We start from the raw sequence: 72,089 nt of genomic DNA, 5'->3' as shown, positions 1-72,089 counted from the left end.
GTGAAAAAAAAAGAAGAACTAAGAGAATAAGAATAAAACTAGATTTGAAGAAGAAAGAAGAAGAAGAAGAAGAAGAAGAAGAAGAAGATGATGATGATGATGATGATGATGATGAAGAAGAAGAAGAACCAGAGGGGCTGAGGTATGTCGTCGTCGGGGGCGGGGGTGGAGGGCTGAGATGAGGGAACCAAATGGGGGAGGAGAGAGAGTAAGAAATGAGAAAAGATAGAGATATCACGAGGGGAGAAATGAGAGAGTCAGAGAGAGTTTTGTGTATTTATGATTATCGTAATCTATTTTTTATATTCTATATAATTACCATATTTTAAACTTTTTTTTTCAAAACTTACAATATTTTGTATAATTATTTTTTCCCATAAATATAGAAACTATGTTTATTTTTCTCATATTTATGTAAACTTTTCTTTTGTAATTTTATCATAGATACATAATTGGTTTCCATTATTAGAAAAATGATATTATAAAGATACCATTATATCAAAATCACAAAAGTATCATATCATAGTTTTCTAAATTTATTATAAATAATACAGGAAATTTCCGGCACATGTAGTTCGATTTGTTGCACATGAATGCTTATGTAAAAAAAATTGCGATGAAAATACCCATCGTTACAAATTTGGTGACATATACAAACGAATCTCTTGTAGGGTCGACAAATGGAGTTGTGCGATGATAGTGCCAAATCTGCTAGGATAATAAACAAATCTGTTGATTTTTTGGGTTTATTTTTTTGCTACAATGCAAGGAGTTGCTGCAATTTGGGGTTAATATTTTGTTGATTTTTCGGCTATGATGCAAGGAGCTATTGTGATTTGGGATTGATTTGTTTGGCTATGATGCAAGGATCTCTTTGCTATCATTTTTTATTGATTTGGGATTTTCTTCGGTTTGATTTTTTTATTGTTAAACATGTGTTTTGAGTGTTCATGTTGGTGTTTATGAATTTTTTGATGTTGTTGGTGTTTTTTTTCCTCTGGATTTGGTTTTGCACTACTACAAAAACCCTGTTTTAGGAAAATCACCTAAATGCGAGTCCTAAAAAAGCCTCCTGGACTTTTTAGGACTCGCGTTGCGAGTCCTTAAAGAATTTGTTTTAGGACTTGCGGAGTGAGTCTTAAAAACTATGTGTTTCCTAAAAGTTTGAGTTTTTTTTAAACAAACACCTCCTGGACTTTTTAGGACTCGCGTTGCGAATCCTAAAAACTTATGTGTATCCTAAAATTTTGAATTTTAAAAAATTTCAAATTCCCTCCAATTTTTTTTTAACAAAAGTTTTATTATTATTTATTAAAAAAACAAAAACAAAAAATCACTCAGCCCCTTTTTCTCTCTCTCTCCTCTCTCACCTTGTGTCATCATTGCCAACGCCGAACGCCTGCCGTTCCGTCTCCGGCCACCGCCACGCACCACACCATCGGAAGTGCCGTCCCTCGAAACCCCCGACCCCCGAAGATGGACACCTCATGTGAGGCCTAATGCCCTCAACGGGGCACTTGAAGTTTGATCGTTCATGGGTTTCTCCTAAACTTTCTGAGCATATTCCAGCCACCTTGAGCCACCACGAGCTGAACCACCACCACCACCATACTCCTTGCTTCTTGGGTTTTAAAACCCAATAGTTTATTTTTTGAACCACCACCTTTGAATGGTGGCGGCACCGCCGTCGCCTAAGCCCCGCTGCCGGATTCAAAACCCATCAATTAATTTTTTTAAAATAAAAAATAAAACTTTTGAGGACTCGCAATGCGAGTCCTAGAAACATTCTTTTAGGACTCGCAACACGAGTCCTAAAAAACCCCAGTTTTTAAGGCTCTTAAATAAATGACTCGCGCCTCGCGAGTCCTAGAAATCCTTTTTTGTTGTAGTGTTGGTTCATGTTTTTGATCTTCATCAGATTTTTTTTCTTAGTTGTTAGAATTTCAATTAGTGAAAATGGAAAAAAAAAAAAAAAAACTAATGGTTAGAGTTCTAGTAAGTTTTAAGTTTAATATTTAGATTTTATTTTAATTTATTTAAAAATTATATATATTTTTAATTAAACATTAGTTTGTTAACTAACTTTTAAATTATTTAAATTTATAAAATACACTTTTATTTTTTTTTAAATGATTGGACCAATCAAGTGTCGTCATGTGACTGCCACGTAGGTCCCTAGTCAGACTAAATTGTTAGGGACCTACAACTGTACCAAATTGTAACCGTATCTAGTTTTTCCTGCCAAATTTTTTACATAGATATTCAAATGCAGCAAATCGAAGTTCATAGATATTTATGCTGCAAATTTCCCTAAATAATATCATTTGTATAGTAATTTTTTTTTCCAAAAATTGATATATTAAGATAAAAATATTTAAATTAGTATTTTCTATTAAATATATATAGTTTTTTTATTGCATATTGCCGTTGGTTATCCTAGGGTGTCCAACACCCTATACCATTATTGGTGCAAATAAATATCGAGTGAAATTTGTGGACCTGCTACTAAATTGCACCAATAATGATATGTCATGTCTTAGAATTTTAGACACCCTAGGATGCCAGGTAATAATGCTCTATTTTAATTATCTCAATATCGACACTTATTGGCTTTTAGCTAAATAATCATAGGCCAATAAAGTGATTCCACATTGTTTACTAAATAAACAATTTGGATCAATTCCTTTTGATATAAAATCTAGGGAATTTTTTAAATTTATGGGATTTAAACATACTATTTTAAAAAAATGTGGGGATTTAATTTTCCCATATTTTATGAGAATATTTTAAAAAAAAGTTTTAGAGAATATGGGAATCAAATTAGCAGCTAAACCAAAAAAGAAACTAGAATTTAAAAAGAAAACGCAAAAAACAAACAGAGGCAGAATGAAAAATAATGATCTAATCACTCCCATTAACATACACTAACAAAATATTTCCCAAAAAAAGTGATTGAAGAAATCAATCTCCATTCCTATCAGTGCTAAAAATTTTGACGGCAAATCTGATAGAATTCGATCACTTCTTTAAGCTTTGATGTACTCTGCAACAAGTTCTACAAGCTTCAACAACCTGAAGCTTAAACTCTTTGGTGATTTTCACCTCAAAAAAATAATCAAGACTCCGCCCACTTGCTCATGCGGCAACTCATCAAAGAACTCTGACGGCGATCTCCACCTCAAAAAAATAATCAAGACTCCGGCCACCTGTACATCTGCCAACATCACTTTCTTTCTCCTTATTTTCTCTCTCCACACTTTTGTTTGTATTACTTTCTTTCTCATCACTTCTACACCTGATATAGTTTTAAATTGTTAATTTCTTTTATTTCATAAAAAGTTAATATTTAATAAGTACAAATAGTTAATACAACACATTAATATACTTTAAAGCCAAATATGGTGTTGGCGTAAGATTTCGCTAAACATGAGTGAGAGAGAGAATTGTCAAATTGGTGAGGATTGTATGAAAATAAAATTCAAAAAGAAGAAACACTCAAGATTTTTTTATAGTGGTTCAGCCTAATATATGACCTATGTCTATTATATATTTTTATTACTCTCTAATGGAGAGAAGTTTCAGGTTACAAAATATTTCTCTCTTAGAAAAGAAGAAACTCCACTTTACAGTAGAAAACAAATACTTATATTTGTAGAGGTGATTGGCTTTAAATGCCTCCTAAAAATCTAAGATACTTGATCCTTTGTTTGGCGTGATTGATTATGAATGGGTGACAGATTCAATGGGTCAATTTCCAATATTAATTGACTATCTTTCCTTTTTATAACATAATTTGATATTTACTACATAGATTAAGGTGGGCGTGATTGAATAAGACTTGCAACGCAAGTCCTAAAAAATCTCATTGAGTGCCTTTAAGTAAGTTTTTAAGGCTCTTTTCACGAGTCCTAAAAAAATATTTTTAAGACTTGCAATGTGTGTCCTAAAAAATCCCGTTGAGTATCTTTAAATTAAGATTTTAAGACTCGCTTTGCATGTTCTAAAAAGTAAATCTTTTTTTAAAAAAATGTACCTACAATTTTCATTTTGATTTAAAAAATATATCCCTTGAGTGTCCAAAATGTATTATGTAGGTTAGATTTCTAAAATTTCAAAAGAAAATACTAAAAAAATACCATTTTTTTTAAGAAATTTAAATTTCTCAACATGTATTATAAACAACAACATGATTCAATATAAAATAGAAGAAATTCCTACTTATTAGTACAATAAAAAAAAAAGAGCATATATAACTCAATTGACTAAATTAATCAATGACTAGCAACCTTTCTCTCAATCTCTTTCTTTGAATGAACACTTCTTGTCCACTTTAAATATGGGAATAATCAATTGGGGCAACATCATGACATTTTTTTTGTTATACCTTTCCCAATGATAGAGCTCTTTGAAACCTGCATAATAAAATTAGATCAATATCATACATAATAAAGATGAGTAAAGAGTAAAACAGAAGACAACAAAAATATTTAAAATCCTTGTTGTCTTACCATTGCATCATATGAAAAACCAATCTAAATTCTAGTACAATAATACTAATGGCAGCCAATCAAAACAAGACCCAAGAACAAGAACCATTCTTAAGTTGCACTCTCAAGAACGAAACAAGCATTCATAAACCCAACACATAAACTAAAGTGGTTCCACTATGTCAATCAAAGAGGACAACAATTCTATCAATTAAAGAACACAAGATTTAGCCAATTTCAAAAATTTGGCATATAAATAAGATAAATATATATATCTAATTTCTTAACTATTAGAATGAAAAAAATTCAATTCCTAAAAATTATTTTTAACTAGCATGTTATTCTTTTTCATTTCATTCTAAGAAATACTTTTAACTTGAAATGTTCAGAAAATACATGCATGATTAGAAATTAAATAATTTTTTAGTTCTATGAAAAAAGCATTCATTGGCTATTTAATTTTAAAGGAACATTTGATATCCTGAAACTAACTCTTTATAAGTTGACATTTACTTTGAGTTATCTAAAGCATAATACTAATAAATATCATTTAACTTTCCAAGACAAATGACTGTTATAACATAATAAAGATTAAATAGAAATAACTTCAATGTTTGACTAGTATTGTAAGCAAGAATAGTGAACATACAAGAATAAAGTCATACATGTGCATGAGACTCTAATCCATTAAATGTTAATTTATAGTTACTCACAAGCAAGTTCGTTATTCAATCAATATCATAGAAACCAAAATTATGTATGGAAAATGTGAATACCAACACATCTTAAGATTACCAGGGAAGAAGTAAATAGTCCCTACTTGCAAGCATGTCAATCATATTTGGCCTACAGTCCCATTACAGTACACAAACATACTGCCACAAAAATATGACAAAAGAACGACTTCAATAAGGCCATAGAAATTCAGTGCCAGGTAGATTACTAAGACAATAAGAAAATTTGAAACAGAAAAATGCTCCATAGAATAATCAGCAACACCCACATCATCCTCTAGAAGAATCACTCACTAAATTTAACAATATTAGTTCATTGAAGCATTTTCACGAACACATGTTTGCATTACAAGAAAATAACCCAATAAATACCTGAAAAACAATTAAATTTGCTAAGCAAGCTTAAGATTAGTAAGGTCAAAGAGTTCTTAAATCCATGAAAATAATAATCAGGACAGCCAAACCCAGTACAGAGTTAAAATACACACAGAAGCCTCACCAATGCAGAAATGAAACTACAAGTAAAAGAAGCAAAAATCTGCCAATATATTATAACACTCATATTTATAGAATACAGCCACGAGCCCAGAAATTAGAAATGAGATAACAAATACCAAAAACCAATAAGAGATAATAAGAATACAACAATAACAACAATAGTCAGACATCATATTGCAATTAAGTATAAAAGACACCATTATCCGCAGTTGATGATGATTAATTTGAACAAGATTAACTAAATCCTGATACTTTAAATGTGTGTATAAACTTTAAATTTTGCTCCACAATGGAAAGCATATTATTTTTAAAAGAGACATCAAAACCACCACAAGCCAAAATGAACAAAATACATATATACATTTATCTATTAAAAAATAAAAACAAGGCCAGATTAAATAAAATATCTAAGTCTATAATAATTACAAAAATAAAAGTAAGTGAAATGCAATATCAGTAAGACAAATAATTAAAATACCTCTGCCATCGTTGTTGTCCGTTGCTAGGATCATACCGCTGTCGCAGGGACCACGCCGCCGCTGCCAACTGCCAAGCCGGGCCTCCACGCCGCCACTGCCAAATGCCTAGCTGGGGCCTCCACGACAATGCTGCCGCTGCCAGTTGCCGACGACATAAGTTATCAATAGATAAAAAACAAAAGAGATAAACCAAGAGAAATAGATTTCTACCTCTGTGAGCAATGAGCATGTGTATCAAGCGTGGGCAACACAGGGAGAGAGTGTCGCGTGAGAGGGGAATTCATAGAGAGAGCCTTAGCATACCGAAACCCGACTTCGAGAGATATGGTGAGAGAGAGGGCTGAGTCGTGAGCCACTATGATTCCTGAGAGTGATTGAGAGAGAGGATTGCTAGTGGTGAGACAGAGGCTTTGAACTGTGACTTGTGGGTGTGACAGGGAAGAGGAAGAGCTGCCGACAAGAGAGAACTTAGAGAAGAGAAGAGTGAAGAGAATAAGATAGAGAGAGAAAGTGAGTATCTGGTGCCCAAGGTAAGAAAGGTTTTTTCGAAATTATTTTAGTAACCTTTTCTAGTGTAATTATTTTAATAACTTTAATTATTAACAATTTTAAGGCACATTGTGACTGTCCTTAATATTCTTTTAGGACACCTGAAGGTGAGCTTTTAAAATTCACCATTAGAATCTCAATTAAAATTCCATCTTTATGTTTTTTAAGTCTCACATATTTTATTAGGACACTCATTGTGAATCCTAAAATGTATTTTTTAAGGATTGTCAATGAGAGTCCTAAAAACACTAGAGACATTTTTTAGGACTTACATTTAGATGTGTGTCATAAAAAGATGACCCGCAAATGGTATTTTGTAGTAGTGTTTTAACATGAAATTCCACTTTTCCCCTACTTAAAATGCCCTATTTTGCACATTGACTGCTTAGGTGTCGTGACCCCCCAATGAAGCGCCGCGACCCATGTCCAAGAACCGAAGTTTGCCCTCGACTCTGACTTAACAAGTGCCGCGACTCTAATATGCCTGCGCCGCGGCTCAAATTCCTCAATTAATAGAGCCGTGACTCTAATAGGTTACGTCGCGACCCTTGTTTGCCCAGAACTACCAACTCTCTGTTTCGTTGAAGCGTTGCGACTCAAATACTTAGCGCCACGACTCTAATGTCCGATTTTCACTAGTTTATTCTTTTTGGGGCCAAACACGGTCTTTTCATCAATTCTTCCACAAATCCTGAAATATTAAAAAAAAAAAAGCAATAAAAGCGTCATATTACACAAACATAACTAAATAAGCTCAAAATTTTCATAAAATAACCCTTTAAAATACTATAAAAACTACTCTATCACACTCTTTTTCCCTTGACCGAGTTTTTGTCTCACTTGGTTTTTGGATGTCGATAATAATGGAGATTCCTCTTAGTCAAATATCATAATGGAGAATCACTAGGTTACTAAAAATTAAATATCAACATTAATTCTTGATTGTATTTGTGGTACTTACTTGATTTTTTTATATCATATTTATTTGTATAAATATGAGTTCATCCTCATTGAAATAATACACAAGAATTTTACGCTCTCTTTATATCTCTCTATTATTCTGTCCATTTCTTTTCTTTATACTTTATATTTCAGCATTCTTAATAGTTTCATAACAGTTTCTTCTTCTTTTTTCTTAAGCTTTTCTTTTAATTTGGTAATTGACGAAAAAACCAGTCAACAATTTATTTCCATTTATATCTATAAATTAATACATACCAAATTATTAAAATTAATTTTTAAAACAATTTTTTATATTTATATTTTGTTATCTTACTCGCTTTTTATTAGTTATAGTAGTAAAAGTTACGTTCTTTTTTTATTAAAAAAATAGTATATATATATAAAATACCAAATTTAATTAAAGAATTAGAATTGGATAATCTAAGAACTAATTTAATATTTTATTTTTCAAAAAAAGTAGCACAAAGAATGTTAGATAAGAATATATTGGGCTAGTTGTTCGACTAGATTTCTGGGCTAGTTAATGAGCTAAAATAATGCAGGATTATTACGTTTGGGAAATTTACCAAAATAACTATAAATTATCTGTTAAAAAATTTGATATGTACGGTATATGAAATTATAAAAATATGGCGGTAAAACTAGTAGTTACAAAATTAACAACTAACAGTTAGAAAAATATGATTTTGAAATTTATTTATAGTTACAGAACTCAGTTATAAAATGTTATAGATGGCTCTTACTGGATGGGGAAAAAATGTTAGAATTCTAGATGATCTATGGATTCAAAGACCAAAGGGTTTTAAGATCTTTGATAGGCTTTTTTTATCAGTTGATCTTGGAATAGTAGATTTAAGTTCTTTTCGAGAATTAGTCATTCTTTGGCGGACAACTAACAAAGCTCTCTTTCCTAGAATTGTTTTAGCTTCTACCATATGTTTTAGGTGAAGTGGTAGAAAAGGAAATTGAAGATGCCCCACATGTTGTGTGGTGGTACCTAACTATAAAGAAGTTTTGGAAAGCTAGCAACTTCTTTAAATTTATGGAACAGGCAGGAAGTAATGATCGTCTTTTTATTTTTTTATTGGAGGTGTATTCTGGCTAAATTATGAGCAATGGGGCTTTGAGATGCTTGCTACTTTATCTTGGCAAGCTTGTTAATTTGATGAACGATTTATTACATGGGAAACCTAAAGGCCAAGAATAAATGATGTACTTGAGTGGACTACAAAGTTTATTGCAGAGTATAGGAAGGTTAATATGAGAACAAAAGGTAGCAGTCTAGCTAAAGAAGATCGTTGGTGACCACTAGCTGATTACAGGGTTGTACTTGTGGTCAATGTAGATGATGCATTTAATGGGAATGAAAATGCTTGTAGCACAATTGTTGTGGCAAGCTAGTGATGGAACAGGTAAAGTGAGATTCTCTCATTGCCAGTACATTAGGTGACCTCTCAATCTGTTTTTTTTTTTTTTAATTTCAAGTGCATACAAGAATTCACATCTCACTCTCAATCTGTTAGCAGCGAAGCTTTATGCTATCTAAATTTGATTGTCTCGATACAATTAGTATGTTGAATGGAAAATTCCCATTTAGAAGGGATTTGGATAGGCTCATTAAGAAGATCATCAAGATTAACATAATTAATGGGCCACTGTGGTTTTTTTATTTTTTTGGGCTTCCATCTTGCATCAAGATCAACCAATTCATTAATTAGCTCTTTTCTTTGTTAAGTATACTTAAAGGAGTAAAGCTTCAGCTTGTTGAAAAGATGGTTTTCCATGAGTGGCCCATTATGTTCTTTCTTCATATTGGTCCCTTATAATTTCCGTTAGTGGTTTGTTTTAATATTCTCTCTAAGGGGAAAAAAAAAAACAAAGCCAGATCTCGAATAATTTCTTTTGGGCATATGTTTTGGTATTTTTGTTTATTTTCGCCTTTGGTTTGATTTAAAGGGACCTAATAAAACAAAATGCCTTGCCCTTCCAACAAGTTAGGAATTTCTGACAAAGTTTCAGTGCCATGATTTCGATTGCATGACCTTGTACTTGATAACTAAGGCAGTGCGAAAAAACCAATCAACACAACAATCCATGGCATATGACTTTTTTCTTTTCAAAATTATATTAAAAACCGATATTAATTTATTTTTGTGTACGCACTATTCACGTGATAACTTTTCATTAGATCATTAGATTAACCTCTCGTAGCTTTTCTTGGGTAATAATATTGGTTAAATTTCCTATTTTATATGCAAGAAAATTTAGTAAAATTTTTTAATATGTCAACATAAATTATTATCTTAAATATATAATTATTTCAAGTTCGAATTCTTTTTTTTTCTAACAGCACTCATTCTCTTACTCTTTCACTCTCTCATTCTAATTATGTGAATCTTGAAAAAATACTAAAATTAAAAAAAATAATTGAAATTGCATTGAAAAAATTAAAATTGAAAGATAATAAATTATGTTGGCATATTAAAAAATTTAACTATGTTGCATATACCCTGAAATTACTCATACACCAAGTGATTAAAAAAAACTTATGTACACAATAAAATTTGCACAATTATAGCATGGCGTGATGTGTAATATGATATCATTCCTCAGTCGAAAACTACAGTTAACAACGTACAACTCAATTGTCATGTGTGGTCAAGATTGACTAAAGCAGTTTGCAAACGTGGAATGCTTTCATCATTTGTTGAGTTTATTATATATAAATAAAAACTATATATCATTCCTTAAGAGAAAAAGAAAGCATTATATATCCCAGGTGGAGAGAATATAGTGCAGCAATATATATTTCCTGATCTGGAAATAAGGATATTTTAAAATTTAGCTTAGAAGAAAAGAATGGTTACTCCAATTCCAGACCAGGTGAAGGAGCTGTGGAAAGAATGGAACGTTAGGGCAATCATTCTGTTCAGCCTCGCATTACAGACATTTCTGATTGTGGCCGCTCCCCTCAGAAAACGCACCTCCAGAAAACTCGTCATTTTCTTACTCTGGACGGCTTATTTGCTTGCTGATTGGGCGGCAAGCTTCGCTGTCGGCCACATTTCCAGCAAACAAAATGACGACTCCAGCGGTGGCTCTAAAGCCAAAGCAGACGATATCATACAAGCGTTTTGGGCGCCATTTCTTCTTCTTCACCTTGGTGGACCCGACACCATAACCGCCTTTGCTCTTGAGGACAATGAGCTCTGGCTCCGACACTTGTTGGGTCTCGTAACTCAGGTTAGTATCTGATTGATTTCCAATAACATAATCTGTCTGTCTGATCAAGGTTAGTAAGAATAATTTCATATAAAAAATTAATAAAGACTAGTTACAATTATCTCAAATGCTAATTAGTCAAAAGGTAAAAAGTTGGTTGGAGCGACTAAATTATGTCTAACTAATACAATTTACATACACTATTTAAAACCCTTAAAGAGTGTAATTAAAAAAAATAGTTTTTTTTAAAAAATAATATCTCAAATTGTGTTTAATTAATATATAACTGAAACAGATCATGTAAAAACAGCTAAAATCATAATAAAAAAAATTATCTCCCTTATTTTTTTAATATAGTGTCTAAAGTATATAATTGTACACAAGTTATAATAGCATTTGCATTTTATCTAAAAATACTATTAATTTGGCTTCTTGCAACTTCAAATTATAGGTTATTGCCACTGCTTATGTCTTCATCCAAACTGTCCCGGGAAACGACCTGTGGATATCGACGGTCCTGATGTTCTTCGGCGGAATCATCAAGTACGCCGAGCGAACTCGCGCTCTCTACCTAGCGAGCTTAAACAAATTCCGGGAATCTCTGCTCCAAAAACCCGACGCGGGCCCGAACTACGCTAAGCTCATGGAGGAGTCCTCGTCAAAGAAAGATGCCAGACTTCCGACGAAGATCCAGATGATCCCCGAGCCCGACGTGGAATCGAAAGCCTTCAGCAAAGACGTGAAAGAAGGTGACCTAGAAGAGATCGACATCGTTAATTACGGCAATAATTACTTCAGGATCTTCAAAGGTCTAATTGTCGACTCCATCTTCAGCTTCCGAGAGCGCGACGAGAGCCGTGAGTTTTTCATGAATAGGACGGCAGTAGACGCCTTCAGAGTCATGGAGGTTGAGCTCAACTTAATCTACGAAGTGCTGTACACCAAGATCGAAGTGGTTCATAATAGAATCGGCTACGTATTCCGTTTCTTGTCGCTCGCTTCTACCGTGGCCACTCTTGGACTCTTCTACAATGTCGACAAAGACGATTTCAAGCCGTTTGATGTCAGAACTACTTACACTTTGCTTCTTGGGGCCATTTTTCTGGACGCTATAGCTCTTTTAAATCTGGTATGTTCGGATTGGACTGTCATTGGAATGCAGAAGTACCCGAAAATAAGGCAGTCGTGTCTGTCGAAAATATTTGAACGCTTTCTCTATTTGCAGAGGCCAAAATGGCATAACGGGGAGAACAATTGGGTTACAAGGAAAGTAAGAGCGGCGCTATTTGGGCGGTGGTCGGACGCGATATCGGGGTACAATTTCATAACTTATAATCTAAGAGGATGTCCAGACATTGACGGCAACGATCAGCCTGATCATCCAAGTGTTTGGAAATTCGTACGTAACAAAATATATTTTGTCGTCAAGTGTTTTAAAAAGCTCATTAACAAAATCATTGAACAGTTGGGTGCGACAACCCTTATAGATGAACTAAAGTACGGCATTAGATACAGAATGAATAAGCCTCTATGGAAATTCATCTTTACGGAGTTACAAGAGAAGGCAGAGGATGCTGATGATCCGGAAATTGCCAAAAGAATCTGCGAAGCAAGAGGCTCTTATGTTCTTCTTGAAAGTACGAAATACAAAGACGACAAAATTAAGGAGATAACTCCTTATATCGATGATGTCACTTATGATCAGAGCCTTCTGTTATGGCACATTGCTACGGAATTATGTTACCAAGATGATGTACTAAAGAATAAGAAATACAAAATTCTTTATCCCAAGGATGAAGAGTATAAGGAATCATACCAATTCAGTAAAGTACTTTCAGATTACATGCTTTATCTCTTGGTGCTGCAACCGACTATGATGTCGGCGGTTGCCGGAATCGGACAAATTAGGTTCCGGGACACAAGTGAGGAGGCAAAGAAGTTCTTCGTCCGGAGAGGAAAAGGGAAGAGGAAAGAGCAAGAGGCGGGCGAGGCCATTCTTGGGGTTGACACGAATGTTGAACCTGTGACGGTGAAGGGGGACAGGAGTAAGTCTGTTTTGTTTGATGCTTGTATCTTGGCCAAAAAACTTGGTGAGTTTAAGGATGACAAGTGGAAAATCGTGAGCAGTGTTTGGGTGGAGATGTTGTCGTATGCCGCCAGTCATTGTCGTCCGGAAAGTCATGCCCAGCAAATGAGTAAAGGTGGGGAACTTATTACTTTTGTTTGGTTGCTCATGTCTCATTTCGGGTTGGGAGATCAGTTTCAGATTAAGGAGGGTCATGCCAGAGCAAAGCTCATCGTCGAAAAGTAGCTTAAATTAATTAAGTGAATAAACACCATAATATTATTATAGATATGTATGATTTTATTCTGGGTTATTTGCTCCTTTTTTTTTCTTAATTGTTGTGGAATTTTTATATTTCTATGTATTGGAGAGTTTGTATGAATCGATTTTTTTTTTCTTTTTTTTTTTGGTTAACTAATACACAAATCAAATACATGGACAAAAATCTTCAGTCACATGTATTCCTGCCATATAAATGTCCACCTACGGCCAGTGAGCATTGGGAGAAAAAATATTACTACTTTTATAATAATTATATATAAAATAGTATTTTTAATAGCCAAAAATTATATTTTTAAAATATTGAACCCTTCTTAAGTGGAGGCCTTAGCCACAGGCTTGACCTGCTTAGTGTTAGTCCTATGTCCACCAATCAAATATTGACATACTTTATTTTTTCTTCTTCTTCTTTTACTTAGTTTAGTCCCTCTTAGTTTAAAAAGAATTAAAAAAAAGGGGAGGGGTATTAGTATAGAATGATGTGTATCTAGGATATGGATATGGATAATGTCTTCTTTTTTTTTTAGAAGCTCTCTTTTATAATAGGGTGATAATATTGTGTAGAAATTTCAACTAAACAATAATACACACAAAAAATACTTAAATATACCTTTTGTAGCTATCAATGGCTATAACATCATATATCCCACTTTTAAAATATAAATATATTACTATTTCAATCCCTTCAACTTAAGCTAATTATCAAGTTTAACATTAGTTTAAAATAAAATAAATTAAAAACCTAAAATTAATCCTATGATATTTTAATTAAATAGTTAAAAATGACCCCTTTACTTGTTTTTAGTGAAAGATTTTGTATAAAAGAAATCTTTTATAAAATTGATCAAACTTACGTTTAAAATAAAAAAAAAAAACTATATATATATTTTATTTTTGGATTTCTTAATTACTTTTAAAATTTATTAATTAATTCAATATATATATAGTTTTTACAAAATATTATAAATCACTACAAAAATACCACTTTTACTAGAACATCCTAAATGAAGTTTTTAGCAGGAATCCATTTGAGTCGCAGTGCCCCCACATTTGAGCCGTGGTACATGCCCAGACAGAGAGCCTAGGAATTTCGCGAGTGCCCAGGCGTTGCAGCGCCCTAAAATTGAGTCGCGACATCCCCAAGATTGAACCCAGAAATTAACAAGGGCCACGACGCTTAACCCCTTGCGCCGCGGCGCTACTTCAAATTTCGCCCTAGAAAGCCTTTTTCTTAGATTTTTTCCTCTCTTCTCTCAAAAGCTCTCACTATCTCTGAAAGTCCTCACCTCAAACGTCCATTTTTCAGGCAAAATCCTCAAATCTTCCATAAAATATTCATTAATCTTCATGTAAACCTTCTTTCAACACTTTTTTCACAATCAATTTAGCCTATATTACGTTTTAAACCCATTTTCTTCATCTTCATGCCCTAGTTTCAAAATTTGGGGGAATCATGACACTCATTGGAAGGATTGAAGAGCTTGAAGTTTCATTCATCACTTCTTTGTTTGGGTAAATCGTATTCCTCTTCATCTTTTGTTATTTTGGTGTTTGGAGTGATTGATGTTGTTTATTGTGTGAGAAAAGGGGACATCTTGAATTTTTGGGTATTGATTGTTGATTTTGAGTTGGAAGGAAGATTTTTGTGTGTTATCTTGGTAATTTTGATGAATATGTGGTGGGTTTACCGTCTTGGGAAGTAGAAAAATAGGGGGAGGTGCTACTCAAATTTTTGTACAGTTTGAGTGTTGAGAAGTATAATGGGACCTAAGAGATCTAATGGTGGTGTGTTGTTGTAACGCCCTACTCCCTTAGAGCCGTTACTAAGTGAGTTTTAAAACTAAAAATGTGCAATGAACTCGCTAATCGAAGTTTTTAAAACAAAAGTGAGACTAAGCAAAGGTTAAGGCTGTAATCTTTTGAAAATGTTTTACTTTATTGAAAACTTCAAGTATATAACATCTGGGATCCCAAAATAAGGTTCGAAAACTATTTACAACTTAAAATAAGTTTACAGTTGATTAGTTATTAAAATCACAGATTATTACAGCCATTTCTCAAAAATACCCCCAACCAAACCAGTCGGGCAGGCCAAACATGTACGCGTCGCTTCATGCTCTCCGTACTCATGGCTGGTTGACTCAATCCTTGCCCTTTCCTGCAACACAGAGCACCCGTGAGCCGAAGCCCAGCAAGAAAACTCATACAGTTCATAACATATGCAAATTATACAGTTAACATATGTATCAGATAGTCCACAGATAAACAGGTCATCCATCAGACTAAGCAAACACGGCCATGCCGCCCCAGAAGCCTTACCAAAGCCTGGGGTCTCGGTTCTCACCGTAAGGATATCTCATGTATCCACTGGATCCTACCCTAACTGTAAGCATCCCATGCTAAGTTTTACTTCCAGCCCCACTGTCGTTCTCGGCCTTTCACCGTTCTCGGCCTTGCCGCTCTCGGCCATAGCCGTTCATTTCACTATAATCACACATATAGTACATTTCGAAATAATCATTCACACATATAATAAATCATTTAAGGTTAGATATTAGCACATAATACAATCTAGGGCCATGCCCTACAATAACACTATGGGCCCATGCCCTGTTCTCGAGTGCTACAGTTTTCTTACCTGTATCCCGACTTTCCGATGCACCAAGGCCACAAGCACGGTCCCCTAGCACGAGCCTCTCCGAAATCCTAGTCACAACACACATAAAACACTTTTAATACTAACCAACCCAAAACCACTTCCCGGGACCAATCCCGTACTTTCGGGACTCCCAAATTCCTAAAACAAATCATTGGAAACATCCCCCGAGCCCCCGGAACAAATGCCCAAAAATGCAAAATTTCCCATCCTGAAAAATAGCCTAGCGCCGCGGCGCTACCCTAGAGGGCCGCGGCGCCCAATAAGTCAGAAGCCTCCCCCTGCCCAGAAATAGCCTCGCGCCGCGGCGCTCCTACGCGAACCCAGAATTCTGGGTTTTTCCCTGCATTTTCCTCGAGTTAACACCACTCCAAATCATCCCAAGCAGGTACCCAAGCCCCAAAATCAACTCAAAACCCCACATAAACCATCTAACAATTCAGAAACATCATCAAAGAAACCCAAACACACAATCAAATCCCCAATTCACCAATTGGCCACACATCAACTTTCAATCTTCATACTAACATTCTAAGAAAAAAATTAAGCTTAGAAACTTAACAAAGAAGAGATAAATCCTTACCTCAAAAAGTCTTGGCTTATGATCAAGTTTAATTGCCTCCAACCCCTTGATTCTCCTCCTAGATCCCTCAAGTTTCAGCTCCCTTCTTCGCTTCTTCCTCTCATTGCCCTAGCTTTCCTTCTAGCTTTTCTTCTCTTCCATTTATATCAAAACCAACATATATGCCAATGCCTAAACCGTGTACCCTATAATCCCAGCTGAAAATTGTCTAAACCCTCTGCCAAATGACCATGTTACCCCTCCAAATAATCCTTTCCTAAGTAAGCCTTCAAGGGCACTCGAGTCCTTTCACTTATATTTCAATTCTACCATTTTCCAACTAAACTTGTTACTCACAGTAGTAACTAATGGTTACCCAGGTTACTCAATCACCAATAACCATTACCCGCTAAACCTCAATTTAACCATAAAAATTCCCAAGGTACCCCTAGGCTCCTCCCGAGCCGGGTATAAAATCCCGTTGTGACTTTTGAGTAAACTAGCTCTCTAGGACCGTCTCGGCACGTGCATCACAATAAAAACACCACACTCACGTGGTACAAATCACATAATACAATTATCACCTATATGCCCTCAGCGGGCTAAAATTACCAGTTTATCCCCTCTCAAACAAACGGGGTCCACATGCATATTTATTTCACCTAAACATGCACTCAACCATATATTCAATAACTTCACATAAATTAATGCAGTAAAACAATTATTGCCCTCCTGGCTCACTAATCAAGGCTCCAAGCCTTATTAGCAAATTAGGTCGTTACAGTTGTCTTCAAGAGGGGTGGCTTCTTTTGATAGGTCGATGTTTGTAAGTAAAGAAGCTAAAGAGAGACATGAGCGATTAAGTAAGAGGAGTTTGGTTCCAGAGCGAGGAATGGACTATCAGAATTTTCCTTATGATAACCCGTCCTATAAGCCTATTCGGGTTGTACTTCAAGATAGAGCTGGCAGTCATTGGTGAATGTTAGGAGCATTCTTAAACCAAATGTCTCCCTGGTGTATGAGTTTTATGCGAATTGGCATGAGCAAGAAAATAATACATGTTTTGTGAGGGGGAAGAGGGTACAGGTTAGTGCTGGGACATTTAACAATTTTTCCAAGCTTCAGTCTTATCTAGATGAGTAAGATGAGTATAATGTGTTCTTACGCACTGAAATTAATTATGAAGAGATGGCAGAAGTCATTGGTTTTCCTGGGGCTAGGGTTACTTATACTCATAATGAGTCCAAACACATGTCTAGGTGTCAACTCAATCGAATAGCGCGTGCGTTTCTATATTTTGTGATCCCTCGATTGATCCTTTCTTCACATTTTTCTGATATTGCCATGGACCGATTGCTTATGCTATATGCAATCATGAAGAGGATGAAAATTGATGTGGGTAAACAGATTCCAAATAGTATTGGGTTTATTTGTCGGCTTATGACAACTGGTGGATTAGGGCATGGTTCCTTTATCACGGACCTGTGTGAAACTTATGGGGTGTCGTTGCATCATACTGATGTTTAGGGACGGGTGCAAAGCATTATTTCTAGGGGTGCTATTTATAGTTATTCTGCACCTATAGCAGTTCCTAACTCTTAGGAACAAAGACCCCGTCGTCGTCGACGTGCTGAGGCTGCTCAACCAGAAGCTGCTCGAGCTGAGGATGAACATGAAGAGGCTATGGATGAGGATCCACTGTTAGAAATTGGTGGGCTGATTGATCCCTATACCCGATACACACATAATCAGTTGAATTATATTATTCAATAGAATGATCATATGCAACTGTATTGGAGTTCCAGGAATGTGTATAAGCATGCTCATGTTGATCAATTGAATGCGTTGGTGAGAAGATGGAATTTAAATGATGCTCAGCAGCCTCACTTCTAGTATCCTCTAGAATTTAATCCAAATAAGTAGCTGCCACGTCCTCCACCATATTGATGTATAAATTATTCATTTTCCCTCTCAACTTTGCAGCTTTTATTGGAGGGAAAAACTTTGCAAGGAACTTCTGGGCTAGTTCCTCCCATGTTGTAATAGAATTGGCTTGCAACGAAATTAACCAACTCTTTGCTCGGTCTCTTAGGGAAAATGGGAAAAGTATCACTCGGATTGCATCGTCACTCACCCATTCATCTTGAACGTTGCACACAACTCTAAGAAATTTGCTATGTGCAAGTTTGGATCTTCAGTTGGTAACCCTCCAAATTGGGTAGTGGATTGCACCATTTGTAATATTGTTGGCTTGATCTCAAAGTTATTAGCGACAACAGTGGGGTATCAGATGCATGAATGCACTTCTGTGATAGTGGGAAGCACATAATCTCTAAGCGTCCTTGGTCCTTGTTCCACAGGGTCCTCTGCAACATTTGGAATATTATTAGCATCAAATGCATTCCCCTAATTTTCCGCCATATCAAACTCCAACCATTTCTTAATCCTTTGGTTTCGTTTGCAAGTTCTATCAATTTCAAGATCTATCGATACCAGTTCCTTTTGTCTACTTCGTCGTTGTAATATCCAAATTTCCCTAATATGGCTTAGTGCCTTGATTAGGGGGCCTAGAGGACAATAATTGATTTATTATGTGAGTTATATTATAATATGATTGTATTTGCATGTTTAGGTGTATTAAGCATGCATGTGAGCCCGTTTCTTATTAGAATGACATTTTCGTAATTTTGGCCCGTTGATGACATATTTGTATATATATATATCCATGTTTTATGACTGAGATCACATTATTATGTTGATATATTTGCGTTATTCGGCACGAGACGATCCTAGTGAGCAAGTTAGCAGTTTAGTCATAACGGGGTCATATACTCGGCTCAGGGTGAGCCAAGAGGTATTTTGGTAATTCAGTACATTACCGAGATTTATCAGGTAATGAGAAATTATTTAGTATTTAGTTGAGGATATTGGAAGTAACAAGAATTATGGGGAGATAATTGAAATTAGCGAGAAATGTGGCAAATGACGTTCTTGCCCATGAGGGCATTAGAGAGTAAGCTAATGGGCAATGGGAATAGTAGTAGTAATAGTAATAGCTTATAGGTAGTTATAGTATGTTTATTACTGTGGATTTTGGTTCAAGCCGGGATTTAGTTGGAAACTCTTAGCAATAGTTATGAATTTTATAAGTTTAACCTATAGTTTAAGAATATTAATTATAACATAAGGTTTGATTAATATTGTTGGTTGTTAATATGATGATTATTATAATCTAAGGTTTAGATAGAGCCAATAGGATTATGACACTTGTCATATGCATGATTATTAAGGAATCATTATTTTAATAAGGAAATATAAGACTTAGTCTTCACCAGAATCTGTTAGGAGTATGATATTTATTTAGAAATTTAGACTCACAATTTTATTTATTTGTGGATTAGGTTGTTATTTAGATAATTAAATGGATTTTTTTTTCGTAACTTTAGGATACTGTAACTTCCGACCTATTTTTGACCCAGTTATGTTATGAATTTTGAAGAATAGTATTTCTAAGAAATTGTAGATAATTTAATTAGATTTCTAACGGTATAAAGATATTCTAAATTGCAGTCCTATAGCTCTAGATATGTTGATTTTACTGTAGGTTAGTTTAGAGTTACGGGATTTAGAAAGTTAGAAGATTTGTATTCCTTAGGATTCTATTTTAAATTTAAATTTAAATTTGTATTATAATTAGAAGATTTTTATTCCTATAACTCTATAAATAGGACCTAGCACCAAGCCTTTTCATTCATTCTTCAAGCATTGATCAGAGCCTTCTAGGTGCTAGTGAGACTATAGAGTAATAAACACTTGGGTTGGGGTTATAAGCTTTGTCATTCTAATCTTATTAGACACTTGGGAAGTAAGGTTCATAGAGTGTATTTCGGTTTCGAGGTGTAGTTCGGTCATAGCAATTTCAAAGGTATTCCTATTCTTAGTTCCTTTTCTGTATTGTTTCATTAGTTCTTATAGTTTTTCTCTACTCAATTCCTAACCCAATCTTCTCTATTCTTGGTTAGGCATCTAAGTTCTTCGAACTTGAGATTTCTTGTTGGTAAGTATCTTCTTGATGGTTTAGTTCATTCCTCTTCATCTCTTTCTTTTAGAAAACTCACATCTCTATTAATGGTTTTTAGGAATGTTCCAAAATCCTGACCTTGTTCTCATCATCCCAGTATTTTGGTAAGGAAAATAGGCTAGATCTTGTATGTTTGTATGATATGTTATGTTTTTATGTTATGTTATGTTTAATATGTTATGATAAGTTTATGTTTTTATATGTTATGTTATGATTTACCCTACCTCAAATATTAGACAGGGGACGTAGATGGGTTATCATACACTACATGTGATCTAACCTACCTCAAATATTAGACAAGGGACGTAAATGGTTTATCACATGTCATAATGGCCATTATTAGTATAGTCTTATATAGTATATGTTATGATATGTTTTTAGCATATTTTATGATATGATTTTATGTGTATGTTTATGTGGTTAGTAGTTTTTCCTTGCTGGGCATTAGGCTCATTCCTTTATGTTTATATGTGCAGGAAAATAGTTATGGCGGCGGAAAGATTCTTGGCAGCTTGAGGATGTGTATTGAGGCATGATGGAATCGGTGGATTGCGCGTTCGATTCGAGGATGAAATTTTTAAGTCTTTCAGTTATGATTTCTATGTATTATTTTTCCGCACTTAATTTTGTAACCAATTTATTTAAGTTATGTTTTGTTTTCAAAATAATGGGATCCCATATCCTAAATGAATTTTTATGTATTTAACCTTTACTTTACAGTTTTTAAATAAAGTTATGGTTATTTCATATGTACGTTTTCTTAAGATTAGTATAGTAGTCATTAATGGTCCAAAGTCTAGAATAGTTGGGTCGTTACAGTTGGTATCAGAGCAACGATCCATTCGCATGAAGTTCTCCTCGATACACACACCCAAAGCTCCGAATCTAACCGCCAATGTAAGTGTTTATGTTTTAGTTGTTTTGATTATGTGTTTAGTTAATGTTTTAGTCCTTATGTTTTCAGTTAATAATATTTGTAAATTAGTTTATTTTTTTTCGTTATTTATTTTATTTATTATCTTTGAATTTATGATTGTACATAGTGAATTTTGTTTTTCCAAATAAATATCATTGTTGTTTTTGAATGACATGTATGAGTTTGATTTTTTTTACAATCATAATAAATAATAAATTTAATAAATAATGACCAAGTTCGGTGAGGGTGGATACAAATCAATGGACCGGGTTCTATATTGAGAGTTTAGGGGGCCATAGTAGTGGGAACGATTTTACTGATCCCAACCCTCCCTCAATATGGTTAACTTTGGAACAACGATGAGTTTTGAGCCTGAGAATTAAGTCATATAGGATGATTAGAAACAGACTTAGTCAATTATAAAGATGGCTTATTTTTCTAAGTTTAGAAACACACCCTAATTATAAAAAAGGCTCACATATTTTTTTTTCATAAGAAGTCTGTTGACGCCATTTTTCGTCAAACAGTGAAAGAAGAGCACATAAACTATAACTAATGATGGCCAATTGAAATAAGACAACTCAAACACACAATTTTTACGTGGTTCAGCAGTTAAATCTGCCTAGTCCACAAGTCTCTGTTATTAAACTCAAGATTATCTCTGAAAAACTCTTCAGCATGAATTCTTCAGAGTTTTCTCTCAAGGTTCAGAATTTCGGTCCTTTACAATGGCGCATGACCCCTCTATTTATAGAGAAGATCGAAGAATACTATCCCACATATTTTGGGTAGTTACTCTTTTTGTGTAAATCAAATAAATAGCTTTAAATGCCTATAATCAGATATAAAAGGAAACGTCCCCTGAAGACCAGGGGATGTATAACTGACCAAATAAAATCCCACGATTCTAGGGGATTTACAATAATAGATGAGGATTACATTTCGTATAGACATCACTTATATATATTCAAGGTGGTTATCAGGTATCTCCAAGGCTTTAGCTTCCCAGGTTTCCCGTCATCTTTCGAGCTAAAGGCATCTTCCGAGGTCACATGGCTTTCGAGATCGTATGTGCGTCTAGCCCGGGACCTCTGATCCGGGGTCATCCCTGAAGATGGATGCATCTCCGGAGCTACCTTTTCGAGATCATGAACACTCCGAGGTCACCATATTCGAGGTTGTCTATGTCCAGCAGGCTCGATATTTAATCCTGGAGCATATTTCCAACCTTATGAGTCCACTTGTTGGCGAATCCAACTTTCGAGGTCATATTTAACATAGCTCGAAATCTGGGTGTAACATCTTGCCCCCTCAAAAGTATTTGTTCGAATCCTAAGAGAAGGAAACTTTTGAACTACTTTCTTTGAGAACTGTACCGTCACACTTTTGAAAATGAACACGCGTCAACTGGGTATTGCCCATTTTTGGTACTTGAGTATCTTGGAAACATGCCCACGATCATCCGTCTGCCACCTTTTCGGCGCCATCTTGTCATTGATTCCCATCCGTCCGATCTAGCAAGGATTTCATTCAACGCCCCGGATTAATCCCCCTTTTTCCATCTATATATACGAGACCCCACTCTTCATCTTCATTTTTACCTTCGTTCACCAAAAGCAAGAAAAGAAGAAAACCAAAACCAGAGACCTCTTTATAAAGTTTCTAATCTGTGCATGTTTTCTCGACCAAAGAAACAAAGAAACCCTGGTCTGTTCGAGTCCGTGAGTTCTTATTTGCAACCTCTTCTTCAATCGACAATCTCTCTGCAATCGCCATTATTGTGTAAGTATGCAATCTTTGTTTTCCATTTTGTCAGTTTTTATTCATGCTGTTCTTGCTGTGTATGTGTATATACTAGTTTACATCCTTAGCATAATATGATAGGAGGTTTTGATCCGATAGGCTCTTATGCTTTTTAGACTTCCATACTGGATTTACATCACTGGCTTATACCCAGTTTTCATATTTGAGTGAGGTTCCTATTTTCTGGGTTTTGAAATTTTTTAGGCGACGTTTCTTGTACACTAAGTTTTCGGGTAAAAAACATGGGCCTTGATAAATGCACGAAACCCAAGGCTGCCTTTCCTGGTTAACCGCCACTCTCTTTTCCCTTGATATTCGGGATTTTCAAAAAAAAATTTCCACTCTCCTTCCTTTCCCGTGGAACGCACGTCCTGACTCTTTAATAAGGGTCTTAATATATAGCTTGTTTTGCTCCTTAACCCCGAGCTCGTAAGTTCGAGCTCGGAACTCTTGCATGCATGGCCCTCACCATTTTTTCTTTCTCGCTAGATGTCACAGAATCTGGAAAGACGGTGGGGGTCGTTGCTGGCAATCCCTTACGAGCCAAAATCTCCGAGCCCAGAATCGCTGTTCGCCCGGAATCAACGTCGGATAAGAGAATACGAGCTTGCACGCGAGCAAGAGGAAATTCGAGCTCACTACCGCTGCCAGATAGACGAGGTCATAGAGGGGAAGAGGAGAGTTCTTCGGGAGGCCCTCTATCCGAAATCCTATTCAGGACCTAGGCCGATTCCTCTCGATCCTGCATTAGAGGTTACTGTCGCATACCATCCAGGAGAGCTCAAATTTTCACTAATGGGGGAACCTTCTTCCTCGCAGCCGAGGAGAGAAATGTTTGAGGCCGAGCACTACTGGAGCTCGGTTCCCACAACTAGTCATATAACTGACATCCTGGCTTTCCACGGCCTTAGCCTATCAGGCTCCTTGAAGTGTCGACCTCCGGTCGACCATGAACGAAGCTGCTTCGCCCCTAGGGGCCGCGACGCCAGTGTGAAATACGCGGCCTGGAGCCAGGAACATATGAGGACAAGAGCTCTGTTGCCCTTGAAGTCTTTTTTCAAGGACTTCATGGATTTCGTTGGGTTGGCCCCGTTCCAACTTAACACCAACTCTTACAGGGTACTGTCTGTCCTGAGGTCTTTATACCACGAGATGGGGTGGAAAGGACCTTCGCCTCAAGAGATCTTGTATCTCTTTTGTCTGAAAAGTAACCCCTCCCAAGCTCGGAGAGGGGATGGCTTTTATTACCTCTCGAGCTATCCCAATGAGAAGAAGGTCTTTGAAGATCTTCCCAATCATCCGCTCGATTTTAAAAGGGCCTTCTTCTGGACAGACGGTCTGTCCCCGTCTCGACACTATTCGTTCAGGCGGATTCGTTAGTATTCTTGTTATCTTTATTTCTCTGCTCGTGACTTTAGCTCTTAGATCCGTACTTAGTAGAAATATGTTGTCTTTCAGCCAATTTTCAGCGTCCCACTCCTGACGATACAATGAAGGAGCATAGAGAGGCCCTGCTCCAACTCCCACATGGCAGGAGGTCTCTCTTATACCTTTTACACGAGGATAAGCTCCGAAAGTGCGGACTTTTGGAGGAGGGCCAGTCCACCTTTGACTGGTCCAATAAAAAATATGAACACTGGGAGCAGGTGCCACTGCCCACATGCGCCCTTCCTCCGAGGAGAGAAACGAGGCCGCCACTTCCAGTTCGCCTGAGGAGTCTGCTGTCTGGGAATGAGGCTAATGATGAAGCCTCGAGCTCGGATTCGGATGAAGGTAAAGTCCTTCCTACCTCGAGAATGTGGTCCCCCACCTTACTAAAACACAGGCCCAATAGGTTAGTCTCGTGCCCACAGGATAGATACCACTTCTACATATGGAGTTGGGTAGATGATTGTGTCCATAGGTTTGATAGTGGGCTCGGGAAATACGACACCATGTATACCATGGACGAGGTGTGGAACAGGATAGCTGTTCAGTATGGGACCAACGATTATAGGGACCTCTCGAGGTTATCACCCACATATAGGGAAGGCACTCCCCCCGCCTCCTCTGAAGACGAGGGAATTTCATGGTCCCCAAGCTCGAGCTCGGGGGAGAGTTCCAGTTAGGTTTCTTCTATCATCACTTTATACGTCTGTGATACTGAAACAACTTGTATGCTTCTCTTTTACTGGCTCACTCTGTGTTGTCACTTGTGCAGGCAAAATGGACTTCGACCTCGACAACATCATCGATGGTGCTGGCGCCAAGAGGAGCAAGCGTCCCAGAGCGGGGTCGTTTAAGACTGACCAGCCAGGCAAGGGCCCCAAGAGGTCCAAGAAAACACCTCCCCTTGCTCCGCCGGTTTCGAGCTCCATCGCTGCGACGACTTCCCAGGCCGGCGCTTCCACAACGGCGCCGTCCTCGCAGGTCGTCGCCTCTGCTGTGGCGCCGATTTCGCTGGTTGGTCCCTCCATTATGGCCGAGTCCCAACCTCCTGTGGTAGGTCAGTCATCCTTAGGTCCGCCTTCTAGAAGGCCTTCTGCTTCTCGAGCTCAGAAGCTATCAATTTCCACCCACATGGATGCATATGTGGTCGATAATGCCGCTGGGTCCCACGGATCTACGCTGGTCTCGGATGTTATGTCCCGGATCGGCCAGAGCTATGGCAGTCTCGAAGCTCCCCAATGGCAGTGCTTAAATGACACCCGAGACTGCACTGCTCTCTACGAGAAGAGTATCGAGCATACTGCCGCGGTGAGTATCCTTCTACAGTCCTTCCTTTTCTGCTTATAATCACACTGACCTGGAGCTAATGGTGGTTTCTTCCTTTTTCAGGCTCTTGCCTTCACTGCCCAGCTCAACTATAAGCTGAACAATGAGATCCACTCGAGCAAGTCTCATGCTCAGGAGGCGAAGGATCTCCAGCTCAAAGCATGCGATGATCTGAAGGCAGCGAATGCGAAGCTTAAGGCAGAAGCCAAGGAACGTGAGAACATGGCCACCGAGCTAGGGAAGCTGAAAGCTGAGCTCGAGGAACATAAGAAGGAGACCACCCGGCTTCAGGAGACCAACAAGAAGCTTGAAGAGGAAAAGGCCGCCACCTTCGACATCATGGAGGATGAAAAAGCTCGCCTCCTTGCTGAGTACAAAGAGAAGAAGGATCAAGCGGTTGACTCTGTTATGTACCAAATGTGGGCCTACAATGAAGATCTGGACACCAGCTTCTTAGGTCCTCACGAGGCGCCGCTTCTTGAAAAGTGGAATGCTCAGCTCGAGAAGGAAGAGGCTGAGCAGCTCGAGAAGGAGAAGGTTGATCAGCTCGAGAAGGAAAAGGCTGCTCGGGATGCCGTTTCGGAGGGAGCCCAGGAGGATAGCCATGCTATTCGTCCTGAGGAATCCGGTGCTGCAGATGCTGAGAAGGCCAAGGAGACTCCTCTTCCTTGATTCTTATCCCGGGGGAACCATCTATTGGGGCTGCGTCCCCTAATTTTTGTAATTATTTTAATTTATGCCCTCGGGGCTGATACAATTTCTTTAAATATTACATATATATGCTTTACATTTCTTGGCTCGAAATATTTTGCACATTTTTTATGGATGAATCATTTATGTTTATTTATTCATACAAACATATTGTGGATTTAGGCTCGAAGCTCAATGCATTCATGCACAGTTTGTTCAAATTATCCGCTTACGACCTCGTTATTTTTCAAAGTCGGATATTACTTTAACCATGAACCCAAAAGTACTTATATGGTATGTAATGTGGATGATTTGGTTATATCTTTTTTTCATAGTTACTTTTTCTCATCCTCGGTTTTTGCTCCAAGGTTAAGAGTTCGAAACTATTTTCTTTAAGATATTCCAGCCTCGATTTCGAAATAGGTTTAGGTTCCTACTTACCCTTGATTAGTTTTTTTCTTTTGGCTGGTTTGTTCCAAACCTGTTAAGTTTGCACATCTGGTTAACTCCAAACGTTTTCGATTTTTTATAATTTGATTATGTCCGAACTATCTCAGCTCACGTATTTGGTTATATCCAAGTACTTTATATATTTTTGATAATTCGGTTATGTCCGAACTATCTCAGCTCGCGTATTTGGTTATATCCAAGTACTTTATATATTTTTGATAATTTGGTTATATCCGAACTATCTAGGCTCGCGTATTTGGTTACATCCAAATACTTTATATGTTTTTGATAATTCGGTTATATCCGAACTATCTAGGCTCGCGTATTTGGTTACATCCAAATACTTTATATGTTTTTGATAATTCGGTTATATCCGAACTATCTAGGCTCGCCTTTATATTTTTTTTTTGTATATGTTATTTTATTTTTTAAGCTGATGGTATATGTACCAATGATGCCCCCTTAATATCCTATGAGTGTGACCATAGGTTATTAAATTAAGAGAGATTGCAAAAATAAAAAGAAATAACATATTTGAACGAAATGGATCTTTTATTTGATGACATTCAAAAACAAATAAGCTAATACAAATAGAAACTCATGGTTATAGGCAACACTTTTCCTACACTATTGATAGTAAGGTCTAAGGTGTTCGCCATTCCATGCTCGCGGTACTAGGCTCCCGTCCAATCTCGCAAGTTTGTACACACCAGGTCGGCTGACTGACTCTATCAGGTATGGTCCTTCCCAGTTCGGCCCGAGCATTCCAGCTGCCGAATCTCGAGTTGCCAAGAATACGCGTCTTAACACCAGATCTCCCATTCCGAATTCTCGATCTCGAACCCTCTTGTTGAAGTATCTGGTAGTTCGTTGCTAGTAGGCAGCGTTTCTCAGCTGGGCCTCTTCTCTTTTTTCTTCAATCAAGTCTAAGGTTTCCTCGAGCTGAGTATGGTTTGAACTTTGGTCATAAATTTGAGTTCGGATCGTTGGGATTTCGACTTCTATGGGCAACATTGCTTCGCAGCCGTATGCTAGAGAGAACGGGGTATGTCCTGTTGAGGTTCGAGCCATGGTCCTGTATCCCCAAAGGACTTGGGGCAATTCTTCGGGCCACCGTCCTTTTGCTTCCTCCAACTTTTTCTTTAGAGAACTCTTGAGAGTTTTGTTCACAGCTTCGACCTGGCCATTCGCTTGAGGGTGAGCCCCTGATGAAAAACTCTTTATTATACCGTTCTTTTCACAAAAATTGGTGAATAGGTCGCAATCGAACTGGGTTCCGTTGTCGGATACGATCTTCCTGGGCACTCCGTATCGGCACACGATGCTCTTTACAACGAAATCAAGGATCTTCTTTGAGGTTATAGTTGCCAACGGTTCAGCCTCCGTCCATTTTGTGAAGTAATCCATGGCGACTACAGCATATTTCACTCCGCCTTTGCCGGTCGGGAGAGAGCCTATGAGGTCGATGCCCCATACCGCGAAAGGCCATGGGGATGTCAACATGGTCAGCTCGGATGGTGGGGCTCGAGGTATCGTGGCGAATCTCTGGCATTTGTCGCATTTCTTCACATACTCGAAAGAATCCGCTTTAATGGTTGGCCAGAAATATCCCTAGCGTATGATCTTCTTGGACAAGCTGTGCCCCCCAGTGTGATCTCCGCAGAAATCTTCATGAATTTCTTCAATGATTTTCTTAGCTTCGGGAGGGGTTACGCACCTGAGTAACGGCATGGAATATCCCCTTCGGTACAGCCTTCCATCAAAGATTGTATAATGGGGAAGTTGATACATCAACTTTCGCGCTTGGTTCCGATCTTTTGGAAGAACTCCATTTTCGAGATAATCAACTATCGGGGTCATCCAGGTTGGCTCTGTTTCGATCATACACACATCTTCCTCTTCTGGCTCGTTAATGTTAGGCGCTGATAGGTGTTCTATGGGTACGACATTCAGCTCTTCATTTTCGACGGACGTAGCGAGTCGAGCTAAGGCATCTGCGTTTGAATTCTGCTCACGGGGAACCTGTTCGATTGTATAAAATTTGAAACACTCTAACGCTGATTTTGCCTTCTCCAAATAAGCTGCCATTCTCGTGCCGCGAGCCTGGTATTCACCCAAGATTTGATTAACCACTAGCTGGGAGTCACTGTAGCAATGTATAGCTTTAGCTTTGAGCTCCTTAGCTATACGAAGTCCTGCGAGTAAAGCCTCGTATTCGGCCTCATTATTTGACGCTTTGAAGTCAAATGTTAGGGCAGAATGAAATCTGCTTCCCACGGGGGTAACTAAAATGACTCCTGCCCCCGCTCCATTTTCATTTGACGAGCCGTCGACGTAAAGTTTCCACAGCTCGTGGGCCGTGGTTATTACCTTGTCGTCAGCTATACCAGTACATTCCACTATAAAGTCTGCCAATGCCTGTGCCTTAATGGTCGTTCTCGGGTGGAATGTGATCTCGAACTGTCCGAGCTCAACTACCCATTTAAGAAGCCGACCTGAAGCTTCTGGTTTAGACAGGACTTGCCTAAGTGGTTGATCAGTCATTACATGGATGGGATGTGCCTGAAAGTAGGGGCGGAGCTTACGGGATGAATGAATTAGACTGAGCGCGAGTTTCTCCATCAATGGGTACCTTGACTCTGCCCCCAGTAATCTTTTACTGATGTAATAAACGGGTCTTTGCACCCTCTCTTCTTCTCGGACGAGCACCGCACTTATCGCGTGTTTGGTAGTTGAAAGGTATAGGTACAGTATATCTCCCGTTTCAGGTTTTGACAGGATGGGTGGTTCCGCCAGGTGCTTTTTGAGCTCTTGAAAGGCCAGCTCACATTCCTCTGTCCATTCAAATTTCTTACCTCCTCTCAGTAAGTTGAAAATGGAAGACCACGATCCGTAGATTTCGAGATGAATCTGCTTAGGGCTGCCATCCTGCCAGTCAGACTTTGGACATCTTTGTGCTTTCGAGGCGAGGGCATATCAATCAGGGCCTTGATCTTGTCGGGGTTAGCCTCGATTCCACGAGAGTTCACAATGAAACCCAGAAATTTTCCTGAAGATACCCCGAAAGTGCACTTCTGAGGATTTAGCTTCATGTTGTACTTCCTGAGCACGCCGAAGCACTCTTCAAGATCATCAACATGGTTTTGTTGAGTCGAGACTTTACAAGCATGTCATCAACATAAACCTCCATGTTGTTCCCAATTTGTTCTGAAAACATCATGTTTACGAGCCGCTGGTATGTGGCTCCAGCATTCTTGAGCCCGAATGGCATGACATTATAACAATATAGCCCTTTATTCGTGATGAAGCTCGTACGTTCTTGGTCCGGGGCGTGCATGGGAATCTGGTTATATCCAGAATAGGCATCCATGAACGACATCAGGCCATGTCCCGCCGTGGCATCCACGAGCTGGTCAATCCTTGGTAACGAAAAATAGTCTTTTGGGCAAGCTTTGTTGAGATCTGAGTAGTCAATACAGGTTCTCCACGTCCCATTGGGCTTTGGGACCAACACCGGATTGGCTACCCAGTCAGGGTAAATGGCATCCCTAATGAATTGGTTTGCCTTTAACCTGTCAACCTCCTCTTTTAACGCCTTCTTTCTGTCTTCATCCAGTTGTCTTCGCTTTTGTTGCTTCGGGGGAAAGCTTTTGTCTATGTTTAGTGTGTGGCTTGCTACATTCGGGCTTATCCCCACCATGTCTGAGTGCGACCATGCGAAGACATTCTGGTTTTTCTTCAAAAAACAGATTAATTGCTATTTGGCCTCATCTTGGAGGTGTTTTCCGACCTTCACCTTCTTCGAGGGATCAACTTCCTCGAGCTGAACCTCTTCGAGCTCCTCTAAAGGTTCGAGGTCAACCTTCTCCTTAATCCTCGGATCGATCTCTTCGTCAACCTCTAAGACCGTTCCGTCTTTGTTTTGTATGATGACGAGTGCTTGAGCGTTCGTTTGAATTTATTAGTCTTATTTTGATTTTATATATTTTGATGTGTTTTTATACTTATTTTGTTGTAAAATGTTATAGTTAATTATTTGAATTATTGTTGTTTAGTTTGAGGTAAAAAAAATGTTGTATTATTGAAATTAAATGTTAAATATAAATTAAGTTATAATTAATATTTTCAAAGAATTAAATTGATTTATTTTATAGTTGAAAATATTTTATTATGATTTATTTTATATTTATTTTGTAGGGAATTTATGACACTTTTGTTCTTGAAAAGAAGCTAAAAAAGAGAAAGAAATTGTGGCATTTTTCAAAAGCCATAAGCCTCATGGGCCCTGCTACCTTCTAGGCCCAACAGCCACTTGGCCCACGAAGCACTCCATCAGCCACGTGAGGACCATTTCTCTCCTCCAATCTGCTCCATTTCACTCAGCACCAAAGCAATCAACTCCTTCCACCTGCCATCAACATGCTTCTCTCCAGCCTTCATTCCATCAACCTGCCAGCAGCATCACATGATGCCTCCACGCCAATTGCTCCAAGACCAGCCAGCCTCTTGGGCCCATCCAGTAACCCCCAGGCCCAAAGAAGCCCCCTTTGCTTCAGCCATCAATCATCACGCCCCAGCTCCCACTTGCCATAAAGCAGCCCCAAGCCACTTTATTTTGCAATGAGCCCATAAATATCAATGTTCCCTTGTCTCATTTTCTCCAAAAATACCACATTTTTACTTCACTCTCTACACATTTTACCCCAAAACATCATTATTATACCCTATATTTTACCCTTATTTGCCATATTATACTTAATTAAATTAATTTAATCAATTTAATTAATTTAAATTGATTATTTTAAATCATCATTTTTGGCTATAAATAAGGGATTTAGGGTGTCCATTTTGAGAGGGAGGTTACTATACCATAATTTCTACACATTCAAAACCTCTCAATTCTCTTCTTCTTCTTCTTGATTATTTTCTATGTATTTTTAGAGGAAATTTTGGGGGTTTCATCCTCCAAATTTTCCTATTTATGTTTGTAATTATTAGTTTGTATTTGTTATTCTAGTTATGTGTTTCTAATCTTTTTAAGATTATTAAGATGATGATGAAACATTATGTAACTAAATAGTATTTATTTTGTATGTTGATTTCTCATTTTGTGCAACAAAGTTTATGGAATTTTTTTCTTCAAATATCTTCTTTCATCTTAAATATCATGTATTTTGGATTGTTAGCACATATTTACACTTTGTTCTTCATTAGTGCATAAACATAATATTCTTTGTGTAAGATGTGTCATTAAATTGTACACATCCATGCTTAGGACAAAAATATTATGTTTTGCCTTATAAATAATGTTCACTGATTTGTTTGTTATTTCATTAAATTGATTTACACTAAATGCTTTGCAATTATAATTTTGAAAAGTGAAGAAAAATCTTATCTTTTTAGAAATAATTTGTGCTTAAAATTATAAATCTATTTAGAAAATGATAGTTTGATTTATTTTAACTATCACTAAAACTTGGGAATCAATGTACTTATAAATATTATTGAACTTGTATTTTGTGGATTCTAATCCTTAATAATCTTATTTTACCATCTTCATTTTTATTATTAATTTATGTTATATATATACATTGTCTTTAATTTCTTTATTATTATCTTTTATTTTATTTTATTGTTACAAATTCTCATCAATATTTGGAACTAGGTTAGAATTTATTAATTTTGGTTTAAAATAGTTTTCTTTTCGATTTTAGACAACTCCTTTGGGTTCGATCTCGTGCTTACACGAACACTATATTCCATATACGATTCGTGCGCTTGCGAGTTATAAATATTTAAAACATACCCGTTTTGGGTCCATCAAGTCTTTTTGGTGCCCTGGGTTCGGGTTCATAAGGAGACCTGTCCCCTATCTTCAACTCGTTAACATACCTCTTTTGGGCGTTCCTACCCCCTCCTGCGAGATGAGGCCCTCCCAAGATGGTTATTACATCCTCTCCATCTATCGGCGGGGGCCTCTCTTCTTCCCGAGATCGGGAGTTATTGTTTTGTGTGGTCGGAGGTGCGGCTACTCTCTGGCTCGCGGCCGCCTGACCAGTATTCTGGTTTTTGACATAATGCCGGAAGTAACCTCTCGAGATCAACCCTTCGATCTCGTCCTTCAGTTGTCGACATTCATCGGTTGTATGTCCGGTGTCTCTGTGGAACCGACAATATTTACTGGAATCCCTCTTGGATTTTTGATTTCTCATCGGGTCCGGACGCCTAAAGGGGACCTGGTTTTCATTAGCTAGATATATGTTCTCCCGAGACTCATTGAGCTCGGTGTATACCTTATACACGGAGAAATACCTCTCCCCTTTCTTTTTCTTTCCTCCCTCAGCTTCGGGGTTACTTCCTTCATTCTTTTTCCTCTTGGATGGGTTCTCCGAGGCAGGCTTTGGTGCCGCTGGGTCCGCCGAGGTTGAGGCAGAGTTGACGTTTATCGTTGTAGTTTCGGACTGGGAGGTCACTTTGAGCGTCGACCTCGCTTCCTCTACATTGACAAACCTCTGCGCTCGTCTATTAAACTCGGTTATTGACCTTACCGGTTTCCCTTGCATGTCGTCCCAAAGGGAACTTCCCGGTAATATGCCAGCTCGGATAGCCATGAGGTGTCCACTGTCATCCACATCCCGAGCTCAGGCTACTTCCAGATTAAATCTTGTTAAGTAACTCTTCAATGTTTCGCCCGGTTGCTGCCGGATGTTAGTTAAGGTGGACGCTTCTGGTCTGACCCCTACCATTGCTCTGAACTGCTTCTTAAAGTCTTTAAACAACTGCTCCCATGAGGTTATTGAGTGTCTCTTATACTTTTCGAACCAACTTTTGGCAGGTCCTGCCAATGATGTTGGAAACAACATGCACCTGAGCTCGTAACCCACGTTACTGGCTCTCATGATAGTGTTGAACGTGCTCAGGTGACTACACGGGTCGGTCTTTCCTTTAAACGTAGGGACGTGAGGAATCCGAAAACCTTGAGGAAATTGAGTGTCAGAAATATGGGGAGAAAACGGCTCGAGCTCCTCATCAGAGTCCTCATATCGACCATTTCCTCGTTCATTCTTTAAAAGCCTAAAGGCTCTTTCGAGCTGATCAATTCTTTCTTGGACTGGGTCAGTAGGAGGTGCTGTCTGGAATTGATTGTCATTGATGGTGATTCCAGGCTCACGTCTTCGCAAGGGATCTCTACGCTTATTCAAGCGATCCCTCAGGTCTGGATTTGTTTGATCCCCATTCCCCCGACTCTGATTCAGATGATTTCGCAGGTTGGGACGATTCTTGCGACTTCCAGTATTCTTACGACCTCGGTCGTGTTTACTGACGGACCTGGTCTCTCTGGACTCATCACTGGTGAAACTCATTGCTCGGTTATTTCGAGATGGATTCTTTCCACGTCGCCTCATCTCCGTAGTGCGAGACCGAGACGTCTGACTTCTCTCAGATGGAGCGCCTCTCCGCTCCTGGAAAGTCTCTCTGTTTCCTTGTCTTTCCCCCGCACGCCCTTGATCCTGATGTCGAACAGGTTGAGCGTTTCTGTGTGGGGGCGAAGGATATCTTATGGGTGACGGAGGGAACCGTATAGGCGACGGTGGCTGCCACCCTTGTCCCGGCCTAGAGGGTCCAGAATTTGCCCGAGATGGGTCAATCGCATTCGGTGCGCTCCCAGGTACCTGATTCCGAGCCTCTGCAGGGGTTCGCTTATTCTCAGCTCCTGCAGGCACTTCCACAGGCGGGTTAGCCAGGGCCCGAGCTCGAGTACTCCTCTGGGGCCTAGATGGAGCGGATGGCTCTGCTGGTGCCGGAGGTTGAGTCGGCCTCCTTGTGGCAGCATCCTTTCGCGGACGCCCGCGGGGCCTCCAGGGGGGAACGTGTACGTCCCTTGGAGGAGGGACTTGGTTTTCACGCGGAGGCGGGGGCTGAGCCATCTGCGCCTCTGCGGCTATCCTTGTCAACTCCTCATTCCGTTTGTTGGCTTCTGCCAACAGCTGCTTCAGTTGTCGGTTTTCAAGTTCCACAATAGGAACGTACCGCTCAGGATTGTAGTACGTATCCTCATCTCTTGGTGGAGGAGGTGGTCCCCGAGAATCAGAGGACCCACTTCTCTCTTCAACATCCGGGTTCTCCATTGGTTGTTTTCCAGGACGTCTTGGGTAATTTTCCTCAGGGGTGTTCTGATTGTTTGTGGTCATGATTTTCTCAGGGATGAATGCTTAAGGCTCTCAATGAAAACACCAAACTGTTGACGCCGTTCTTCGTCAAACAGTGAAAGAAGAGCACATAAACTATAACTAATGATGGCCAATTGAAATAAGACAACTCAAACACACGATTTTTACGTGGTTCAGCAGTTAAATCTGCCTAGTCCACGAGTCTCTGTTATTAAACTCAAGATTATCTCTGAAAAACTCTTCAGCATGAATTCTTCAGAGTTTTCTCTCAAGGTTCAGAATTTCGGTCCTTTACAATGGCGCATGACCCCTCTATTTATAGAGAAGATCGAAGAATACTATCCCACATATTTTGGGTAGTTACTCTTTTTGTGTAAATCAAATAAATAGCTTTAAATGCCTATAATTAGATATAAAAGGAAATGTCCCCTGAAGACCAGGGATGTATAACTGACCAAATAAAATCCCACGATTCTAGGGGATTTACAATAATAGATGAGGATTACATTTCGTATAGACATCACTTATATATATTCAAGGTGGTTATCAGGTATCTCCAAGGCTTTAGCTTCCCAGGTTTCCCGTCATCTTTCGAGCTAAAGGCATCTTCCGAGGTCACATGGCTTTCGAGATCGTATGTGCGTCTAGCCTGGGACCTCTGATCCGGGGTCATCCCTGAAGATGGATGCGTCTCCGGAGCTACCTTTTCGAGATCATGAACACTCTGAGGTCACCATATTCGAGATCGTCTATGTCCTGCAGGCTCGATATTTAATCCTGGAGCATATTTCCAACCTTATGAGTCCACTTGTTTGCGAATCCAACTTTCGAGGTCATATTTAACATAGCTCGAAATCTGGGTGTAACAAAATCATAATTAATAGGTCCGAGTTATGTTTGCTTAGATTAAGTTTTGCCTTAGAGACTATTAGGATAAGTTCTAACATGTTCTCGACTGTTAGAACTTTGTTGAAGATGTCGCTCAGAAGATTTCCTCGCACCAACGGAAACGCCTCCAACACTGCTCCAATGAACAATGAAGCCCCTCTAGCTCGCAGAAGGGGAGTGCGTGCTACTGCCAGCCGCAACGCGCTGCCGCCACCAGCTGACAACACTGCGGAGATCGCCAGACTGCGACAACAAGTGGAGGAATTACTGCAGCAACAGCGACAGCAGACTCAGACTCAGCCTCCACCTCAGCCGCAACCACTACCTCAGTAGATGGCTCAAGTACCCCATAAAGTAGGTCCTTATGGGGGATGGCCAATGGCGAACTATGCCCATACCCAGCTCAGCACATGGAGCCAATCTATGAGCGGTTTCGTAAGCAACATGCTCCAGACTTTGAAGGGACAATAGAACCCTTTAAGGCAGAAGAATGGCTCAAAAATGTAGAGCCGATCCTAGCACATATGAATCTCGGCAACGCAGACCGCATATCGTGCGTTTCTTCTCTACTTAAGAAGGATGCTAGAATATGGTGGGACTTAGTTCAGCAGACTAACGATGTCACCACCATGACATGGACAAGATTTGTGGAGCTGTTCCATAAGAATTATTACAACTCGGCAGTCATCGCTACAAGGGTCGAGGAGTTCGTTAGTTTGAAGCAGGGCAACTTAACGATAGTAGAATATGCTCGGCAGTTCAACAGATTAGCCAAGTTTGCACCAGAGTTGGTTCCAACTGACTTTATGAGGGTGACCAAGTTCGTTAGAGGACTTAGAACAAAGATTGAATTAGGGGTTAAGCTAGCAAACCTGGGAAATACTACCTATGTCAATGTTATAGAAACGACAATAGAAGTAGAAAGGCTTCAGGCGAATGTTAGTAAGGAGAAGGCTAGTAGGCCTGAGCCTAAACAGCAGGGTCAACCTCAAAATGGTCAGAAAACAACAGCTGTCAGCATAGCAATAGTAATAGTAATGGTCAGAAGAGAAGACATCCAGATGATAAGCAGCCCAATGGTGATAAAAGAGCACAGACAAACAATGGAGGCAATAAGTTGGGTTATGTAGAATACCCGCAATGCTCTAAGGGCCAAAAGAAACATCTTGGGGAATGTCATGCAAACATCAAGGGATGCTTCAATTGTGGTTAGGAAAGTCATCGAAAGACAGAATGTCCACAGCTCAAGCAGAAGGAGAAAAGGGATTAAACGATGGTTCTAGACCAAAGTCTTTGCCTTGACCCAGGGAGGAGCCAATGCTAGTAACAAGCAGTTACAGGTCAGATTCCTATCCTCGATAGTATATGTTCTAGTATTGTTTGATTTGGGAACAACATACTCGTATATCTCGTTAGGAATGATAGAGAAATTAGACAAACCTTGTAGAACTAGGTTTGTGACATAGTTGCCTTCGGGTAAAATAGTCCTATCATCATGGATAGTACGAGGTGTACCGATCAAAATTGAGGACGTAAGAATTAGAAGGAGACCTGATAGAACTGGAGATTAAAGATTTCGACGTGATATTAGGAATGGACTGGCTAGCAAGGCATGGCGTAACCATCGATAGCAGACGTAAGCAAGTGATGTTCGAGACTCCTGACGGTCAGAAACGATGTTATATGGGAAAAGTTTTAGGACTACATACGTCGCTTATTTCATCTTTCAAAGCTTAGAGGATGATAGAAAAATGATGTCATGTATTCTTAGCTAGCGTTACGGATGTAGTTTAGGGACACCACTAAAGGTCGGAGATGTACATATTGTAAGGGAATTTCTAGAGGTATTTCCTGACGACTTGCCAGGATAGTCGCTGACGCGGGAAATGGACTTCACAATCGAATTAGTACTGGGCACCGAGCCTACTTCCAAGGCACCATACCGGATGGCTGCTACCAAACTCAAGGAGTTAAAGATGTAGTTAGAAGAACTCTTAGACTTGGGTTTCATTAGAACGAGTCATTCACTATGGGGAGCACCGGTACTATTTGTGAAGAAGAAGGATGGAAGCATGCAGATATGTATAGATTATCGCGAGCTGAATAAGGTGACAAATAAGAATAAGTACCCGCTACCCCGAATTGACGACTTGTTTGATCAACTCCGAGGGGTAACCATTTTTTTAGATTGATCTACGGTCCGGGAATCACCAGCTCAAGGTACGGGAAGAGGATATTCCCAAGACGTTTTTTAGAACTCGTTATGGACATTATGAGTTTCTAGTTATGTCTTTTGGTCTTACCAATGCTCCAGCCGCGTTTATGGATTTAATGAATAGGGTCTTTAAGGACTACTTGGATAAATTCATCGTAGTTTTCATCGACGACATCTTGGTGTACTCAAAGGATAAAGTCGAGCACGAGAAATATTTAAGGTTAATCTTGCTACGACTGAAGGAGCATCAGCTTTACGCCAAGTTCAAGAAGTGCGAATTTTGGCTTTCACAAGTAGCATTTCTCGACCATATAGTATCCAAGGACGGGATTGTTGTAGACCCATCTAAAGTAGAGGTCGTGAAGGATTGGCCAAGACCAAAGAATGCATCCGAAGTAAGGAGCTTTCTGGGATTAGCAGGTTATTATAGGAGGTTCGTAGAGGGCTTTTCTAAGATAGCCACTCCATTCACCAACCTGACCCGGAAATAGCAAAGATTCAACTGGAATGATAGATGTGAAGAAAGCTTCCAGTTGCTTAAGGACAAGTTGTGCTCAGCACCAGTACTCTGTGTACCGACACCCAACGATAAGTTCGTAGTCTACTACGATGCATCGAAGCAAGGGTTGGGTTGCGTGCTGATGCAGAATGATAAGGTGATAGCCTATGCCTCACGGCATCTCAAGGAGTACAAGCAATGATATCCAATGCATGATATGGAGTTGGCAGCGGTGGTCTTTGCGTTGAAAATCTGGCACCATTATTTTTACTTAGAACGGTGCGAGATTTATACGGACCACAAAAGTTTAAAGTACTTCTTCACACAGAAGGAGGTCAACATGAGGCAGCGCAGGTGGTTAGAGCTAATGCAGGATTACGACTGCGAAATCATATACCACCCAAGAAAGGCAAATGTAGTTGCCGATGCGCTAAGTAGGAAAAGTTATGGAAGTTTAGCAGCGCTAGCAGGAATAGAAAAGTCGCTACAACAGGAGCTGATCAATGCCGGAATAGAAATAGTTTTCGGTAAGCTGGCTAATTTGTCTAACTAGTCAAATCTGCTAGAAGATATACGGATTGGGCAAGGGCATGACGAAACACTAGTGGCACAAATGGATGCAGTCAGAGAAGGCAAGGCCACAGATTTCTCAATATCAAGTCAAGGATTATTGAGATATAAGGATCGGTTATGCGTGCCAAATGACCAAAGGATTAAGATGGCGATTCTAGAATAAGCGCACAGTACCTCGTACTCAGTTCATCCAGGGTCGACTAAGATGGCACACGACATCAAGGCAATGTATTGGTGGCCAAGGATGAAGAAGTACATAGCAGAATTTGTGTCTAAGTGTCTAGTATGCCAGCAAGTGAAAGCAGAACATCAGTGGCCTACAGGCTTATTGCAACCACTTAGCATTCCAAAATGGAAATGGGATGATATAGCCATAGATTTCGTGACAGGTTTGCCACGAACAAGTAAGCAGCATGATTTGGCTTGGATAGTAATAGAAAGATTAACCAAGTCAGCTCATTTCCTTCCTGTTAAGACTTCATACACAGTGGATCAATACACAAACGTTTAAGTCCAAGAAATAGTGCGACTGCATAGAATCTCTAAGACAATAATATTCGATGGAGGATCGGTGTTTACATCGAGATCTTAGAGTGAGTATTTGCTGTTGATAGAATTCTCCTACAACAATAGCTACCAGTCAACAATCGGGATGGCACCCTACAATCTACTTTATGGAAGAAGGGTCGATCGTCGTTGCATTAGGACGAGGTAGGAGAAAGGCAACTACTTGGACCTGAAGCTGTTAGAGGAGCTCAAGATGTAGTAGCACTGATTAGAAAGCGTATGCTCGCTACTCAAAGCCGTTAGAAAAGTTATGCGGATGTCAAGCAGCGTGATGTGGAATTCAAAGTCGGAGATCAAGTTTTCTTAAGAATATCTCCTATGAAAGGTGTGAAGCGGTTTGGGAAGAAAGACAAACTTAGTCCCTGATTTATAGGTCCTTTTGAGATATTGTACAAAGTGGGAGCAGTTGCATATAGATTAGCCCTACCGCCAGCTTTAGCAGATAGTCATAATGTATTTCACCTCTCGATGCTGCATAGATATGTGTCAGACACTTCTCACGTCCTCAAGTACGATACGATAGCACTCCAGAAAGACTTGAGTTACGAGGAACGACTGGTTAGCATCCTAGATAGAGGGATGAAATAGTTACGGTCCTAGAGCATTCCAATAGTCAAAGTCCTATGGAGTAATAGTTCTGAACAGCAGGCAACGTGGGAGTTGGAGGAGGACATGCAAGTAGGGCTGGCAATTTTCGATACAACACGATGACACAACTCGAAAATGACACGAAATAAATGGGTTTGGGTGACACATTTAATTTTCGTGTCATAATCGTGTCGACATGTTTAACACGTTTATTAAACGTGTCATTTTCGGGTCAACCCGCTTAACCCGAAAATGACACGCTTAAGACACGTTTAAGATTATATAAACATTTTAATTTATTTATATTATGTTAATCATGTCAATTTCGTGTCGTGTCGTGTTATTAAACGTTTAATTGTGTATTAATCGTGTCAGTTTTAGATTTGTGTCAAATGACAAATTTATTAAACGTGTTATCGTGTCGACACGTGTGACCCGCTAAGATAATCGTGTCGTGTACGGGTTTGGATTTCTGACACGAATAATAATCGTGTCGTATATGGGTTTACTCTAATCGTGTCGTGTCATAATCGTGTCGACACGATTATGACACAATAACACGAATTGCCACCCCTACATGCAAGGTCGGTATCCGGAATTATTTGGTAAGTAAATTTCGAGGACGAAAGTCTTTTTAGTAGGGGAATAGTAGTAATAGTAATAGCTAGTAGTAGTTATAGTATGTTTATTATTGTGGATTTTGGTTCAAGCCGGGATTTAGTTGGAAACTCCTAGCAATAGTTATGGATTTTATAAGTTTAATCTATAGTTTAAGAATATTAATTATAACATAAGGTTTGATTAATATTGCTGGTTATTAATATGATGATTATTATAACCTAAGGTTTAGATAGAGCCAATATGATTATGACACTTGTCATATGCATTATTATTAAGGAATCATTATTTGAATAAGGGAAATATAAGACTTAGTCTTCACCAGAATCTGTTAGGAGCATGATATTTATTTAGATATTTAGACTCACAATTTTATTTATTTGTGGATTAGGTTGTTATTTAGATAATTAAATAGATTTTTTTTTCGTAACTTTAGGGTACTGTAACTTCCGACCTATTTTTGACCCAGTTATGTTATGAATTTCGAAAAATAGTATTTCTAAAAAGTTGTAGATAATTTAATTATCTTTCTAACGGTATAAAGATATTCTACATCGGAGTTCTACAGCTCCAAATATGTTGATTTTACTGTAGGTTAGTTTAGAGTTACGGGATTTAGAAAGTTAGAAATTAGGATTCTATTTTAAATTTAAATTTAAATTTGGATTATAATTAAAAGATTTTTTATTCCTTAGGATTCTATTCTAAATTTAAATTTAAATTTGGATTATAATTAGAAGATTTTTATTCCTAGAACTCTATAAATAGGACCTAGCACCAAGCCTTTTCATTCATTCTTCAAGCATTGATCTGAGCCTTCTAGGTGCTAGTGAGACTATAGAGTGATAAACACTTGGGTTGGGGTTATAAGCTTTATCATTCTAAGCTTATTAGACACTTGGGAAGTAAGGTTCATAGAGTGTATTTCGATTTCGAGGAGTAGTTCGGTCATAGAAGCATTAAAGGTATTCCAAATTCTAGTTCATTTCTGTATTGTTTCCTTAAGTTCTTATAGTTTCTCTACTCAAATCCTAACTCGTATTCTCTATTCTTGGTTAGGCATCTAAGTTCTTCGAACTTAAGGTTTTCGTTGGTAAGTATCGTTTTGATGGTGTAGTTTATTCTTTCCATCTCTTTTCTTTTAGAAAACTCACATCTCTATTAATGGTTTTAGGGAGTGTTCCAAAATCCTGACCTTGTTCTCATCATCCCGGTATTTTGGTAAGTAAAATAGGCTAGATCTTGTATGTTTGTATGATATGTTATGTTATGTTTAATATGTTATGATAAGTTTATGTTTTTATATGTTATGTTATGATTTACCCTACCTCAAATATTAGATAGGGGACGTAGATGGGTTATCATACACTACATGTGATCTAACCTACCTCAAATATTAGATAGGGGACGTAGATGGTTTATCACATGTCATAATGGCCATTATTAGTATAGTCTTGTATAGTATATGTTATGATATGTTTTTAGCATATGTTATGATATGATTTTATGTGTATGTTTATGTGGTTAGTAGTTTTTCCTTGCTGGGCATTAGACTCATTCCTTTATGTTTATATGTGCAGGAAAATAGTTATGGCGGCGGAAAGATTTTTGGCAGCTTGAGGATGTGTATTGAAGCAGGATGGAATCAGTGAATTGCGCGTTCGATTTGAGGATGAAGTTTTTAAATCTTTTAGTTATGATTTCTATGTATTATTTTTCCGCACTTAATTTTGTAACCAATTTATTTAAGTTATGTTTTGTTTTCAAAATAATGGGATCCCATATCCTAAATGAATTTTTATGTATTTAACCTTTACTTTACAGTTTTTAAATAAAGTTATGGTTATTTCATATGTACATTTTCTTAAGATTAGTATAGTAGTCATTAATGGTCCAAAGTCTAGAATAGTTGGGTCGTTACATCCAGGGACTCATCGATGTTATTCATGCTAAACAATAGAGTTTCCTACTCGATCGGTGATACATGCTTAGCCGACCAGGGAAGTTGTATCTGCTCTCCCGACCAGGAAAACTTTGCACCTGATCAGCTAAACCTTGTACCCGGCTAGTAGTTTGCTCTTTATTCTTGTGAGGACAATTGTTGCTTAGCAGCTTTGATATTTCTCTCTTACAGCTGAGTTATTGGCATTTATACTTTACTTTTCTTTTCTAACTTAAAACATTCTAGGTCTTTTTAAACTTAAAAAGTTATAAGTTTTTTGTGAATAGTAAAGTCACTCTGATGTATGCCTTATATTCTAGCATGAGTACTTAGTTTTCTAACTTAGAAATTTTAGACATTTCATAAGTCCATACTAAGTATACTTTCTCACACTCTTATTGCTCTAACATTTTATGAGCATAATGTTTATTGTCACACGAATATCTGCTTCTAACTTGAAATTTTAAAAAATTCCAAGTTACTTAAGCTTTGTCAAACAAGTTAGCTTAATGGCCTTTTTGGACTTCGAAAATTTACAAGTCAGCCTAAAAATAGATATATTAACTCGTGCTCTTATTGCCTGTGTTAAATTATATACCTGTATACCCCATGTGCCTCTCAGGTGATCGAGGGTTGAAAGATCCTTAGTCACTTGCTACTTGACCGAATCTGTGCGAGCAGTTAATTACTCGTGAAACACATAGAATATATGGAAAATATTTGAGCAGTTGAACACTGCTTGAACATATCGACCAGTTGAACATTGTCCGATTTTACCGACCAGTTGAACACTGCTCGGATAACTAACACACATGCATATTTGTAGCAAGAATCGACCACGTTGCGCGTAGTCTCTTTTATTACTCGTAAATTAAAAAGGACAAAACATGTCTAATAACGAGTCTTAAACAACCAAAATTGTTCAAAAATAAAATGACTGGTTAGCAAATAACCAGCTCATAAACCAAACTTAAATAACAAGTCAACAACTCGAAATCAAGCTACCACTCTGAAAGCGGTATTTAGAAATAAGATATCCTTCGATGCTCGCCACTCCAGTGGTTTCTAATCCTAGCACTCCCGCTCAGCATACCTCTCCCTTTCTTCGTTGCTCTCCTCAGCCAAGTGTGGACCTCCACATATAGTGTCTAAGGTAAAGTCCATAGGTATGGGCTGCAAGGGTGGAGATCTTTGTCGTCTGAAACCAGGATTGTTGCTGCCTCCTTCTCCTTGGGGTGTCTCTGCCCGATACTTCCTCAACTTGCCCGACCGGAGAAGAAATTCTATCTCGTCCTTGAGGTGATTGCATTCATTCGTGTCATGACCATAATCTCCATGGAAACGACAAAACTTATCCATATCTCTTTTCCTCATCTCTTTCCTGATGGGGGGAGGCTTCTTGTAGGGAACCTCTTCATGACTAGCAAGATATATCTCTGCTCAGCTGGTCGAGAGAGTGGTGTAGTTAGTAAACTGAGGCACATACTTGGTTGGCTTTTCATTTGAACTCAACTTTACTTTCTTTTCCTCATGGTGGTCAGACTCGTTATTTCCACGTTTCTTTCCACCATCCTTAGGAGAGTCAGTTGATTCGCCCGGATTGTTTATGCCATTCTCCTCTTTCTCGATTGCATCATCCAATTTCATATACTTGTCTGCTCGGTCAAGAAATTGTTGAAGTGTTGAAATTGGATTTCTATGTATGCTATCCCACAAAGGGCTCCGATAAGTTATCCCAGCAGATATTGCAACCATCTTCCCCTCGTCTCCTACAGCAGTTGCTCTATTGGCTTCTCTCATGAATCTTTGTATATAATTCTTTAGAGACTCATCTTTTCCTTGTTTGATATCTGCCAAGTGGTTGGCATAAACTGGTGGAGTCCGAGTAGTGTTGAATTGTCTACAAAACTCATTCCTGAATGCTTCCCAAGAGGTAATGGAGTTTGGCTTAAAATTCCAATACCATTCCTGGGTAGTATCCGACAATGTAGTCGGGAAAACTCTACATCGATAATCGTCACTTACTCCGACCAATTCCATCTGGTCGTCGAATTTCCCAACATGCCTAATGGGATCTGCCTTTTCTGTATATATTGGTAGAACCGGTGCTTTATATTTTGCCGGTGGCTAGGCTGCTCTAATCAGGCCTCCCGATGGTGTCACAAAGACAATTCCAGCACCTGCCCCACTATTTTTTGCTGCCCCATCAAAGCATAATTTCCATGATGAAGTATCAACTGTGAAAAATTCTTCGTCTGGAAGATCTTCTCGCAACTCCATATCGTCTGGAATTGGGTGTGCTGCCAGAAAATTCGCCAATGCTTGCCCTTTTATGGCTTTTTTCCGGAGAAAGTTGATTTCAAATTCTGACAAAATCATAGACCATTTGGCCAGTCGCCCAGACAACACGGGCTTTGATAGAATATATCTTAAAGGGTCAGCTTTTGACACTAAAGTCACAGGGTGTGAGAGTAAATAATGCCGTAATTTTGTGACGGCAAAAATTAAAGCCAAGCACACTTTCTTGATTGGAGGGTAGTTTTTTTCTGCCCCTACTAAAGTTCTACTTAGGTAGTAAAGAGCCACTTATTTTCCCTCCTCATTGTTTTGCGCCATCAAGGCTCCCAAGGAGCGGTCGAGTGAGGTGATATATAATATCAATGGCTTTCCTAAGATTGGAGCTCTCAACACTGGTGGGTGTAACTGGTATTTCTTAATACTTTCAAAAGCATTTTGGCATGCCTCATCCCAAATGAATGGGACATTTTTCTGCATCAATCTCGAAAAAGGTTGACATCTACCGGACAGGTTTGAGATGAACCTTCGGATATATGCAAGTCTTCCTTGTAGTCCACGTAGTTGACGTAAATTACATGGGGGAGGCATTTCCAAAATTGCCTTGATTTTTGCAGGGTCGATTTCAATTCCTCGATGTCTGACGATAAACCCGAGGAATTTTCCTGATGTTACCCCAAATGCACATTTTAAAGGGTTCATCTTGAGATTGTGTTGCCTGAGCCTATCAAAGACTTGTTTTAAATCATCAAGATGATTTGCCCTTTCTTTTGTTTTGACCACTAAATCATCAGCATAACATTCCACAGTATTGTGCATCATGTCTTCAAAAATTGTGGCCATTGCTCTTTGGTAGGTTGCCCCTGCATTCTTGAGGCCAAATGGCATAACTGTATAGCAAAATATACCTTTTGGTGTCCAAAAAGCAGTGAGCTCTTCATCTTCAGGTGCCATCTTGATTTGGTTGTACCCATAAAACCCATCCATGAATGATAAGGCATCGAAACCAGTGGTAGCATCTACCAATAACTCAGTGATGGGGAGTGGGAATTCGTCTTTTGGGCAAGCCCGATTAAGATCTCGGTAATCCACACATATGCGGAGTTACCCATTTTTCTTCATCACAATGACAATGTTTGCGAGCCAAATGAGATACTTAACTTCCCGAATAAACCAGCAATTTCTTAACTTGTCAATTTCTGCCTCAATTTTGGGAAGTAGCTCTGGTCGAATTCTTCTTTGAGATTGTTTAACATGGGTAGCGTCTTTCGATACTGCCAACCTGTGTACGACAACCTTTGGATCCAACCCTGGCATGTCTTGATACCCCCAAGCAAATACATCTTTGTTTTCACGAAGGACTTGTTTGTATTGTGGTAATTCTTCTTCGGTTAATAAAGCACTGACAAATACAGGCTTTGGATCGTCCTCGGTCCCAAGGTTGATCTCTATTAAATCATCCACTGTTACTTGTCCTCCGTCTTCGAATTCTTGAGGTGCTGGTTGCAAAATGTCTATAAAATCTTCCGAAGGGTTTGAGCTCGAGCTTTCATCTTCTTCGGTCAAACTTTCTTCAAAAGAGAGGTAATTGACTTGAGCAATATTTTCTTCATCTTCTTGTGTTTCATGCCCCTAAAGAATAGTAATTCTCAAGGGTTTCTTTTGTTTTGGCACCCACTGCTTTTGATTTTTAGTTCCTTTGGCTGTGGAGCACTTGGGAAAACAAGTCTTTCGAATGCTGACACTCGTGGGGTGGATGTGCTTGCTTCAAGTCTGTCAAACACCGACACCCGCAAGGAAGGTGTGGGTACATCGTCATTGTGAAACATTTTTTGTTCCTCTTCTGTTAACTTGTCTGGTTCAAAAGAAGCTTTTAAACAATCATTATTTTGATGGATTGTGATTCCTTTTTGCTTCTTGACATGGAACTTTTTCTTTTCCACTTTGAAGGCTTTCAGAGTTACAGAAGTTGAAGATTTTTTATTAAGAGTGACAACCCTTTTATTTTTCTTGCTATTTTCCCCAAAAGTAATTGAAATTTGCATTTTACCCTTGGGTAGTGACTGATCAATTTTCCTCAGCGATAAAGTAAAGCTCGTCATAAGGGCTGTCATCGAATCTTCAATCAGCGTCAAAGCTTTTTGTCCCACTCCTCGTTGACTTTTAGGGATGTACTTGAAGGTTCGTTTTTGATTAGATACCTTCAAGTCCTCCTCTTTAGGCTGAGGAGATTTCACAGGGGATAGTTGCTTAACTTGCAGGGATTTTTGTGAGGTTAAGCTTTCATGACATTTTCCCTCCTCAAGTTTCTCTTTCAAAATCGTGACATTAGCCGACTTGTAAAATTTTGCATCAGCGTAATTCACTTGTTCCCCGTAAAAGGGGTTTGGGTCTGCATTAACACTTCTGACTTTGCCTTCCTTGCAAAACTTAACGCATTGGTGAAGTGTTGAAGGAATGACCCCATATTCATGAAGCCAAGGTCGCCCTAACAACACATTATAGGATATGTCTGAATCAATGACATGAAATAAGGCTTCAGAATTAAGTTCGCCTATTTCAACTTTCAATGTGATACTTCCCCATACTTTTTCCCCAACTTGGTTAAAACCTTGAATTGTCAATGGTGACGGAGACAATTGACGTGGGTGTAAACCAACATCTCTCAAGGTTTTTAAGGGGAGTACATTCACAGCTGATCCACAATCCAACATAATGCGACTCACGCGAACATTAGCAACCATACCTGTCACGTAGAGAGGTCGATTATGCAAGGCGGCTCCCAACTGACGGTCTTTATCATCAAAGGTTATGCATGCCATACAAGAGGTATGCATCTCGAGTGATGTAGGTTTTATTGGCTCTATCTTCTCTGTATAAAATTCAGGACTTGTTAATGCAACAACAAGTGCATTTCTATGCTCACGAGACATTTGCAGTGCATCATAAACGCTCAAGAGAGCAGGGATGCGCTTTAGATGAGCCAATATATCATATTTTGCTCGCGTCATTTCATTTTCACCAGTGCTTTTGTCTCTTCGACCATCATTAGCGAATTCTTTGTTGGTCGAAGATGAAGGCTTGTGAAGATCTTGTGTAGCCTTTTCAAGCTCTTTCACTTCTTTTGCCTTCTTTGCAACAATTTTCCGCCGCATATCTTGCAAGGTAATTTCATCTACCTCTTTTTCACTTTCGAACAAGGTAGATTCAGGACCTTCTTCTGCCAGTAAAGTCATGCAGCAATCTGACACACTGTCGTCACCAATAATTGCCTTTTCCCGTAACTCTTTTGGTAAAAACTCCTCTAGAGTTACTAGATTTCGTTTTGGTTGTTCAAGTTCATTTCTTAAAGAAATTTTTTGCTTTCCAGTCCTTCTCTTATTCTTGTGATTCTTTGTTTCAGGTGTACTCCAGAATTTGACTCCAGAGTTTCCAGATGGTTTCCAAGATGGACTTTTAATTTTTGTAGGTTTTCTTCGAGTACATGGTTGCCATGTACTTTCTGAATCCTTTTCACTATCATACCAATCATCCCAAATTTCTAAATTGGGCTCTGTCATGAGCTCATACAAAGTAGGAATATTTGGATTTCCTGGCTTCGGCATGTCTGAGTGAGCTTGAACTATTGTAACTTCCTTATCAACTTCAAATGCCACAGAAATTGCATCCTTTTGTGTGGGATCGTTTGGTATTTGGTCATTCTCCGCTAAGGAAGTCGTATTTGTCACCGCTTTTCCAAGAGAAGAGTCAATTTCAATTTCTTTTCTCTTGATCATGCCTTCGATAATGTTTTTGAGGATGTAGCAATCCGTCAGTGGATGGCTCACAATTCAATGATACCGGCAATAATTTGGGTCATTTGTCATATCAACCTCGTTGGGTCGTTTAGGCTCAGGAAGTCTTATTGCTTTAGCCTTTAACAACTCGTCGGAAATTTGGTCAACGTCATCATCGTCAAATGAATATTTGACTTCTTTCCTTTCTTTGAGAGTTAATTTCTTTTGCAGCTCTCGTGCCTTCCCTTTATCTTTATTGCTGCCGGTATTGATAAAAGTGGCCATTGATTCTCCCTTCTTTAATGGCTTTTTGTTTTTGAATCTCGATAAGGGTTTGCCACCCTTTTGCCGAGCAATTTGTATTTCAACGGTACATGTTCGAGACAAGCTCATTGAAATTTTTGGGCTCTACTGTGCCCACGAAGGTTGCCACCTCAGGGTTAAGGTTTTTGGCACACATTGAAACCGCAGCTTGTTCTGATAACCTTTTCGGACATTGGAGGTTAAGATTTCTCCATCTCGTTATGAATTCATTAGCATTTTCACTGGCTCGTTGCTTCGTTTCCACCAGGTCATGGATGCTTATGGTCTTTTTTGAACTCACAAACTGTGCCAGAAAGGCTTTTTGCATGTCGTCCCAGGTATTTATGGATCCTGGGGGCAATTGAGTGTACCAGGTGAACGCTGCCTCTTTTAGCGATTACACAAATTGTCTAATCAACAGTGCATCTGATTGGACAGATTCACCACATGCAGAAGTAAAATATGCCAAATGCTCATGGGGAAAACCGTTAATTCCATCAAACTTTTCGAACTTTTGTCTGACATAGTTTGGTGGAAACGGGATTTGGTCATAGTAAGTCGGGTATGGCTTATGATATCCCAGAATCGGCATACTTGTTGCAGCCTGGTATTCTCGAATACTCTCCATGATAAGAGTCTTTAGATCTTGTTGAGGTTGAACACCGGCTAGTGGTGGTTGCACACCAGACGGTGATGGTTGTGTAGGGCGGTGCTGAAGACGAGGAATTTTGCCCAATCTCACTCTCTTTTTGTCTCATGTTAGCTTGATGAGCTAATTGCGTTGAGAGTCGGGCTACTTCTTCATCCCTCTCGGTCAGTAGTCTTTGAAGTTCCAGGATCTTGTCTTCACTACTGATTGCCCCAGCCACTAATACTGGCATATTTTTATCATTGCCAATGGTTAGTGCTTCAAACTGAGTAATGAGGTCATCGAACACCCCCTTACTCTGTTCGACAAAGGGAATGTCTTCTAGAGAGTGTTCAGATGTGCAACTCCCCTCTTCCTGAACTTCTTGAACAAGGGGGTTCGCCAATTCCTGAACGGGAATTGAACGCATGGCACGGGCTCTCGATCGAGTTACAGGTCCCGTATAGGATGTAGGCTCGACATTTGAAGTGACTCTTGTTGGTCGATATCCCTGAAGGAACATCCATTCACCATGTTCTCTTAGGAACGGATTAGGGTTTGCTTTGGGAACCCGTACCTTGTCACTTCTAGCCTTCTTTGAGAGGGCAAAAGGCGTCATACACCCCTCATCTAGTCTTAGATGTAATAAAGGGTGTTCATTGTTCTCAACAGATGCCCCCTGTTGGCTTTGGCGGTTGACAGGTATCACGATCGTAGGCTTGATCGGCATATCCCTTATCAATTCCCGTGTTTCAAGAGGATTTGGTGAGGGTGATGTTGTTGTCCCCTTCTTGCCTCTCAGAGTTTGAGACGCCGGTGTTGCTTCAGTTTCCTTTGCGGAAATAACCATCACTGAAGCAACAGTGGGCAAGAAAATTAGGATGGAACCAATCATGATACATTCTTGGCCCCATTCCCTCTGGGTAGTTATGGGACAACCATTCGTTGTTGGCTTCCCTTCCGCCTTAACAGCCTTTGAAATTTACCTCTTCATTGACCGAGTTTGCCTCTTTTTAAAGCCTTTCGCAGCTTTACCTCCCAAGGCTTGCTGAGTCTTAGAGACACCTTTCACAACTTTTCCTTTTCCAGCCTTTCTAGCTGGTGTAGCTGTCTTCACATCCTCTACAGGTTTGGGTACACTACATGAAATGGGTACCCGATCAATAGAGAATGCCGCCAGGAAGCGATTCTTTTTCTCTCCTTGGTTAAAAGAGGTCGTTGGTAACTTGTGGAAGTAAACTGTCACTTGTGGTGCCATTTTTTCCTTAAAAGGGTAAACAAAATTAGAACCAAAATTTTTAAGTTAAAAAATAGTCATCATAGTTGGAGATGAAAAGGAGAATGGATCCCACTGGGCGTGCCAAAAATCATGTTAAGCAAAAATTTCATATTTAGAAAATAAAAAAATAAATAAATGCGAAACACAATTTCACCTATGCCAAACTTATAGCATAATAGTTTATTTATTTAAGTTCGACCCATCTGAGATTATAAGAATAACCTTTTAATTACAATCCTTTTGTTTAAAGGAAATACCCTTTGATTCCAATTACGATGATATTAAATAATTTGAAATAATTTAGGGAGAACTGGGATGAATTTGGAATTGCAGCTGAACTCAGTATTTTTGGCTAACTGAGTTGCCTACATACCTTCTTTGTGAAGGATCAAGCCACTTATAGTTCGGATTGAGATATTTTAGAATTTGAATATAAGAATTCCGGTAGATGACCATTTTCAGGAATTCTTTGCCATTTGAAAATTTGGAAAAATTCCTAGGTGGATGACCTTTTATGGAATTTTGAAATTTGTGTTTTTATACCATTTTGCGGTATTGGCGACTGCACTTAGCCTTAGCAACTAAGTTGCCTACGTACCCTTTTTTAGGAATCAAGTCTAACGTAGTTCCGAAATTTTCAAAGATTTTATGATGCTTTGATAATTAAGAGGTGAATGACCTCTTTTTGGGATACCATTTATTATGGTTTTGAATTTTAGTGCACTTTTAATTTTGAGGTAAAATTACCATTTTTGAGATTTTGTGAAGTTAACGACCTCTTTGAAATTTTGGAATGATATTTCATCATTTGAATTGATTTTGATGAGCTCATTTGGGATTTTGAAATTTCATACCATTTCACATAGTTTTAGAATTTTATCATTTTGGTGACAATTTTATGTCTTAAAATCTCTTATATATATTTTTTTTATCAATAATTTATTTTATATATAAAGAGATTATTAAAAATCAAAATTTTAATTGATTATTCCAAAATTTGCGGGGAATAATCTAAAATTTTATATCAGGTAATATCATTATTTTAAAATTCAAAATTTATTTTTTTTTCTTTTTAAATTTGAATTTAAAATTTTGGAGATAAAATCTCACTGTTTAATGTTTTGAATTCGTCAATTAATATAAATATCTTAAAGCTTGAATTTAAATTTGGTTTCAAATTCAAAATATTTTTATTATATATTATTTGATTATTAATTATATCTCTCGATCTATTTAATGGCTTTACAGAGATAAAGTGAGAGTTATATGATAAGCTGTCATTCTTCAACAGAGCATACACACAACTTTGTTATACTCACGGTACGCCCCTTTTAAATATATTTTTGTATATGCATAATACATCTCAATTTTTATTTTATTTTATATGTATATACATATACATGTTATATTCTTCCTAGTTTAATTAAATACATACATATATATTGGGTTTGGCTCACATATTAGATTAATCACAAAACTTAAAATAAAATTTTTGTTTTATTTTGTTTTGTTTACAGCTAATATTTATTTACTTTTGCTTTAGTCGTTTGACTTGGGACTTTTGGATTTCGTTTCAAATTCGATACTCATGCGCATGAGTAAGAGACGAGAAGCTCTGAATGTTTCACAACTGGATAATCATCTGGTAAGTTGTACACATATATATTTTCAAGCTCAACATATATATGTATATATGGTCGGCCGAATACTGGGTCATGACTCATTTTGAAAAGCACTGAAGAATACAAACTTTGCTTTTGCTTTGTTTATCATTATAGTTTTTTTTTTATTGGTCGTATAAGACAAAAATGCATTTATAACATATGCATGTAAATCATTTGTTTCTTTGTATATATGGTATGCAAGACCAGCCATTTATATATATATATATATGGATATCATATAAATTATGAATTGATTTATTTGCAAACATATGTCAGTATTCAACTAATTTTCGTACTATGAGTCCTTTCAGTTTTCATTTATTTGTTTTGGTGTACAACTATACACATATATGTCAATATTCATTCAAACTTTCAGAGTGATTTTATCTCTTTTGAACTTGACCAGGAAATTGACTAGCCAATCCCAGCACTGCTTAGACAAATACTTTGATTATTTGCAATTTCAGTGAGGTATGAGATATTCAACCAAGTTTTCTATCTTGCTCTTATTATTTTTCATTAAAACCCACACTTAGTGATAATTTTGGCAGCATAACAATTTCTTTAAATCTCCTATTCTTTCATTTGGTTATGTACCACATATTGACTTATTTTCTGAAGTCTAGTGAACCAAAGGGAAGCCATGAAGATTTACAATAAATCAAGCAGCATAACACCATGAAAAATTCATATTTTTTTCTTTGATGATGTATCACATGTTGACTTATTTTCTGAAGTCTAATGCATCAAAGAGAAATATAAGAATTCATGATGAAATTGGCAACATAAAAATATTAGTCTTTTCATTTCCCCTTTGATTATATATCACATCAACTTATTTTCTGAAGTCTAGTGAATCAAAGGGGATTAGAATGACTCTTAATCACCATAGATTAAAAATAAAAGAGTCAAAAGAAGAAAATATTGATCATTTTTATAAATCTTCACTTACCCTTGTAAAGTTTGAAGAAAGACTTTAGAATATGCAGTGTTTTTTTTTTCTTCTCAATTTGTCTGGTTCACTTTTGCGTATTAATTTTTCTTTGTCCAAAACCTCAAAAAAAAATTAGTAACTGTTCTGCTCTCTACCTTTTTATAGAGCATTTTATTTTATTATTTTTATTTTTAATAAAAACCCACTCAACGTAAAAGTGGTGGAAGTGGAGAAAATATCTCATTTATTTACTTTTTCATCTTGACTGACCCATCCTTTTTTTTATATATTATTATTATTTTAATAATTAAATATTTCTTTCAGGTTTTAAATAATTTATAAAGGAAATATTTATATATTAATAATAATGATAATAATTTGTTGCTGCTTTTTTTTCCGTTCAACAATTGGCACTCTTTCTTTTCTTCTCATCCCTCTCATTAATAATTTACAAATGTATAAATATAAATATTTGTAAATGTAAGTTGTGATGAATATTTTTATGTAATTTAAACAATAAATTACATTACTTAAAACACTACACCTTGATATTGATATTTTAAAGTTATTTTTCATATAATCAAATAATTTTGTATTTAATTCAAGTTTAAAAAGTGTGATTTTTTAAAATTATTATATGAAATATGTAGAGTCCCAGAATTTACTTAGCTAGTTAGATAGTAGTAGTAGTAGTAATAGCTAGTATTAGTTATAGTATGTTCATTACTGTAGATTTTGGTTCAAGCCGGGATTTAGTTGGAAACTCCTAGCAATAGTTATGGATTTTATAAGTTTAACCTATAGTTTAAGAATATTAATTATAATATAATGTTTGATTAATATTGCTGGTTATTAATATGATGATTATTATAACCTAAGGTTTAGATAGAGCCAATAGGATTATGACACTTGTCATATGCATGATTATTAAAGAGTCATTATTTTAATAAGGGAAATATAAGACTTAGTCTTCACCAGAATCTGTTAGGAGCATGATATTTATTTAGATATTCAGATTTTAGACTCACAATTTTATTTATTTGTGATTTAGATATTTTATTTATTTGTGATTTAGATAATAAAATAGATTTTTCATAACTTTAGGGTACTGTAACTTCCGACTTATTTTTGATCCAGTTATGTTATGAATTTCGAAAAATATTATTTCTAAAAAGTTGTAGATAATTTAATTAACTTTCTAACGGTATAAAGATATTCTAAATCGGAGTCCTACAGCTCCAGATATGTTGATTTTACTGTAGGTTAGTTTAGAGTTACGGGATTTAGAAAGTTAGAAGATTTTTATTCCTTAGGATTCTATTTTAAATTTGAATTTAAATTTGGATTATAATTAGAAGATTTTTATCCCTTAGGATTCTATTTTAAATTTGAATTTAAATTTGGATTATAATTAGAAGATTTTTATTCCAATAACTCTATAAATAGGACCTAGCACCAAGCCTTTTCATTCATTCTTCAAGCATTGATCAGGGCCTTTCAGGTGCTAGTGAGACTGTAGAGTGATAAACACTTGGGTTGGGGTTATAAGCTTAATCATTATAAGCTTAATAAACACTTGGGAAGTAAGGTTATAGTGTATTTCGGTTTCGAGGTATAGTTCGGTCATAGAAGCATTCAAGGTATTCCTATTCTTAGTTCCTTTCAGTATTGTTTCATTAGTTTTATAGTCCTAACTCAGTCTTCTCTATTCTTGGTTAGGCATCTAAGTTCTTCGAACTTGAGGTTTCTTGTCGGTAAGAATATTTTCGATGGTTTTTAGTTCATTCATCTCTTTCTTTTAGAATACTCACCTCTATATATTAATGGTTTTTAGGAGTGTTCCAAAATCCCGACTTTGTTCTCATCATCCCGGTATATTGGTAAGGAAAATAGGATAGTTTTATATGCTTATATGTTATGTTGATATGTTATGATAAGTTATGCTATAGTATGTTATGTTATGTTTTCTTATGTTTCATGGTTATGATTTACCCTACCTCAGATATTAGACAGGGGATGTAGATGGGTTATCATAAACCTACCATGTGATCTAACCTACCTCAGATATTAGAAAGGGGACGTAGATGGTTTATTACATGTTTTAATGGTCATTAATAGTATAGTCTTATATGATGTACGTCTTTATAGATATATGTTATATGTTTATAGATTATAGTTATGTGTATGATTATGTTTCATGCTTGTTGTAGATTTTCCTTGCTGGGCATTAGGCTCATTCCTTTATGTTTATATGTGCAGGAAAATAGTTATGGCGGCGGAAAGATTCTTGGCAGCTTGGGGATGTGTATTGAGGCAGGATGGAATCGGTGGATTGCGCGTTCGATTAGAGGATGAAGTTTTCTTTTTCTTTAAGTTATGATTTCTATGTATTATTTTTCCGCACTTAATTTTGTAACCAATTTATTTAAGTTATGTTTTGTTTTCAAAACAATGGGATCCCATATCCTAAATGAATTTTTATGTATTTAACCTTTACTTTACAGTTTTTAAATAAAGTTATGGTTATTTCATATGTACGTTTTCTTAAGATTAGTATAATAGTCATTAATGGTCCAAAGTCTAGAATAGTTGGGTCGTTACAAAATATTTATTTAAAAGGAAGTGAGAAAAAAAATCTATGAACTAAAAAAAAAACATTACTATAGGTCTCTTATAATGGTAATAATCAAGCCTAAGTAGTAGGTGTAACTTAATATTTTTAGTATAGCAATGCACATACATTATTAGATGTCATATTAGTATTGTTTGTATATTAATTAAGAATAATTAAATTTGATAAACAATTGACTTCTCTACTATAACAATAACAATGGGATATTTTTTTAAAGTATTTTATAAATATCCACTAAGGTTTTGCTCACAAAACTTACATTAATTGACTAGTTTTGTAAAGCACATTTCTTGAGCTACTTAATTAACTTTGTAGTTTATTTAATAAGCATACAAATTGTTTTTTTCTTTCTTTCTATGACCACAAAATAAAGGATTGTTTTTATCAAAAAAAAAAAAAACGTTTGAAACAATGTGTTTCTCAATTTTTTTCATTAAAAGAAAAACAATGACTTTCTACTACAAATTTGAAACAATGACTTTCTCTTACAAATTTGAAATAATGTGGTTCTCAATTTTCTTTTTATTTAATGTGAGACTTTTTATTTCTAACATTCCCTGTCGAGTGATATAATGAGCCATTTTAGACACAACAAAACAATAAATATGCTTTTTTACATTATTTTACAAGATCAAATAAGAAGATTTGTGAAATGTATTTGAATGCCACAAAACTAGATTTAAAATTTTTATTATGTTATCCAAAATAGGTCAAAAAAAAAAGTAAGGACAAAACGACATATTACAAATTGAAGTAAAGGTCCCAAATGAAGGTTTAACCTTAGTTCTTCATATCATATTACAAATTGAAAAAGTAGGATTGAGTTCTAATTGATGAAGTAATATTTTTCTTTATATGAGTTGTGTTTCTCATATTTTTCCAATGTTGAACTTTTTATTTCTAATATTTTCTACCTAATAATTCATTTTACTAAATATCTTCATTTTACTAATAATTCTTAAATTATTATTTTTAGCGATTAAATTTTTAAAATTTAATTTAATTAAAAAATGCATGCTAATTGATGAAAAGTGTTGTAATCATACTACAAAATTCACAATAATTTTAAAAAAAAATAACAAAAAAAAATTACTATAAATATGCAACACGACATTAATTGCTACTATTTTTTTTAGAAATTAACTGCTTCTATTTTGAAGATACAAAACTTAATTAAGAAAAACAATGACTATTTTAATATTTTCCAGGACAATTAAACACTCTAAAAATATATACATAATGTAATTTTCACTAATTTTACCCAAAAAAAAAGGTACAAAAATGTGTCTTTTTCAAAGTTTGAATTTGAAAATCAAGCAGTCTCTGCATATATATATATATATATATATATATATGTGTGTGTGTGTGGCTGAAATGGCACTACAAACTAGTACGTATGGGGGGCTGTAGAGCAGCTTATATATGAAGCAACACAGACTGAGACAGTTTTCTTTTTATTACATTATTTGGTTAAGACAAAATATTGGCAAAGATAACTAGAATTATAAGACTATACGAAGTACATTGACATGATTGGAACCATATTATAACATGGTCTGTCTATATTACTAATTTATTTAAAAAAATTTAAATGTAGTGAAGATCATATAGGAATTTTATTATTAAAATGCATAGCTGTGTCCACCACACTTGGGCAGGGTGGTGGGGCCTTGACATTTTTTGCCAAGGTTGGGAGTTAAAACCCTCCAAGCCCTCGGATTCATATAGACTCGCATATATTTGTGCTCTCATAGGTTGTTTTATTTAGTACTTTGAAAGTCGGTAGTCTTCCTATCTTTTCTTATTATGACGAGATTAATTCGAATTCTTATTTTAAGGTAACACTGAAGATGAAATATTTCTGATAGGTTATTGTCGGATTTGAGATCTCAATATGTATTGGAATTATTGCTATAATATGTGTATGTACCAACTATTGAAAAATGTAATGAATTCAAAAATAAAATAAAACATTTTGTCACAATTTGATAAGAAAAACGAAACTTCATAGTATGTTGTGGTGGAATACTCACCAATAAGGGCTAATTCTAAGGTACCTTTACTCTCAATATATTATATTTTCTGGTTATTAATCATATGATTTGGCATTAGCAAATGTTGGGACCAAGATTTTGAAACATAAACCATAATCTCACCTTTCTAATTTATTTGTTTATTTTATTAAAAAAAAGAATGTTAACCTTATTTTGGTCTATTATTCTACACATGGACACACTAGCATTCTACTTTTTTTTTTATTATTATTATTATTGAAATAAATAAAAACAATACCACTTTTGGTACTTACTTTGTGTAATGTATCGCCTTTGTTTTGTTCATTTTTTTAATTAAATAGTAAAAAATTCAATCACATTTAAATAATTTTAATAGAAATCTAAAGTTATAAAGTATTAATAATATTGCACCATTGGAACTACTAAAATTTTACTGATCATTTATTATAAAATGATGTATTTTTATTATAAAAGAACTCAATGTCTTAACTTTTTCATATAAAAAGTTAAAAACTCTGTAATACAATTTTCTTTTTAACATGACATTCTTTAATGTGTATTATATTCAAAATATATGTATATATAAAAGATTTCTTAATAGTTACTACCCATATAAATGAGTATTAACAATTATGATGATGTGTCAACATAGTAACTTGATATAGCAAGTTACCAATAGGTAATGATTTTTTTTTTACATTAATTTCGAATTTTCATATATAATGCTTAAGTAATATTTTTTTTAATTCTTTAATTTAATAAATATGTGACCACCATGTAATCAGGTAGTCTTTCCAAAAATTTAAAAAAAATCAAAATTTATTTTTAGAAATATTAACTAACAACTATAAATATGGATCATTGATCTTAATCTAATGATTAATATTACAGTAATCATCAATTAGTAGTAACCATTACGAGTGACTATATATATATATAAGCTTTGCTAATTGGTAAATCAATCTCAGTTAGCTCAAGTAGTTTCAGTTGATTAGTTAAAGGTATCAAGATCCATTGGCTAAAGTTAGATATGGCAGCACAAATACTACTTCTTTCTTCAACTTCAACAAATGCTTATGTTCTTAGCTCTTCCAAATGTTTGAAACCTTATTTTTCTCAAATTTGTTAAACTTTTCTCTTACAATAATCAAATTTGTTCCTCCCCAAGAACCAGTTAATGGATCAAATAATCTTAACTATGGTGCATGGAAAAGAAAATATCAATTTCTTTTTTTTATAATAGTTTATGATTTAATGACTTTTTCTGTTCTAATACTTTATTTGAGTAGACAGAACTAGTATATAAGGGAGGGGCCTTGGTCTCTCAAAAATATTTGAAAAAAAATTATATGGTATTTTATATAATTATCCTTAATTTTTCTATAAATTGTATATTTACCCTTCCTCAAACAAAAATTTATCTTTTGGCCTCCTTGCAACACAAATTTGCTTAATGAATGTTGAAGTACATTAAAGGAATTGGAATTTTATTTTATTTTTTGGGTATATAAACATTTGGTATCCTGTGTTTTATCGAAATACATACTTGGTAACTTATGTTTTCAATAATGCTCATTTGGTATCTTGTAATTTGAAATCGTACACATTTGGTACCCTAGACTCAAATTTGAATGATAAAATTTTATCAATATAACAAAACTGTCATAAATTATATGTATTTAAGTAATCAAATTTGAATAAAAAATCCATATAATTGAGTGCAGTTTGGTCGTATTAATAAAATTTTATTGATCAAACTTGAGTTCAGGGTACCAAATATGTATGATTTCATGAACATTATTAAAAATATAGGTTATCGAGTATGTATTTTGATAAAATACATAATACTAAATAAGTATTTACCATGTTTTTTCCTTCTAAATTTGGTATCTCTAATGCATCATTTTACTTATTTTATTATATAAATAATTATATAACATAGAATGGTTTAGTAAATAAATAAATATAAAAGGATGTGATATTTTAGAATATGTAAGACCATCTTAGATACATAAAAATTGACATGAATTCATATGTGGTTAACTTATAATATTAAAAAAGTTTGTATTCATATGTGGTTAACTTATAATATTAAAAAAGTCAACAAAAATAAATTAAATTACAAATGAGATATTTGATTATAATTACTAGACACAGTTATTTAATATTAGATTTTAATCAATAAATTGGCCCTTTTTCGAAAAGAGCTTTAAACCATGCACTTTTAATGCATGACTCATGAGGGCACATTCATTGATAATTGATATCATGTCATCAAGAATATTATTTTTATTTGAGTAATTATATTGGCACTCTTTCTTTTCTTCGCATCCCTCTAATTAATAATTTACAAATGTATAAATATAAATATTTGTAAATGTAAGTTGAGATTAATATTTTTATGTAATTTAAACAATAAAATCACATTACTTAAAACACTACACCTTGTTATTGATGTTTTAGAGTTATTTTTCATATAATCAAATAATTTTGTATTTAATTAAAGTTTAAAAAGAGTAAGTTTTAAAAATTATTTTATTAAGTATTTATTTAAAAGGAAGTGAGAAAAAAAATCTATGAACTAAAAAAAAAACATTACTATAGGTCTCTTATAATGGTAATAATCAAGCCTAAGTAGTAGGTGTAACTTAATATTTTTAGTATAGCAATGCACATACATTATTAGATGTCATATTAGTATTGTTTGTATATTAATTAAGAATAATTAAATTTGATAAACAATTGACTTCTCTACTATAACAATAACAATGGGATATTTTTTAAAAGTATTTTATAAATATCCACTAAGGTTTTGCTCACAAAACTTACATTAATTGACTAGTTTTGTAAAGCACATTTCTTGAGCTACTTAGGGCCTGATTGGTTCGTGATTGGAAAATTACATTTTTAAAAAGTGTGTTTCTAAAATAAAATCTGAATTTATAGTTTGAAAATATATTTTTGAAAATGTGATTGGTTCAATATCTGAAAACTGTTTTTGGGTTTTTAAAAACTGAATATGTGATTAATATGAAATCTAAAAATATAAAAAAAGTGATAGATTTGTAGGATTTTAGGATACAATGATTTGGAACCAGAGAAAACATGATTTTCATGTTTTTAATTTTATAACACAAAATTAGAATACTGATTTAAATTTTATTTTAAAAAACATCCTACCAATCACTTATTCTTATAGATCCCACTGTTTTCAAGTTTTTAAAATAATAAAATTAGATTTTGATACTCTACCAATCACACCCTAATTAACTTTGTAATTTATTTAATAAGCATACAAATTGTTTTTTTCTTCTTTCTATGACCACAAAATAAAGGATTTTTTTTTATAAAAAAAAAAACGTTTGAAACAATGTGTTTCTCAATTTTTTTTTATTAAAAGAAAAACAATGACTTTCTACTACAAATTTGAAACAATGACTTTCTCTTACAAATTTGAAATAATGTGTTTCTCAATTTTCTTTTTATTTAATGTGAGACTTTTTATTTCTAATATTCCCTGTCGAGTGATATAATGAGCAATTTTAGACACAACAAAACAACAAATATGCTTTTTTACATTATCTTACAAGATCAAATAAGAAGATTTGTGAAATGTATTTGAATGCCACAAAACTAGATTTAAAATTTTTATTATGCCATCCAAAATAGGTCAAAAAAAAAATCTAAGGACAAAACGACATATTACAAATTGAAGTAAAGGTCCCAAATGAAGGTTTAACCTTAGTTCTTCATATCATATTACAAATTGAAAAAGAAACGTCATTTCAAATAGGATTGAGTTCTAATTAATGAAGTAATATTTTTCTTTGTATGAGTTATGTGTTTCTCATATTTTTCCAATGTTAAACTTTTTATTTCTAATATTTTCTACCTAATAATTCATTTTACTAATAATTCTTAAATTATTGTTTTTAGCGATTAAATTTTTAAAATTTAATTTAATTAAAAAATGCATGCTAATTGATGAAAAGTGTTGTAATCATGCTACAAAATTCACAATAATTTAAAAAAAAATACTATAAATATGCAACACGGCATTAACTGCTACTATTTTGAAGATACAAAACTTAATTAAGAAAAACAATGACTATTTTAATATTTTCCAGGACAATTAAAAACTCTAAAAATATATACATAATGTAATTTTCACTAATTTTACCCAAAATCACACGCTGCTGCGGGTGTCAAAATTAATACATTCTTCATCCCATATTTGTTTCTTAAAAAAAGAATAATAAAGACTGTTTGGTAACACTTAAAAAAAAATAGTTTTTTATTTAATTAATTAAAATTTTGAAAATTAAATATAAAATGGGTTTAATAACTCTATTTTTATTTATTATTTTTTTAAATTTTAACTAAAATTTATTAAATTTTGAAAATAAAAATTTTCACTTTCAAAATTTTTTTAAACAGTTTTCATTTTTTCCTTTCATTTTTTCATTTTTTCTTCAAATCAACATCTTATATTGTTAAACAAAAAATAAAAATAGAAGTTATCAAACACGTTTATTATTTTTTATTTTTAAAAACAAAAAACAAAAATAGTTACCAAATATATTTTTATTTTTTAAAAATAAAAAAATAATAATATTTTCATTTTTGTGTTTAAAAAATTCAAAAACAAAAATTTTACCAAACACAACCATAATAATAAACAAAGTAAAAAAAAATAAAAATGGAAATGAAAATGAAAAGTACACGTGGCAGAATCAGGACCGTAGCATACGGCGCCAACTAAGGATGTTGGGATAGAAATTGGGTGGAGAAGATGGGATATCACAGAGCACACAGACTGTCAAAAATAGAGAAAAGCTGAGTCAAGTCAAGCCTCAGTCAGCTCACATGTGATGGGCCTCAGCCAGCACCACTCCACCCCCATCCGAATATGGGCCCCACCTATCCAGCCCATTTTACCGGCTCTACCGGTTTTCTCTCTCCTCCTCAGCCCTCAAAAAGCCCGGCCCATATAATTGCACCATTTCTCCCTCTCTCTCACCTCTTCCTTCTTCTTCTTCTTCCATAATCAGCTTTTAAGTTTCAGAAAACAAAAACTCTCTCTCTCTGCGCGGGGCTCTCCGGAGCCCATTGAACGGAGGCTGAGAAGGACTCGCACCCTTTGGATTCGTCTGAACGACGTCGCAGAGAGAGATTGTGGGTTGAGCTTGAGCTTCTTCTTCGTCATTTTTTGTTTTTCAACGGATTTTTCTTCTTCTGAGAAAAAAGAAAAATGGAGATTTCCAGGGTTTTGTTCTTCGTTTTGGCTGTTGCTTCTCTCTTTTTGACGACTAGGGCTCAATCTTCTGCTCCGGCTCCCGCTCCCACCAGCGACGGTGAGTTCTCAGCTGTTTTGTTACAGATCTGAATTTGATTATGATTGTCAATGCAGCACCGTATTTTGCCCTTTTATCATTTTCCTGTGATGTCGAATTAGGGCTAAAGAGGAATGGGTCTTGAAAATGCGATGATGCTATGCTGTGTTTTCAATCAAATTGATAATGTTTGTGATTAAGATTTGTTTGCCATTAGGAGCAATTTGGTTATGGTTTTTTTGTTTTTTTTGGTGACATTTCAGGGGCAACCATAGACCAAGGGGTTGCATGCCTGTTGATGTTGGTGGCTCTGGTGTTGACATACCTAATTCACTGAATTGGAACTCTTTTTGCCATTTCTGGCGAATTGAAATAATGCATAGTATTAGAGATGAAGAGAGATTTGAATTGGGGTTGGATTTGTTGTGTGATTTGGTCCTGAATTGGGAAAATCTATGGATTTATACTAATTAGGTGTTCTGATTTTGACAATTATGTGTATTGACTTCTAGTTATAATACTCTTTCACTGTCATTTTCATTTCAATCTGCTTTCAATGGGTCATTTCCAGTATCTTTAGTTCCATCAAACCTGCCATTGTTTGAAACAAGAACAAGTTTTGAATTTTACAATACCAACTCTTATATAATAACAATACTAATAAAAAGGAACTGCAAAAGGGTATTAATAGCATCGAAATTCTCGAAAGAAATTGGTGTTATTTGGAACCCAATATGCCTTTTGTTTCTAAAGTTTCTCTACATGAAACTTAGTAAGTATCAAAATTTACAAGGAAATTGGTATATAACTATACATGGTTATTCTTAACATTTTAAGAGCACCAAACAAGTAGAAAAAAAATGTAAAATAGAGAATTTTATTGGAGTTTTTTTTTCATTAAGATGGGTTAAAAATTAGAACAACCTTAACTAAGAGTAACAATTAGCTAAATTTTCCCACACATCATTCATGGAGTTTTTTTTTTATCGAAATTAAAGTTTATCTTATTACCAAAACAATCACATCCCCAATCAAAATGAAGGAAAAGAACACAAAATAATAAGTCGATGGTAAATGAAATTAAGAAGATATGTTTATCTTCATTGAATCTTTGATCCAATAGTCAAGTTTTCAGCAAATGCAGAGTAAGAACTCGAATGAAATGGTACACATATAACTCAATTTCTAAGCTGAAACTCTTTTTCAAATAAAATACCCCATAAATCAGTGTAAAGTATCATCTTTTTTCAACATCAATATTGATGAGGTTAGTGTCTGATATACAAATTACAAAAGTGTATTTTGAATAAAAACTCTGATCAAATGTAGCAACAATATTCATCCGGGTGTTTATCAATACATAATTCAATCAAGTTTTCTTGTCACTCGGCTTTGCTTCCTGTTCAGCTATTGAGAACTTCCTCACTTTCTGCATAGCAGAAAAAGATAGAACAATAAGATGGATTTGGGCAGAAATGAACAGTTTGAGTCAAAACTAAGATCTCAACATCATTAGATGACTAATATAAGCAGAGCTTTAATACAGATTCAAGAGCCAAAGTTAGATGTTCTTTTTTTGATGATTCATTCACATATTTCAATTATACAAACAGTTTTTTGCTTCATCATTCTCAATTAAAAAACACTGGGGCGAACCCATTTTAGTACCCAATCAGATCTTATAAATGAAGCTCGATTACAAGTTCATCGGCAATCAAATTAAGGGAAATCATCAAAATTCCATCAACTTAATTCTCAATCTGATCCACTGATCCGAGCTAACTAAATCAATATGTGGTCCATTAATTCAACCCCAACTCCATCGACTCGAAGAATTTAAACATGAAAAAAGAAAAGAAAAGAATTACCTTGTTGAGAACGCAGTCTCGCAAAGAATTCAAAAGACGGACGCATTTGTCCTGGTCGTAAGGAGATTGAGTGACGCAATTGAGAAGATCAAGAGCCTCCTCCGCACATACGGGCTGAGCAACAGAAGCAGCAGAATGTTCCATTGGATTTCAGAATTAGGGTTTTTAGAGCCTCTTGATAAAACCCCGCTTAAATCTTGATAAAACCCTTATTTTCTTTTTGCGTATTGTTTGGTTCTCGGGAAAAAGAAGAAATGGACTACTCTTTTTAGGCTGCTCTTTTTAGCAAACAACCGGCAAAGCACATCGTTTTGCCTAATTAATTTTTATTAAAGAATATGGTAATTAAAAAAAATTATTTTTATAAGTACTTAGTTATAATATTTTTATTTATTAAATTATAATATTTTTATTTATTAAAATTATCATTTTATCGTTTTTTTTTTCTTCAGTATATATGGTTTTCCCCTCACTACTCTTCATTTTTCTTTTCCTTTTTTTAATTCTACCAAAATTAAAAATATATATACATATGATTTTATTAAAATTTTGTGTAAACAATTATTATTTAACCAAATTTTACATAGAAGGTGTTTAAACTCATTTGTGGATTTATAATTGTAAAGTTCAAACTTTTTGTTTGAAAATTCTTGAGGTGTAAAGATTATGATTGAAAACATAGCATCAAGAATAAGAAAATGTCACAAATGAGCAAAATTATTTGTTGACAATAGATGATTGATTTCTTTAGTTCAACATTAAAGTTTAACAAAAACTATGTTTAAGAGAAGCTGTGGAATTAGAATTCAAATGAAATAGAGCATCTATTTTTTTCTCACTCCTAGAGTTCTTATTGATACTCCTAGACTCCTTATACTAAATGCATTTATGCCTCTCCTAAACTATTTTTGACAAGTCTTTCAAGAAGAGGCTTTTGGCATTGGATGGAAAAACACAATTGTTAAGTACAATTGACATAATTTATGTACTTAAATTTTAAAGGGATATGGGCGGCATAAATATCTAAGTTTATATATGTGTTGTACTTAAATACCTAACTTTTAATTTTGACGACATAAATACCTAACGTTTACTTTTTGTTACAATTATTAGGTTTTGCTGTTAAGTGTCAAATAGACAAATACTATAAGTCACATGAAAGAGGAATTTGTCCTATGCTTTTTTTTACGGCTATCCAAAGAGTCCACTAGCACCAAAGACTCCCCAACCTCATAAAGGGATGACCCACTTAGGGGGTGTTTGGTATGGGGGTTTGGTTTGAATCTAATACATGTTTGGTAAATTTATTTTTAATGGCTTGTGGGTTTGTGTTTTCAAGTGGGTCTCATTTTTTAGCTTGATTTGAGGGTAATCTTAACCCCTATAAACACTTGAGTTTCACATTCCCTTAATCTAAACTCCCTCTAACTCTACTCCCCCAAACTCAAACATCATACCAAACACCCATTTAGGAAGAGAATATTGTAATCTCGTATAAACTAATAAAAATTGATTTTTGAACGACCATCATAAAAGTCATAGTAGATTCATCCATTGTTATTATAGGACCACGACTGATATCATAAACTCCCTCTAACTCTACTCCCCCAAACCCAAACATCATACTAAACACCCCTTTAGGAAGAGAATATTGTAATCTTGTATAGACTTATAAAAATCAATTTTTGAACGAGCATCATAAAAGTCATAATAGATTCATCCCTTGTCATTATAGGACCATGACTGATATCAGAATTTTCTTAAATACAAAAGAGTTATGGCATATGTGCTAACAACTTTAGAATGGGTTCATGTAAAATAAATGGTAGTTCAGAAACCTATTATGCTTTTCATCCAAAAGAAGAATGAATGAAGAGTTTGGCAGCTACAATTGGCCTTTACAACTGAACCAGATCATTCTAATAGTGCATCTATGACCTTAAAGTCAATTCTCTTGTTGCCATTTGAGTTAATTGGATCCTTTTGTTCCATTTAATATATGAGTAATGATATATGCACCTTATTAAGACTGAAATCAATGGTGAAAAGATGAATTGTATATTGATGTAAAAACAATACAGAAGGTATTTTATACTTGAGACCAATACAACAATATACTAATTGAATACAGTTAGAGCATAAACTAATTACTGTTAGGACAGCTAATCACTAACAGAACAATAACTAACACTAACAATCATAAGGAGTCTCTAACACCCCCCCTCAAACTTAGGGTGGATAATGATACAACGCTAAGTTTGTCTCTAAGATACAAGAACCGAGTGCTTGATAATGCTTTTGTCAAGATATCTGCGATTTGGTCTTGAGCAGGAGTATGACGAACAGTTAGCTGGCCACTGATGATCTTCTCTCGAACGAAATACAGGTCTAACTCAATGTGTTTCGTTCTAGCATGTAGAACAGGATTTTGAGACATCAAAACAGTACTTTTATTGTCACACCATATTGTTGGAGTAAGCGGCTGGAAAACCCGAAGTTCAGCAAGTAAGGATTGAATCTAGACCAACTCCGCAGTAGTGTTTGCTAGACTGCGATACTCAGATTCTGTACTAGATCTGGAAACAGTTCTTTGCTTTTTTGAAGCCCAAGAAACCAAGTTAGCTCCAAGGAAAATGCAGAAACCAGTAGTGCTGCGCCTATCATCAGGATCAGATGCCCAATCTGCGTCACAAAAGGCAGTAAGAGATAGCTGGGAAGACCGTGACAGATGCAAGCCATAATCCAAAGTACCCTTGAGATAACGCAAAATTTTCTTGACAACTTTGAAATGACTTTGAAGTGGATTTTGCATAAATTGAGACACTCGATTTACAGCATAAGTGATCTCTGGTCTGGTTATTGTAGCATATTGTAGAGCCCCAACAAGACTTCTATAAAAATGAGGTTCTGTAACAAGATCACTGCCAAAGGCAGACAGTTTCTCCCCAGAAGTCATTGGATTAGTGAGAGAGTTTGCAAACTGCATTTTTGCGCGCCAGAGAAGATCAGTGATATATTTCTTTTGGCAAAGATGGAGTCCTGAATCAGTGTGCTCAACCTGAATTCCAAGGAAGTAATTTATATGACCGAGATCTTTAAGAGCAAATAATCTGTCAAGCTGAGAAACAAGAGTAGAAATGGCATCTGTATCACTCCCTGTGACAAGAATGTCATCAACATATACAAGGATGAAGCAAATATGTTGAGGAGTAAACCGTAAAAATAAAGATGTATCAGCTCTGGAACTAGTAAAACCAAGAGAGAAAATAGCAGATTTAAGTTTATCAAACCATGCTCGTGGGGCTTGACGTAGTCCATACAGAGCCTTATGAAGTTTACACACAAGACTAGGGGAGGAAACATCCTTAAATCCAGGTGGCTGATGCATGAAAACCTCTTCCTTTAAGTCCCCTGTAACACCCTCACTTATTTTAGTTAAAACCATATTTGAGGTGTTACGTTTTAAAACTATATCATAATTTATTTCTGCGGAAGTCTGGACATTTTTTTTTTTTTAAACTTGAAAACTTATTTCACATTATTTACATTAAACATAAAGTGTGTCTCAAACATATTATACATAAGTATTAAATAACCCAATTTATTTTCAAAACATAACTTCACACTTTATTACAAACATCTCACTGATAACTGAAATAACCCACAAAAAGGTCGATGTATTCATATGTACAAATCAGGGTCAGGACCATGCTTCAGTTCTCCTCATATCATTCACATATTTCTTTCTTTACCTGCAACACAAGACATCTGTGAGCCTAAAGCTCAGTAAGCAAAGTAATGCATGCAATGCTAATGATTACCCAATATCAATGGACATATACAACTTCTTTTTAAATTTTGGGCCCCTTAATATTGTGCACACTATTTGAATTGGTCAATGCCTGCAGGGCTTGTTACACATATAATACAAAATCTCATGGGTTCTCCTCCGGCTAGCCATCACCACAGTAGGGCACATTAAAAACCTTATTCCATCGTTGCCCCGTCGGGCTCAAGAGTTAAGGCGGCCACACACTGTGGTGTCAATACATATAACAATAACTCATATGGAGGAGAAATAAAACGGAAACATGGCAAACAATATTATTGGTTCACTAAAACCTAGCCCAAATTATTGGGCAGCCACTATAAGCCTACTATAGGCCTCCGTTTACACTTATTAACACTTTCATTCGCCTTTTCAAAACAGTGGCACTGAACTTAAACTTCTTATAACAACTTTCTTTTATGTTGCACAAAACTTGCAAAGGCATCATATAATTAATCATCATAATATCATGCATGGTCTTATATCATATAATAATTTACCATATCACTATTATGCCATGCATAAAAATTTATGATGAAGTGTCACTGTATGTTAATACCACTTACTCACAAAATATTCATATAATGCATACTTTCACATAACACATAATTCTTGTGTTGCAGTTGAGTACTTTACTTACCTTTTGTCCAAAATATAGTTCACCGTGTAACAAGTGGTGTCTTAGGTATTGATATGCTTATCCTGACAATGGCATGGATTTCTCATCATAATGAAGGCAGTAAGACATTGAACTCTCATTTAAAAATACCCATAAAACATCATATCAAATTTCATACCCAAAGCATGCCTAAAATGCCTTAAACCACCTAGATCGAGCATTAGATTTATCTTAGACATTTGGAGAAATTTTGACAGAGTTTCCCCTTAATTTTAGCTATCCTCAAATATCAAAATCAACCAATAATCAACATCAAATAACCTGCCATAACCATATATCCCAAATACCAACATGATTCATCATAATGTTATCATATACCGATTTTGATAAAATTCTTATCTCCTAGATCATCACCCAAATTAAATGAGTCTCCACATATATTCAAACATTTATAAACATATATACTCTCTTATAAACTCAATCAAATAACCAAAAATCATCTTGTACTCCAAGAACCCCAAAAACCTCATAAAACACAAAATTTTACTTACCGAGCAACTTTTCGGCGAAGACAATCTCTTCAAGCTTTTCTAAACCTCAAACCACTTGGAAACCCCAAGAAATATCTTAAAAAGGATAAAACACCATATATAAGCTCTCAGAAAAATTCAAAAACATAGTTTAACTTCCAAGTACAAGAACTTACCATAAAAATGCTAGAACTAAGCTTAATCTACTTCTTTGGCTTTGCTTTCACTTGGAGCTCCTTAGAATTTCTTCAAACCAGCCAAGAAATGGTTTTTGGTTTTATTTTCTCTCTGTTTTTTAGAATAATGGTCGTGCAAAGTGATAAGGTTTGATGAAAATTCCTTATTTTCAATGATTTAGCCTTATTAAATCAAAATTTGACACCTTTCATCTCATCATTTCACCTTTTGACTTATGACAACCTTATCACTTCAATAATTTCGACTTAATCATCTGCTAGGCCTATTATCCTTATGTGTAAAACACTCACACCAAACCTTAGGTCCACATGACTTCATACCCAATAGTTATGCTTACCCGATCGAGCGTAGCGCACTTATGCTAAGCTCGTTTTGACTTTGCATCAATACCACTGATTATGTATACCTCCCATCAAGAATTGATCTAATGGTTCTAAAACCATTTTTACATCATCAATGAGACCTTAATCATACCTCGATTACATTTGGTAAATCCATAAATACTCAATTTTACACCGAAATACTAGTAATCGACATTGTACTATTTTTCATACTTAACCTATTTTGCCTTCTATATCTCACTTTCATCACTTAATTCCATGCCTTGTCCATATTTTTCATACTTTCTTATATCTTGAGCACATCAAACACCCATAAAAGACAACTCAAATGCCACAAGGTTAATAATATTGAGCATACATATAGACATCACATACACAACTTTTATACTTATACATGAAAACACTTATAAGAATATGCATATGCTCAAATTATACATATTGTATGATATGTAATGCAATGCAATCATGTGATTATTGGCTATATTATATCAAAATAATGTGGGTGCTACATCACCGTTCAGGAACGCATTATTTACATCAAGCTGTTTGATGGACCAGCCTCTAGAAAGAGCTATTGTGAGAACTACTCTAATAGT

The 72,089-nt window shown here is 36.0% G+C and overlaps 3 protein-coding genes and 2 long non-coding RNA genes across 5 annotated transcripts; 2 read left to right on the top strand and 3 right to left on the bottom strand.

Annotated features, from left to right (window-relative positions):
- Positions 1–4,194: 4,194 nt before the first annotated feature.
- Positions 4,195–6,730, bottom strand: LOC133778558 (uncharacterized). Its single transcript, XR_009869122.1, has 3 exons — positions 6,409–6,730; positions 6,198–6,333; positions 4,195–4,412 (listed from the first exon to the last, which is right to left on the bottom strand). It is a non-coding gene; the product is annotated as an uncharacterized LOC133778558 (long non-coding RNA).
- Positions 6,731–10,485: 3,755 nt separating this feature from the next.
- On the top strand, positions 10,486–13,598 carry LOC133778557 (uncharacterized). Its single transcript, XM_062218525.1, has 2 exons — positions 10,486–10,953; positions 11,384–13,598. The coding sequence occupies exons 1-2, from the start codon at positions 10,570–10,572 to the stop codon at positions 13,241–13,243; spliced, it is 2,244 nt and encodes a 747-aa protein (XP_062074509.1). The 5' UTR covers positions 10,486–10,569; the 3' UTR covers positions 13,244–13,598.
- A 33,050-nt stretch (positions 13,599–46,648) lies between these two features.
- On the bottom strand, positions 46,649–49,320 carry LOC133780178 (uncharacterized). Its single transcript, XM_062220050.1, has 2 exons — positions 47,269–49,320; positions 46,649–47,176 (listed from the first exon to the last, which is right to left on the bottom strand). The coding sequence occupies exons 1-2, from the start codon at positions 49,318–49,320 to the stop codon at positions 46,649–46,651; spliced, it is 2,580 nt and encodes an 859-aa protein (XP_062076034.1).
- A 14,150-nt stretch (positions 49,321–63,470) lies between these two features.
- LOC133778556 (uncharacterized) lies at positions 63,471–64,654 on the top strand. Its single transcript, XR_009869121.1, has 2 exons — positions 63,471–64,129; positions 64,372–64,654. It is a non-coding gene; the product is annotated as an uncharacterized LOC133778556 (long non-coding RNA).
- Positions 64,655–68,030: 3,376 nt separating this feature from the next.
- LOC133834099 (uncharacterized mitochondrial protein AtMg00810-like) lies at positions 68,031–71,265 on the bottom strand. Its single transcript, XM_062263601.1, has 4 exons — positions 71,131–71,265; positions 70,976–71,050; positions 70,446–70,507; positions 68,031–69,728 (listed from the first exon to the last, which is right to left on the bottom strand). Exon 4 carries the CDS (start codon positions 69,419–69,421, stop codon positions 68,495–68,497), a length of 927 nt encoding a protein of 308 aa, XP_062119585.1. The 5' UTR covers positions 69,422–69,728; positions 70,446–70,507; positions 70,976–71,050; positions 71,131–71,265; the 3' UTR covers positions 68,031–68,494.
- Between the last annotated feature and the right edge of the window lie 824 nt (positions 71,266–72,089).

Source organism: Humulus lupulus, chromosome 5, assembly GCF_963169125.1.
Source record: "Humulus lupulus chromosome 5, drHumLupu1.1, whole genome shotgun sequence".
Classification (NCBI taxonomy): domain Eukaryota; kingdom Viridiplantae; phylum Streptophyta; class Magnoliopsida; order Rosales; family Cannabaceae; genus Humulus; species Humulus lupulus.
The sequence above is the reverse complement of the archived record's forward strand: the minus strand, read 5'-3'. Positions and strand labels throughout refer to the sequence as shown.

What these genes read in the sequence shown, in the direction of transcription:
- LOC133778557 (XM_062218525.1), top strand. Translation starts at nt 10,570, where the DNA reads ATGGTTACTCCAATTCCAGACCAGGTGAAGGAGCTGTGGAAAGAATGG. An exon ending in TGTTGGGTCTCGTAACTCAG is followed by an intron (nt 10,954 to 11,383) that starts GTTAGTATCTGA and finishes TTCAAATTATAG; the next exon opens with GTTATTGCCACTGCTTATGT.
- LOC133780178 (XM_062220050.1), bottom strand. Translation starts at nt 49,320, where the DNA reads ATGATCAAGAGAAAAGAAATTGAAATTGACTCTTCTCTTGGAAAAGCG. An exon ending in TGTCAGCATTCGAAAGACTT is followed by an intron (nt 47,177 to 47,268) that starts GTTTTCCCAAGT and finishes ACTATTCTTTAG; the next exon opens with GGGCATGAAACACAAGAAGA.
- LOC133834099 (XM_062263601.1), bottom strand. Translation starts at nt 69,421, where the DNA reads ATGGTTTTAACTAAAATAAGTGAGGGTGTTACAGGGGACTTAAAGGAA.